Source organism: Papio anubis, chromosome 11 (assembly GCF_008728515.1).
Source record: "Papio anubis isolate 15944 chromosome 11, Panubis1.0, whole genome shotgun sequence".
Classification (NCBI taxonomy): domain Eukaryota; kingdom Metazoa; phylum Chordata; class Mammalia; order Primates; family Cercopithecidae; genus Papio; species Papio anubis.
This window is the reverse complement of record NC_044986.1, coordinates 11,938,490-12,010,578: the sequence shown is the minus strand read 5'-3', so window position 1 is coordinate 12,010,578 and position 72,089 is coordinate 11,938,490.

Genomic DNA, 72,089 nt, shown 5'->3' with positions numbered 1-72,089 from the left:
AATATAAAGAAGGTAACCATCATTCTATGAATTTACAAAACTTGTAATCTGTAATGACAACTGGCATGCATCATAATAATGCTGGACAAGTGAGCTCCAAAACTGGGGCTTAGCCTGGGAGGGTTTTTAGCTTTGCTCAGGAAAGAATTCAAAGGCAAGCTGATGGTGTTAGACAGCATTTTTATTGAAGCAGCAGTGTTATAGCAACAGAGGTATTGCTTCTTGTGGAGCAAGGCTGCCCCGTAGACAGCATGCCCAGAATAGCAGCTCAGGGTCAGTTCTGCAGTCATACTTATATTCATTTTTAATTACATGTAAATTAAGGGACAGAGTATGTAAAAATCTTTAGACAAAGGACAGTAACTTCCAGGTCATCAGGTCATTGTCTTGGAAAGGGTAAGTGACTTCCAAGTGTTGCCATGGCAATGATAAAATGACATGGCACAATAGTAGGCGTGTCTTATGGCAAGGTGCTTTCACCTCTTCCCTGCCTTCTACCTCAATAATTTCTCACACATTTGCAAACCAGGCTCCCCAAAATCTTCAATAATTAACAGTGGATTTCCAGCCAGAAGATAAGAAACCTAATCTTACCCATTTGAGAGGGTGAACGTCTGGCCCATACAAACATATACACACATATATGTATACATCATGTAAAAACAGACAACACATATCATTATCACATTTTGCTAACTCAAGTAATTTTTTATCCAATTCCTTTACATATATACCCACCACAAAAATGGCCACCCACACCAAAAGTCAGTGTAGTACAGTGGTTTAAAGATGGGAATTCTGAAGCCAGATTGCCCAGGTTCAAATCCACAGCACCACCAGTTACAAAGATTGTCATTGTGCAAGTTACTTCTCCACTCTGAGTCTTGTTATTTCGTGTGTATATTGAGACTAATACTAGTTCTTACCTCACTAAACATTAACTGTTCTTTTTTTTTCTTTTTAATACTTTAAGTTCTAGGGTACATGTGCACAACGTGCAGGTTTGTTATATATGTATACATGTGCCATGTTGGTGAGCTGCACCCATTAACTCGTCATTTACACTAGGTATATCTCCTAATGCTATTCCTCCCCCCTCCCCCCTCCCCACAATAGGACCCGGTGTGTGATGTTCCCCTTCCTGTGTCCAAGTGATCTCATTGTTCAATTCCCACCTATGAGTGAGAACATGCGGTGCTTGGTTTTCTGTTCTTGCAATAGTGTGCTGAGAATGATGGTTTCCATCTGCATCCATGTCCCTACAAAGGACACGAACTCATCCTTTTTTATGGCTGCATAGTATTCCATGGTGTATATGTGCCATATTTTCTTAATACAGTTTGTCACTGATGGACATTTGGGTTGATTCCAAGTCTTTGCTCTTGTGAATAGTGCCACAATAAACATACATATGTATGTGTCTTTATAGGAGCATGACTTATAATCCTTTGGGTATATCCCCAGTAATGAGACGGCTGGGTCAAATGGTATTTCTAGTTCTAGATCCTTGAGGAATCACCACACTGTTTTCCACAATGGTTGAACTAGTTTACGGTCCCACCAACAGTGTAAAAGTGTTCCTATTTCTCCACATCCTCTCCAGCACCTGTTGTTTCCTGACTTTTTAATGATTGCCATTCTAACTGGTGTGAGATGGTGTCTCATTGTGGTTTTGATTTGCATTTCTTATTAACTATTCTATCACTGTTTACCCTATATCCAATCTCAGCAACAATAGGTTTGTCAATATATCAAGTCAAAATATCTACTAACCAGTTCCACATCATCAGAATGATTGCTTGTACTCACAATGATGAATGTAAGAAATTACAAGCACCTCAAACAATTCCCGAGTTAAGAATGGAATTCTGTTCAGCAGAACATTAATGTACCATGAATTTTACTGGGTGCAGACCCTGCATATTCAGAATCTCTACAGGGCACATATGGAAACTAGATTAACTGAACTCTTTAATTCAACAGAATACCAACTGCCAACCACGTTGGCTACCTGAGGGTTAATGGCAGAGAGAAAGCTAGAGTCTCCATGATGTGATATTGTATTGATATATGCATCATTAGAGTCACAACACAGATTACTTAAGGTGTTTACATTAAGGAACAAAGGAAGTTCTAGATTACTTGTGAAAGTACTGGAAATATGTCATGTCATTCCCATGACCACAGCCACCATATGATCACATGCTAACCACATCAATTCTCAGTTCTTAACTAAATGAACACTTTTCACCACAAGATTTGCTTTTCAAAACTATTCTACACATATACCTTCTCTTGTAAAACAATTATCTATTGCCTACAACTTTTTACACTTCTCTTGCAATGCTCCCTAATTTGTTTAAATTACTGACTTCTGTTTTAAGCTACTCATCATATTACCCATTACAGTTTGTAATAATGAGAGTAAGATATGGCTCGTTAGTGTAGTTAACACCTGTTATGTTTTAGAAGTGTTAACTACCCTGTCTCTTCTCATTATCTTGAACTACTGAATTATTAAATCCTAGAAAATGGCCGATTTTCCCTGGATTAAGCTGAACCATTTGAATTCAGATGTTTTGTGCATCTGTACCCATGGGCCAAGCATAACCTCAGGCTGTGCTTAGTGAGCTGGGAAAGTAACTGTCTTTTCCCAATTCTTGGACTATTTTTACATATTTTACAGGCAAGCAAAATCTCCTCAAGTGAAGCAATTTACCACAATTTTATAGTGGCAAAATTTACAACAATTTTATAGTTGTAAATTGCTCCACCTGATAAAGATAGTTATTTTAATAATCATAGTTTAAGAATACAAGTTTTTGAGGTTGTCTTGTGAATTACTTTCTGTCTCTTCATAGATAAATGAATGTTATGGTAAGCAGATAATCTAGATTATAGGACAGAAACTAATAGACTTAAGTGACATGAAAAGGAAACTATTGTTATCAATACTATTTTACAAATTAGGAAATGAGGCATTGAGGTTCTTAATGACAGACACAGAGCCAGGAAATTGCAGTCAAGATTTGAGTCAAGGCAATCGGACCCCTCAGCTCACACTCGTAGCCAATATGCTTTACTGGGCAAAGAAACAAAATAATTGAAAATTATGAGAAGGGATATAAAGGAAAAAAATAGTGTTAAGTAGGGTTAGGATGTAATAATTACTATTACTATTACTGTCTCTTGGACCCCTGGGTGGGGAATCTACCCTAGCAGGGGTATTTCAGGGAAGGCACTTGTGTCCTGAAAGATGGGATGCATGCGGCTGTGGGAAGAGCAAGTACATTCCAAGTAGAGAGGCAGCACATGCAAAGGCTCCGAGACCAGTGTGGTTGCAGCACAAACGGCATCAGGTGGCACAAGATCTGGCTGAAGAGCTAGGTCAAGGCCAGGTCATGTGTGTGGCCTTGAAGACCTTGCTATGGAGAGCATCTCATGCATACCCCAAATGTCTCATGCATGGTGTCTGACACATAGTAGGTGCTCAGTAAAAGATTAGTGAATCCTCAAGCTGAATTACAATTAAGCTTGTTTAAAGGCTGAGTCATTACTGGTAAGGGGTGGGGATTAGACAAGAGGACCAGGTCTATATAAAAACAGACAGCCAGTTGGCTCTGATTAGCCCACGCATCTGCAAGGAACCATCTCATGTGAACCAGGATCAACACTGACAGCCAGTCGCATTCTCAACATCTGGTTTACTTCCAGCTCAAAACAGGAACTTTCCATTGGCTCTGGTCACTTGAATCCTCTAGTCCCCAAAGAACTCAACTAACCAGGCATGCTAATCGGATCCAGTCAGAAATCAGGGTTTCAATTAGATCAGGGAGCTCCTCTTCACGACAGCCTGAAACAGGCATTCCCATGGGATGAATTTAGTCTTAGGCCAGGCATCCAGGGGAAGAAAAAAGTCCTTAATTTGCCAAAGCCAGTCCAGGTTCCAGTTGGATATTCATTCAGACATATGCCTGGATTGCTACACCGAACACTCCCTGGACTAATGGATAGAATTCACGGTCTGCACCCCTCCCAGGCAGTGTAGAAACAGGACAATGTTGTCCTCACCTGGCTGTCTGGGCCCTTCATCTATTTCTCTGCTGACAATAATCACAAGTCAGCCTTTGACCAGGCCACACTTCACATCCTTGACCTAGAACTTGCACACTACTCTTGCTCCTGAAACCTTCAATCATGGTTTTGTCACTCTGTTTTGGGTCCTTTTTACCCCCTGTGCTCCCTCAAAATGCCTGAAACATTCCAGATCTGGGCAAACAGGGGTTTAGGTCGCCCGAGGTGGGCATCACGTGACCACAACACAGAAGGCCCCTGATTCTTTCTGACCACACACCCCATCACCTCCTGTGAACATTTCACTGTAATGTGTAGATGGCAACTTTGGGGTTCCCCACACAGCTCCATGAGAGGCACTCGACCCGTTCTTATGGTGTGCTATTCCCTCCTGGTTACCAGAACAGAGGGAGTGGGGAGTTTAAAGGCCATTGTCTTGATTTATGAGACTTGTCTCTGAGTCTGATCGTTAACTGCTGTAGTACTTAAATAGTAAAACCAAGCTTAAATAAACGATCACAGAGCACGTGGAAGGTCTTCACACACACCCTCCCCTGGTGCTCCCAGCGGGGTTGTTGAAAGCTTAAAGAGAGCCCAGGCCCGCTCAAGGTGCTGGGTGGGAAGGTCTGCAGGATGACAGCAGGCCAGCTCCCTAGGGTAGAACACATCCTTGACACGGGTTTGTTTTGAACACAGACCTTGAACATGGCCTAGCCTCAGGAAAGTAGGTTCAGAACATCTTCTGAGCCATTCAATCTACTTAAATGCCTTCTGGTGCCACTGTACTGTCCTACATTTTTGTCTCAGCAAATTGGTTGCTCCTAGATTCTCTTTCAGCCCCAGCCTTCCTCCATTGCCTCATATTTTACTCACAGGACTGAGCTGTTGAAAGATTTGTGGAGCAATATCTATATGTTACTTTAAAAGCCATTTGGGTGGGGAAAAAAAAATCCTTGATTGAGCCTTTGTTGTTCTCAGGAATTAGGTAAACTGAGCTCAGAAACAGATTTCAGCACCAAATTTTTACTTTTATTTTATTTTAAAAGATTGTTTAGAACATCTTTTAAAATCCAATTCTGACAGAGACAATTTATTGCTTTGGTTAAGCAAGCACAGTCTTGTTGACTCTGCCGCAGTCTTCCCTTCTATCAAGAAAGGGCAAAGAAAGCACCGTGGACCTGGCAGTCTTTTTTATGGATTTCCATAACTGATGTCAGAATTGCATTCGACGCCGAGGACGTTAACTCTTTTTAAAAAGCAGCTCCTTGGTTTCTTTGTGTTATGAGAATGGTGCCCTCTTTACTGCGATGAAGGAACATTCCTGGTTCCTGAAAAGTCCTTAATGACTTAATAGTGTTAAAAACACACCCTACTGAGTCTTTAATTATATCAAGCTACTGTAGTAGTGAAATTAGCTAAATTGCAACTTTTGCAGGAGTGACCCAGGCGACAAGAGGGGTGAGCTGCAAACATCTGGCCAGCTTTCCCAGCAACTTATGATGGATAGAGGTTTATTAATAAAACACAGCTGAATGGAAAGGGGGCCCTGCCTTTTATATTTATTTTGTGTCCTGCGTGTACAGCACCATCTGATCTCTTCTCCGCACGATTACAGAAGGATTTATTTTCTTCTTGGTAAACCTCAAATTTGCACATGAAATTCATTTGGCCTTCTTTAAAGATTCACCTACACGGGGCTTTAACCTGCTAATAAGCCCCATGCTGGTACAATGATTCACCAATTCTAAGGCTCTTTTCTAACAAAATGTGAGAAGACAATTTCTAATCCAGGTTTCCCTCCCTGGTGTGTTTCGATAAATGACAGCAGTACAAAAATAGAAATAAATGTATTTAAAAGACAAAATTATGTTGAGCTCATGAGTATGAAAGTACAATAACTAGGCAGAGGAAGGTTTTCACATGAAATAAGATCAAGCATAGGAAGGTGTAGTATATACTGCTTGGAATATAATACATTCAACAAACATGGAATATATAGATCGAAGAAATTATAAAGCACAGACTTTTGAGATTTAAAAGAAAATCAAAGATGGCTGGGCACTGTGGCTCACGCCTGTAATCCCAGCACTTTGGGAGGCCGACGCGGGTGGATCATGAGGTCAGGAGATCGAGACCATCCTGGCTAAATGGTGAAACCAAATCTGTACTAAAAATACAAAAAATTAGCCAGGCATGGTGGTGGAAACCTGTAGTCCCAGCTACTCGGGAGACTGAGGCCAGAGAATAGTGTGAACCCGGGAGATAGAGCTTGCAGTGAGCCGAGATCGCACCACTGCACTCCAGCCTGGGCAACAGAGCAAGAGTCCGTCTCAAAAAAAAAAAAAAAAAAAAAAAGAAAGAAAGAAAGAAAAGAAAAAAGAAAAGAAAAGATTATAAATATAGTAATATTTGGGAGTTCTTTTTCTCTAAATCCTGTCAGAGAGAAAGCAGTTCTCATTTACTTAAATACACTTCAAGCTGAATTACTCATGAAATGTCATTTTATTTAAAACATGTCAACGATACTTAAATAAACACATCTACAACCACTAAATTCATTACATGAAAACAATGGACTGGGAAAGTTGATTTCTATCATAGGAAAACTTCAAGCAGTTATGAAGCCCAGATATTTCAGTGGTCTTGGGATGATTGTAATTAAATTTCTTTGTGTGGTTGCACCTAAACCCAGACAGGAGAAACAAGTGCAAACTGGCCGAGTTCATTGCTGTCCATATAAGGTGTAGTCCAAACACGTCTACCTATGCCAGCACGTCGGCAGAACATTAAATCTTTGTATGCAAAACAAAGAGGGCCATTAAAGTAATTAATTAAATTATGTAGATTATATAATTTTTAAAAATCTCATTTGCCCCAATTATTGGCTCAAATGAGAAAATTTAGGTGGGATTGCTGAGAAAATTATTTCTATATTTTATCCCCTTTGTACCCTGAAGACTGTTTGCAAGGGCTTGAAGAGCTGAGAACACACAGACCCCAGGAATGCCCATGCCTCTCTTATCTTGGATTTATTTTCTTAAGTGCTCTAACAAGAGTAGCAAGTGTGAACATCTGTCTCAACATGTAGTCGCAGACTTTATTTTCACTAGGAAACGTTTGCCTTCCAAATACTAATGGGTTGAATACAATTTTATTTATTTTCTGTCGGCCCATCACATTGCACCACAAAGAGACAGAACATTTTCTGAGCTTGGGGACATGAAGGAACCAGTTCGCTTATTTGGATTATGTGACTGTGAGTGATGCAGTGCAGGACAGCCCCAGGCAGTAGACCCTGAGGTAGGAGCCAGACGTCCATACTAAAGGATGGTTCTACTCAGCCACTCAAGAATGGGAGGCAGCCACTCACCTGCTCCTTCAGGATAATGATATTGCACAAGACAACTAGGGAGAATGGCCTTGTGTGCATTTTCTCTGCAGGAGGCTCAGCAGCATCGTGCCTGGATTGGTGGTAAATTTTGCTAAGTCCACGTACAACATTACAGGCTGAAATCCTAACTATAGAACAATGCCAGTGTTCTGTTGTTTCTATTCAGAATTGAAATACTATCGATGAATAGACACCTTCTGCCCATTCATTCATTCAAACACGTATCAGGGCTGACCACACACCAGACAACATGGTAGGCGCTGAAGTCAGCAATGCTCAGACTTTAGCATGAAGAATCACGTGTAAGATTTGTTAAAAGGACAGATTCTCCAGGCTCAGAAATCAGAGTTGGCTGGGTGAGGCTCCAGGTGGTTCTCATATAGGTGGTCGCTAGACCACACGTTGATATATGTGAGGCTTCGGAGATGAAAGATGAATTTAGTTTTATTTGTTTATGTCTGCCTTCCTTCACTAGACTGTAAGATCCTCTAGACCAGGGGTTGGCAAATATTTTCTATAAGGAGCCAGATAGTAAACATATTAGGCTTTGTGGGCCAAGAGACCACATACTCTGCTACCGTAGCGTGGAAGCAAGCACACACAGTACGCAAAGGAATGAACGTGGCAGTGTCTGTGGCCAGCACAAAACAAGCAGCGGACTGGATCTGGGCAAGGGTCATAAGTTGCCAACCCCTGCTACAGATCAGGGACGTGATCGTATTTGTCTTGGAAGCTCAAACCTAGCACAGCACTTGGCAGATGGCACCTGACTGAAAATGTCAAGTGGGTGAGTGAGTGGGCATAGTTCTCACCTCAGGAATATGAATTCTGGCAGGAAAGACAGTTGACAAAATAATAAATCACCGCAATGGAATAGGAGCTATGGGGAGTTTGTGTACCTAGGAACATTGAGGCAGAAGGAATGTCAGAAGTAAAAGTGTCAGAGCAAATAAAAACACAGGACTTCCAGTTAATTCTGGATTTTGGATAAACAATGAATAACTTATTTGGGACATATACTAAAGAAAATATTTGTTGTTTATCTGAAACTGGAATTTAACTGGGCATCCTTACATATTCTGTCAAGTTCACAAAGGACTGATGTTTGAGCTGAACAAGAAGAGGGTGTGTATTGGTGGAAAAGGAGGGCAAAGCATTTAAAGGAAACCACACAACGCGCCACACCACAAAATCCAAAGAGCAGGTGTTGCTGCAGGGGGTGGAATAGATAGAGGTCAGGCTGGAGAATGGGGCAAGGTCCAGTGTTAGAGGCATTGACCCCAGGACAAAGGATCAGACTCATTCCTATAGACAACAAGGAGAGAACCAAGGTTTTTAAGTAGAGGAGTGACTCTTTCCAGTGGTTCCTATTTAGAATTACTGTATTCTCTTTTAGGTTTTTCCAGTGGATTAAATCTTGGTTTCATTTTGACCTAGTCTCTTCCAGGCCATGGAGGTTGGGTTTTCCTCATTCCGAATTTGCTGATTAAAACACATGCTCTCACACTCACATGCATGCACACTCTCACACACACTCAGATGCACACACACAGGCTCACATACGCACACATTCATACACACTACTTTATACACAAATGCACACAGTGCCAATATAGTTCCTTTAATCAAGAAAAAAAAAAAAACTGTTCCATCTGGAAGACCATTTGCACCAGTCAGTAATGAGTCGGGTCGAGGAAGCAGGTTGCAAGCCCCCCTGAGCATCCTGCTCTGTCTTCACTGCTTGTTGGATGCTGACGTGAGAACCACACCATGGAAGGGAGGTGAGAGATCAGCCCAGGGATGCCAACCTGTTTCTGTGTCTTCCTTTTATGGTGTCTGCCCTACCTGAAGCCTGTCCCAGGCCACTTCCTCATTGGTTACTAACAAGTCTAGAGGAGATACAAAGTCAACCATTGGCTGCCTTCAGTCAGGAGAAGTCTGAGACTGGCAACTGCTATTGGCCCATGCACTGTCACATGATCCTCTTTTCTGGCAGCCAGTGGGGGATGAACTTGATGGAAAAGAGAATTGAAACAGACGGACCAGTTTAAGCAGCCACTCTAGAAGCAGGATGATGAAGGGCTGGCTTTGTTGGACATTTCTGAAATTGAATCAGTAAGAGTTTGTGACTAACAAGATGGTAATGGGAGAGTACAGAAGGAAAGAAAGGCATTCTACCCAATTATGAAGTTTTTAGATTAGGAGATTTACTGATGCCACTGGCCAAGCTAGAAAACACAAAATGTAGCTCCAGTTTGGGGTGAGAGAGAAATGGTAAGTTGGTTTTGCAAACATTTCTTTTTCAGGGCTTTGCAATTAGAAGATAGTTAGTAGCCGAAAATGTTTTTCTGAAACTTGCAAGAGAGATGGAAGGGAACCATCACCCTAGGTGTAGTCCCAAAAGTCATGTAAGTGGATGAGACCCCATCCTGGGGACAGAACATACAAGATAAAGGGGCCAGGAGAAGAGCTAGTAAGAGACCCAATATTTATGGGTTAATCAGAGGAGGAGAAGAGCAAAAGAGATTGAGGGATGAGAAAGGGTGGTTTGAAAAAACAAAAGGTGACGATATTGTCCTGGAACTTAACCAAGGAGGAAGTATGGAGGTAAAGAGAAAGAGAAACAAGAAGATTGAACAAGGATACTGGCTTGGGTCCAGCAGCCACTGGTGACTGTCTTAGGCTAGTGTCTGGGCGGTGGTAGAGACCAAAAACATTGAGCTGCGTATTCTCAGCCCCGTCCTGTTCAACATTTTGATGAATGTTACAAATGAGGACATTGCTTCATTTATTCCACAAATGTTCATTAAGCATATATTCTGTGCCAGACACAACCTGGAAAAAAGCTTAGCAAACCAATGGATGAGATAAAGCTGGAAGGGCTCGAGATTAATCCTGAGGCAGGGGAGCTAAACCCATCAGAATTTTTGTAAGTAGAGCTAGGACCAACTTAGCATATTGTCAAGCCAAAGTGATTGTTCTGTGGCCCAGTGAATTAGCAAATGATAGTAAGTGCTAACTCCAAGTATTTCCAGGAAACTGCCAGTCTGAATTAGAAGAAAGTCTGAATAAGTAATTATTTTTAACGTCAAGTAGTTTAATAACTCTCAAGTACTAAAATAATTCATACTTCGCTAACATCACGGCCACATAGAGCTCCTTCAGTAAATGCTTTATGGAAAAATGTAATCTGATTTGTGACTAATATATCAATTGGCTAGCAATAAATTTTGTTTCTATGCTGCGGGAAGCATTTGCTTTCTTTAGCAGATTAAGCAATCTCTTTGCAATATTATTTACAGTATTAATTTGCTTTTTAGTCAAGTATCCAGAAAAAAGCAAGAGCTGTAAAGTCAGACTGACACAGGTTCAAATCCTAGCCTAGCTGCTCACCAGGGATATGACTCAGGGAGGATGGCTCAATTTTTGAGTCATCAGAAATATCTTACATGATAAAATGGGTATAATCCTATCTGTCCCAAAAGATTATTGAAAATAAATTAAATAATATAGCAATGGGTGCCTAGCCCAGGTTGAATGTTTCCCTTATGATGAATGTGAGCTATTATTAGTCTCAGATGCTAAGATAAGCATCCTCAGTCTAGTCCCTGGGTGCTGGTGAGGTTTACCTGAAGTTCCAAGGACAGTATTCAGTATAGGGCTCTGAGACAATAAAAGAAAAATGAGATGGACCAGGAGGGACCTTCTATTGCCATAAAACCTGACAGGGGATAGCCGCTGAAGAAAACCTGCATGAGTTACCAGAGCCCTGGCTGGATCCCCCCCCGTCTCCCTCTCTCACACCTGGGAAGCCACCTGGAGCACGGATGGGTCGTGGAAAGCACAGGTGGAGGATGTCTTGCCAGGTGTCAGGGTCGAGGTCACAGGCTGGCCTCTCCACAGGGATGTGCCGAGTACTGCTGTAGGAGGTGAGGTCAACCCTGCTTCCTTCTGCCGCCAAAGCTCTTCTCCCAGATGGACCTGAGGAAGCCGTAGTGTCCACATCCCAGGGAGGATGCTGCTCCCTTTGAAGGAGCTGGGGAGGCTTCCAGCAGCCAAGCCCCCCAAGACCAATGAAACAGCCCTGGCTCCAGTTTCAAAATCACAGCAGCAAGAGAGCAGACAGACACCCACGGGCATCACAGGGCCAAGCCTGTCTCATCAAAGACATCGTGCACTCTTTCCTGGTTAAGAAAATGGGAATATCAGGGGGAAAAATAAACAGCATGCTTTCTGTTTTTGTTTCAAAGGGAGGATCTTTGAGGCATTTTAACATCAATTTTTTAAAGTGTTTATTTTCCTAATCATCATGGCATATGGATTGGGCATCTAGTAAGTGCACGGTATGGTGCTAGGCTCCATGAAAAAGAGAGAGAGAAAAAAAGCGCATGCCGTGTACTCAGGAGACTTCTCATCTATTAGGAGATGGAAGAAACACACGAAAAGAGTTTAACAAAGACCCAAAAATAGTGAGTGGATAGACATGGCATAGGCATTCCAAGCATTTGTTATCAATCCAATATCTATCTGGGTAGAAGAAGAAAATGAAGTGGGCTTCCTTTTCTCAGGTAGGCTAGAAAATGAAGTGGTCCTTACTCAGCCACTAACCAGTGCCTGCCCTGTGCTGGGTCACCTTGGCCCTGACATTTCGTAGTTAGTTCTAGATGTTTTGGAGAAGAGGAAACAAATCCAGGTTGTCACACTCTGAAGGCTCTCACATTTGGAAAGGTCTGTGGAGGAGGTCAGAGGGGGAACAGACAGCAACTCATAAGCTGGAAACACAACCTAAAATTATCATTGCTTTGCTTTGAGTCACAATAGTTTTTTTGTTGTTGTTGTTGTTGTTGTTTTTTTGACCAGTGATAAAAGAGGACATGCATTTCTACTGCATGAAGGAGGCATGGATTTTAAAAGGCAGCGGAATTATTGCACTCAGGAACTCTTTGAGGCAGAAAGAAAGTCATTATTGTGCCTGCAGGAATTGCTAGGCATACAGTACACAGTGAGTGAATGAATGAATGAGATAAGTAAATGCTGTGCTCAGAGCGCTGATGTCCTGTGCGCTCAGGTATCCAGGCAGAGAGAAAGGGGCACCTGGGGGATGGGATTCTATGGCCAACTTTGCCTCTGACCATGCAACAGGTAAGAAGACGGGAGAGGAGACTGTGTCTCCAGTCACAGCTTGCTTCATAGACTGCCCGAAAATCAGGTAGAGAGACAGTGCGTTCCCCAGCTGCAGATGGTGTCTTCGAGCTGTGCCATGGAGCCCATGTCTTGACAAATGACAACAGAGGCAGAAGAATGGGCTGTGGGAAGTAGCAAGGAACCAGGGCCTCCCCTGCATCCTCGGGGGGCAGGGAGATCACCAGGGGCAGCAACTGTCGCAGGCAGAGATGAGTCCAGAGTGTGAGGAGTACGAAACAGGACCTAACAGAGGGGAATTCTGCCCCTTGGAGATCCCGAGCCTAGGAACACAACACTCCTCAATTTTGCAGTAACATCATTTCAAACTAACTTTTATTCCCCCTTAGAGTTGGGACCTGAGCAAAAACAACATAGAAAGTCATCAACGCCAATGTCTAAACACCACTTGAGAAAGAGTTCTACTCGGCACAAGCATTCCCAGGTCCTGCAGAGCTCCCAGACATCATTTATTCTCACCAGGGAGGCAGTCCCCACACTCCCTCACATGGTCTCTGCGTGGAAATTCCTGAGCTCAGAGAAGACCCCCAGTCGGTGGTTGAACAATGCAGACTGCGACAGCTCTTACTGTTTTTTGCACAGCTCCCCGCTGCCGCCCCCCGCCCCAAATGTGCCATTTCGAGTGGCTGGAGTAGAAGGGACAAGTAGAAGAGCCACTAGAAACAACATTGGAAAAGTTGGCAGGCCATGAGGCGGAGCGCTTAGGACAGGCAAGCAAAGAAGCATGTTAATCACAGCGAGCTACCGCATGCATCCTGCAGGACAGACGGGGCCTGCGGGAGCTACACTGAGGAAGCGTAAACAAGAAGTGACCCCCAAACCGGGCTGCCCATCAGAACACCTGGGGAATTTGTTAAAAATACAGATTGGCAGCCTCGTCGTGGCAAGGTTTTACTTATGCACGGCTGGTATAGGACCCTCAGTGTGTATTTACCGAAGTGTTATGGGCTGCTTCTCAGGCGGTCAGCCCTCTGACTGGAATGGGAAGGAGTGGGATGGAGAGAGACAGGCAGCCGGGAGGTCGCACAGGAGGCTCTCTCTGGGGTTTGGGGCAACGTCCCTCCAGTGGGTTACCCCTGAATGCCCTCACCATACTCTTATCCAAAGCTGTAACCCGCACCTGAGTTTTGTGGTGGTGGAAAGGAGCAGGAAGAATTGGAAAGCTCTGGTTGGGAAGCATCTGTGAAACTTGGCGACATTTTGACTATCTGTAGGTGACAGGAGGTTTTACCCCACCCTCCACTCTGGACGAAGAGAGTGGCAACTTAGAGAAATGGGGCTATAAGAGGAGGAGCTGGCTGAGGACAAAGCCGGGTGCTCTGTTTTGGACCCAATCCATTTGAAGGCTTCCTGGAGTGGGCAGCACAGCCTAGTGGCTAAAAGAAGACTCCAAAGCTGCCCTCTGCCTGCATTCATGATTCTTGTTTTGATCTTTCCCCAGCTGTGTCACTTTGGGCTGTATGCCTCAGTTTCCCCATCTGTCAAATGGGAATAATGATAGTGACTGTTTCATGGGGCTGATGTAAGAATTAAATGAGTTCATACAAATGAGGTACTTAGAGCAATATCTGGCATGTATTAAGTGCTGGGTCAGGCGCTGCCATTCTTGTTACCACACCGTCAAATGGGAGTCAGTTGGCTGAAGCTGTCCATCTGGGGCTGGGGAGGTCAGGCAGGACTGGAGATACAGATGTTTAATTTTCAGTTTTTCAAATGCAGTCATCTGTCATGTTAGTCAATAACTTGCTGCTAAGAGACATGTGTAGAAGGGTCCAGCATGACTTCCCGGCCACTACTTTGGACATGGGTTCAAAGGTATTAGCATTATCCCTGCAATTCAGCCCCAGACCTAAGCCAGCCAGCCCAGCACCGACCACTCTGGAGATGGGGCGGACATTGGCAATGTAGAGAGTAGGAAACCCTGGATTCCAACTCTATCTGCCACCAGCTACTTCTATGGCCTTCTCTTATCTGTCACACTGAGACTTGAGCTTTTCGTGTTGAAATGGCTTCTCCAGCCTTTTTATTTTGATTGTTCCAAAATCAAAACCATTACTATCCTGAAAGAAGAAGGAAAAGGCCGCTGGCTCTGTTGCCCTGGTGCTTTGCATAACTCAGATAAGATACAGGATTCTCTATTGGAGACAATAAAATAGATTGAGCATTGGCGGTGGACTGGTGGCTGAGTATCCCCTGGGTGGCAGTCAGGATCCCAGTTCAAAATGTTATGGAGCACACGCTGTTTTCCATTCACATGTGGCTCGATATTAAAAACAACAAGCAAACAAATAGTAACAACGGCCACCCACTTGGTCGATAGCAAAGACAGCAAAGAGCTGCCAAATGTCAACTACACTTTGTGCTGTGTGGACATACACCTTAGGCAGGTTGTAGTGGGGGACTGGAAAGAAGTCAGCTAAAAAACCCTCTTAACTTCTATCCTTCCACGGAACAAAACCAAAATGACACACCGTCCCCAAAACATTGTCCCCTCTGATGGTGACTAAAGAATACAATCCATGCACATTCAACAATGTTTTAAAAAGTTCCCTAATCCTTACAAGGAATTTAAAAATCGAGTAATTAAAAATTAAAATACTCCATGAAACATGGATTAAATAACAACCAACTAATCAGAACCCTAACTCCACTGGAATTTTTGCAACCTCTGTTGTTTAAATAAACGTTAATGATAAGAAAACTCTCATCCGGTGGGCTTGTGGCTTCGATGTGTATTTAGCCAAAAGGGCAGCCACGTTTCTTTGGGTTTCCTTCTCATTAACCACAAGGGAACGAGCCCAGACTTGAATTCAGATAAACCTAAATTCAATTCCCAGTCTGATCATCACTGGTTTCAAGAACTCACCTTAATAACTGAATCTCATGGCCAGGCGCGATGGCTCACGCCTGTAATCCCAGCACTTTGGGAGGCTGAGATGGGCAGATCACCTGAGGTTGGGAGTTTGAGACCAGCCTGACCAACATGGAGAAACCCCATCTCTACTAAAAAATTACAAAATTAGCTGAGCATGGTGGCACATGCCTATAATCCCAGCTACTCGGGAGGCTGAGGCAGGAGAATTGTTTGAACTCAGGAGACAGAGGTTACAGTGAGCAGAGATTGTACCATCGCACTCCAGCCTGGGCAACAAAAGTGAAATTCAATCGCAGTAATAATAATAATAATAATAATAATAATAATAATAATTGAATCTCACTAAAACACGATACTTCTCATTTGTGTAAATACAACAGCACTTGCTCCCTAGAATTATTTTGACCTTTAAAATGGAATTGCACTTTCAGTTGGGGTGGGGGAGTTAGGTTGTTAAGTTAATGTACATAGTCATATTTTCCTTGAAAAGGCACTAAATGGCCAACCACTGTCCAATAGAAATGTCATGAGAGTCACATATGTAATTTTAAGTTTTCTGCTTGATGCATTAGAAACATAAGAAACAGGTGAAATTAATTTTTATAATATATTTTATGTAACCCCAGTATATCCAAAATACTATTTCAACATGTAATCAACATAAAAAATTACTAATGAGATATTTTACCTTTTTTTGTATGAAGTCTTCGAAACCCAATGTGTATTTTACACTGCACATCTTAACTAGCCACATGTTGACAGCCCAGTAGCTGCTGGATGCTGTGACTCCAAACGATTCTTGTGTCTAGGGTGGTGACAGGCCAGGTCTCCATGAAGGCGACCTAACTAGATTTCCTCTCCAGTGTTGAAGCAGGTCCGCATTTCTTCAGTTGAGCACCACAGTGAAGCAGATGGTTCACATTTAGGGCCCAAGAAGGAAAATTATCTTTAAGTATCAGAGTTGCTCATTGAGAAAAACGCGGCCACTTCCTGGAGGCACCACTGAACACGCTGGGGAAGGGTAGAGTCTCCTCAGTCACTTCACACATGCCGTACATCCCTGACATTTAGTTGTGAGTTTGCCCAGCGTGTGCCTATGAAATCGTAAGTTAAATGTATATAGAATATACCTTCACTTTGTGCGTGGATGAAATTTCAGCTCAGGGGACATTCACTGAGCTCCTACTGCATGGCAGAATCCAGAAACTATACAAGTGTCTGCCCAAGTTCAAATCTTCACAGAGTTACTTAGTAGTTCTGTAACATCTGATGGATGATTCGACTTCTTAAGTCTCAGTTTCCTCATATGCAAAATCAAGATGATAATAACAGTTCTCCATTGATAGGGTTGTTTGTTAAAATTAAGATAATTGGAACAAAGCACGGGGCAGAAAACATGCTTACTTCACTTTCCTATTCTTCATAGTGATTAGGATGGGGAGGCAATAGATATTGTCAACTATGACAGTACTAACAGGGGTGGTCCAATTCATCAAGGGGATGAAGAAGACCTTCAGGTCCCAAAACTTCTCCTTGCCCCATCAGCCACCATTTCCTGATACAACTCAGTGGACAATCATCCTTTTAGCCTGTACAGTTCTCTCTAGGGCTTTTATTTAAAAAGTGGAAGAGGAACAACAGCTGCAGCCATGAGTGTGTTAGTATGAATGTCATTTATTCACTTTGTTCTTGTCTAGAGTAACCCCAGGAATCAATGATGCTCATTTGGCCAAGTAGGGGCTCAGAAACAGGGGAATCTGGGTTACACACTTGCTCATGGACGACAGTTGACCCCCCAGAAAGCATGGGCATATTGACTCTAAAAAAGCTCATGAGAGTCACTCTATTTCCCCACAGACACGGCTAAGGAAAACCAAAACATTCACACGTCACAAGGTGCCAAACAGACTAGAGGTTATGATGACTTCGGAAAAATTTCCAATCTGTTTGTCAAAGTGTTTTCTTTCCAAGAAAGGTGAAGGCTTAAGGAAGAATTCTTCACCAAAAACATATTTTTTAACAATCAATAAGAAGAAAGAACCTGAAGAAGAGGAAGAAAATCAAATACATTTTATGAAACATTAGACAAAGAAAGGAAGAAAATAAATCCAGGCCTGAAGAATCTTGCCAGAAGTGTGCTTCTCAGGGAGGGAAGAAGCTAAAGTCATGAGCTACCATGCGTGTGTGTGTGCGTTTGCGTGTGCGTGTGCGTTTGTGTGCGTGTGCATGTGTGTGCGCGTGTGCGTGCGTGTCCATGCGTTCATGTGGTTTCCATTGGCTCTGCACCTCTCCTGCGGGTAAGGTGCTTGCTTCGTGTGTCTTATTATTCCAATGGGCTGTTTAAGAGTGCTGCCAAGAAATGAGGTGCCAAATAAAGACAACATTTTGTCAGAAGAAAGGCACTTTCTGCTCTCTGGCCCTCTGTGAACAGCAGAGCAGGAAACATCGCACGTGGTGTTAAGGAGCAACCCCTTCAGGTCGGCGTCTGACCTCAGCACTATCTATTGTGAGAGGCTGTCCTCTGCCCTGTAGGGTGTTCAGCAGCGTCCCTGGCCTCCACCCACCAAATGCTAGTAGCACCCCCACCTTCAGTTGTGACACCAAAAATATCTCCAGATACTGTCCAGTGTCCTGAGGGGGGCAAAGTTGTCCCGGTGAGAAGTCCTGGTCTAGGGCATGCTGGGGCAGCCTGCCATTTTGCCGTCCAGCTAGACCAAAATGCAAGGAGAATTCTCTGCTTTCTGAACCAGATGGGAAAAATCACTTAACCAAACCCTGTCTCTCCCCTACATCTTCTTTTTTCGGCTCCTACACAAGGACCGTTCAATTTAGGAAAGCAATGAAGAGTATAAAACACAGCCTGGTGATGGGGTTTCTAAGCCAGATCTGGCCTTCCTGGCTTCAAAGATCATGAAACCTCTCATTTGTACTCCACAAAGCAGCAATTTCTCACAAGGATACGTTCCTTTGACTCTCTTTTAAAAGTCAAGTACGGCTTGGTAACCACAGAGTACAGAAAATACAGACTTTCTGTAAGAAGCAATTATTCAAAACCCAAAGACTTAAAAAAAAAAAAAAAAAAAAAAGAGTATGTCAAGTCGTGTCAGTTACAACATGTAACACAACTGGATTTCTCCACTTACGAGCAATGAAATGGTCTGGATTTGTTTTTTTCTGGCTGACTTTGATTATTTCTTAGAGATATAACCCAAACTGTCTAAAAATGTTGACATCAGGTTACTGACCTCTTAATTTAAAAACAAGAAGTTCCAGGTTTAGTATTTAGACTTTCGCTTTAAATGTTCACCAATCATTACATCCATAATTAGACCTTGTGCTGGAATGTACCAAAATCTGCCTCCTGGATCACTTACAAGGTCTGTTGAAGCCACGAAAAAACTGAATACTTCAGCAATGGTTAGATTTTTCTGGGCTGGCACAGGAAAACTCAGTTCATGGAATATAAATCAGCAATCCTACACTCTAATTTCCACCCTTCACATATAGCATGATTATACAACAGGGCTGTACGCGCATCAAGTCAAAAGCCAAGTCTTGTTTGCCAGAAGGAAACCAAACCTTCAATTCTGTGGTTAATGCCACCTAGGGATATAATTACACAAGCTAATATCATCTTTCTACTGGAGAAGAGGAAAAGAGATTCTCATGGGCAATATTCATTTGAATTAACCATCGTAGGTTTAATACCAAGACTACAGTCAAATTCCTAAGGCATTCTCATTGAAAAGTTCAAAATTTAAAAATTATTCATCTGATAGTAACATTAACATGCTTATAGTATATCTGTTCCAGTTTATTAAATGCCCATTTCAGAAGTGTTCTCAAAACACTCCCTCCCACATAATTAAAAGGATTTTGCTTAAAATAAACCAATTGTATTATGACCCTCGCATACACAGCAGAATTTAGGGAGAGTTCAAACATTTGGTGAACCATTGGTACTCCTTATTGGGTCTCAAGACATCAACATTGGTATAACATATTTAACTAAAGGCAAGTACAGAAATTGTTTTTATTAGAAGGCTCAAGAGGGTATTTATTAAGAAAGTTTGGGAAGTTGTGGTATTTGCTGTCCATTGCAAAAACTAATTACTAACAAGCAAGTTAGGCATTTAGAATTACTGTAAGATTCATATATGGATCATGCCAAATCTTTCAGAACATTAGCCCCCTTCTAACATTTCACAAATATTCTTAAAAACTGAAGAGTACCGCAGTGAACAGTTTATTACAAAGAACCATCCACAGTCACATGTACACCATGGAATACTATGCAGCCATGAAAAAGAATTAGTTCATGTCCTTTGCAGGGACATAGATGAAGCTGGAAACCATCATCCTCAGCAAAGTAACACAGGAACAGAAAACCATACAGCACATGTTCTCACTCATAAGTGGGAGTGGAACATTGAGAATACATGGACACAGAGAGGGGAACAACACACACCAAGGCCTGTCAGGCGGTTGGGGGAAGGAGAGAAAGAGCATTAGGACAAATACCTAATGCATGCGGGGCTTGAAACCTAGATGATGGGTTAATGGGTGCAGCAAACCACCATGGCACATGTATACCTATATAACAAACCTGCACATTCAGCCCATATGTCCCAGAACTTAAAGTAAAATTTTTAAAAATTAAACAAAACAAAACAAAACAAAAACAAAAAAAAACCATCCATGTTAAAACTTCCCTGGACTGAAGAACTCCTCTGCCACCTGACTTTCTTATCCCCACCTTGGATTATTTTGCCCACTGACCCTAAGCATCGTCTGTCATCCATCTCCATGTGTGAACCACAAAAGCATATGGGCAGTTTTTTAGAAAGCTAAACATAGGGTTGTCATATGACCCAGTAATTTTACCCCTAGGTATGTATCCCACAGAAATAAAAACATATATCCACCCAAGACTTAATACATGAATGTTCACAGAGGCATTATTCCTAACAGCCAATACATGAAAGCCAGTCCAAATGTCCATCAACTGATGAATAAATGCAATGTGGCATATTAGTCAGTGCTATAGCTAATATTCCATCTGTGCAATGGAATATTAGTTAGCTACAAAAAGGACCAAAGACCTAATACATGCTATGACCATGAATGAACCCCTAAGACATAATGTTAAGTGAAAGAAGTCAGTTAGGAAAGGCCATCTACTATATGGTCCCATTTATAGGAGATGTCCAAAAAGACATGGGTTCAAGTATAAACAATTTTCCTAAAATATGATTCACTCCTCTACCTTAGACTTAAGTTTATTAACACCATGCCTAACACCAGTTTTTAAATTTACTTCTTAAAATATATTACTTGCTTGTACCAAAATGACAATTGAAAACATATTTAACAGAATCCACCAAACGAAATACCACTATGCCACATTGATATCCAATAAGAATTTCCAAATATTACAACAAAAAATACAAATCAACTCTTTTTAAAGAGATAATAGTACCATTAGCCTCTGTCTTCTAAATGTTTGTTCTAACTACCATTTCTTAAACTTCTCAACTTGGGACTCTTCTTCGATTATGCTGAGAAGCAATGAGATATTAAACATTTCAAAGTCTCTCTGAGTTATCAAAGAACCAAAAATAAATCCCAAATTGCCTTTTAAGTGTGAAATGTGTTTTTTTACCCCACTCTCGGTTGAAAAATGGCTGCAGAAATTATACTCAGATTTTCCAAGCTATAAATCTCTCTCAAGCTAGGACTGGGCATGAACATTTTTAGCCTTGAAGAATATTTTTGTCAGAAAAATATGACGGAAGCAATCAGGGAGCTGTGATCATCATCTATGTCTTGGCTGCAGAGGTCAGTTTTGGAAATGAGAGGTGAGAATGCAAGGCCCTTACCAAAGAAACAAAAAAGAAAGCTACAACAATGACAACCCTTATTGAAATGCACACAATCCAATCAAATTCAATAAACATAGTATGCACCAAAAGAGCCATAAAAAAGGTTCATGTTCTTTGGCTCAGTCATCCTTGTTTTTAGGAATTTATCCTAAAGAAAAGCAAACCACTGTGACAGGATTTATAATAGAAAAACAAAACAAAACAAAACAAAACTGGAGACAGCATCAACATGCAACAACAGGAATTGGTTAATTAAATTATGACCCATCCTTTTGATGAAATGTTATGTCTCCAAAAAGACGAAGTATGAAAGACATGGAAATGTACTTATGATATAAGGTTAATAGGGAAAGAAAAATATATTCTTGTAATAAATGTATAAAAGTGTACACTATAATAACTATGCAAGCAAATGTATTTATATGGAAAAAGGATTAGAAAAGACTATATAAAAATATAAATCATTGTGCTAGCATGGTGGGCTTACTCACTTTTTTCTCCATGTTCTCAAATTGCTAAAATATTATAGTCTTTTTAAAAAATTAAGTCAACCATACACATTTTAAGAGAAACCATTTCATTAATCAAGTGGCATGATTACTACCAACCACACTTTTACTTGTGCTATTTGTGTCAAAATAATGGCCATCAGAGACCCCCAGTCAAGAAGCAGGGACAGGAAATCTGACCAGCCCTGAAGGAACTTCAGCAAACGTTCCCTGGAAACAGCGTGCAAGTGGAATAAGCATGGACTGGCAAGATGGGCCAGGGGGCTCAGCACTCTGCCCGGGAGGCAGCAAGCAGTCTGTGAGGGTTAATTTCATGTATTAACTTGGCTGGGTTATGGTACCCAGATAGCTGGTCAAACATTGTTCTAGATGTTTCTGTGAAGATATTTTTTACATGAGATTAACACTTAAATCAGTAGCCTTCAGGTAAAGGAGATCATCCTTTAATCTGCTTTGCAGTGGGTAGGCCTCATCCAAAGAGTTGAAGACCTTAATGGAAAAAGACCGACCTTCCTGAGCAAGAGAGGATTCTCCCAGCCTACAGCCTTCTCTGACTTGAACTGAAACTCGGCGTTCCCCTAGGCCCCCAGCCTGCTGGTCCACCCTTCAGATTCTGGACTTGCCAGCCTGCGCAATTGTGTGAGCCAACTCCTTACAATAAATCTCTCCCTAGGAAGAGCGAGAGAGACTGGATACATAGAGAGAGAGAGAAAGTCATGTGCTACGTGATAGTTCAGTCAATGACATGCTGCATATACAATGGTGGCCTCATAAGATCATAATCGAGCTGAAAAACTCCTGTCCCTAGTGACGTCATAGCTATTGCAAAGTCATAACGCAAGACATTACCTGCGTATTTGTGGTGATGATGGTGTAAATAAACCTCCTGCACTGTCAGTCATATAAAAGTATAGCACACATGATTATATACAGTCCGTAATACTTGATAGTGGTAATGAACAACTATGTTACTGGTTTATATACTTACTATACTTTTTTAGAATAGGTTTTTTTTTTTTTTTTTTTTTTTGAGACGGAGTCTCACTCTGTCGCCCAGGCTGGAGTGCAGTGGCCCGATCTCCGCTCACTGCAAGCTCTGCCTCCCGGGTTTACGCCATTCTCCCGCCTCAGCCTCCCGAGTAGCTGGAACTACAGGCGCCTGCCACCTCGCCCACCTCGCCCGGCTAGTTTTTATTTTTTAGTAGAGACGGGGTTTCACCGTGTTAGCCAGGATGGTCTAGATCTCCTGACCTCGTGATCCGCCCGTCTAGGCCTCCCAAAGTGCTGGGATTACAGGCTTGAGCTACCGCGCCCGGCCTAGAATAGGTTTTCTACTCATCTAAAAAAATTACCTATAAAGCAGCCTCAGGCAGGTCTTTCAGGAGGTATTTGAGAAAAGGCACTGTTATCATAGGAGATGAGTCCCATGCATGTTACTGCACCTGAAAGACTTCCAGTGGGACGAGATATGGAGGTGGAAGAGAGTGATATTGATGATCCTGACCCTATGTAGGCCTAAGCTAAGGTGTGCATTTGTATCTTTGTTTTTAAGAAAAAAGTTTAAGAGGTGAAAAAAAAATAATAGGAAAAAACCTTATAGAATAAGAATATAAAGAATACTGTATATTTTGGCACAGCGGCACAATGCATATATTTTAAGCTAAGTGTCATTACAAAAAAGTCAAAAATTTAAACAAAATTAAGTTTAAAAAGTAAATAACTTTAGCTTATTGTAACTAAGAAAGAAATAGAAATGTTTTAACAAATTTAGTGTAGCCTAAGTGTACAGTGTTTATAAAGTCTACAGTAGTGCATAATAATGCTGTAGGTGTTCACATTTACTCAGCAGTCACTCATCAACTCACCCCAAACAATTTCTAGTCCTGCAAGCTCCATTCATGGTAAGCACCCTCTGCAGGTACACCATTTTTCTTTTATTTTATTTTCTGAGACGGAATCTCACTCTGTCACCCAGGCTGGAGTGCAGTTGTGCCATCTTGGCTTGCTGCAACCTCCACCTCCCGGATTCAAGCAATTCTCCTGCCTCAGCCTCTGGAATAGCTGGGATTACAGGCATGCCCAGCCAATTTTTGTATTTTTAGTAGAGACAGTTTCGCCATGTTGGGCGGGCTGGTCTCAAACTCCTGACCTCATGATCTGCCCACCTCGGCCTCCCAAAGTGCTGGGATTACAGGCGTGAGCCACCGCACCTGGCCAGGTATACCTTTTTTTAATTACTTACATTGTATTTCTACTGTACCTTCTCTATGTTTAGATACATAAATACTTCCCATTGTGTTATAATTTTTATGGTATTTAGTACAGTAACATGCTGTATAGGTTTACAGCCTGGGAGCAATAAGTCATATGATATAGGCTAGGTGTGTAGCAGGTTTGTGTAAGTACACTCTATGTTTGCACAACAATAAAATCAACTAACGATGCATTTCTCAGTGTATATCCCTTTTGTTAACTGATGCATGACTACAATGATTATGTGTATATATATACACACACACATACTTGAAACTGTACATACATACAGTACATACATAGAGTACATACACACCTACAGTACATATATATATGATACTACACACACACGCAACACAGCCTATCAGTTCAGTTTCTCTGAAGAACCCTGACCAGTATAGATCTCTGCTTCCATAACTGTTGCCTGTGCTGTCACCTGGCGCAGAGGTGTTCTGAGGACATTTGTTGAATGAGGAAGGGAGGAGTGAGCTGCTCTTGCATCCTGGAATGGGGGTGCTCTCAGGCCAGTTTTTCACATCCCTCTGAGAAACTCATGTAAATTAAAACACTGGCAAAAACTTATTAAAGTTATAACTCACAGAGCTCCTGTCTCTGCATGTCCTTGCTAATATTTTCAACGTTTGTTAAGAAATCATGTTTACCATTGTATTTCCCACACCTGGCTCACCGGAATCTGTGATCCCTAACCACACACCTGAGAACCCTACTGAAGCCGTTGTTATGGTCTCCAGTGGAATCACAGTTTTCACATTTACAAATGACTTGCTAATTCAATATGAAGTCATAGTAATTATGACTTAGTCGTGTTTGCCAATTTCCACCTTACAATATCGACAGTATAAAGACAATATACTCACTGTTTCTCTAACATGGGATTAATATTTTGTCTGCAATAGACAAGACCTCCCTCTTTTCAGAGTCCTTTGTGATGAATCCTAATAATCAGTAATACGTTAAAGACTTCTCACATTTCAGAATATATAACAGCTTATGATTGAGTTACTATTTAATTTTCTGCCCCTGATTTTTGAGGATCCTAATCCCATAGTTTAGTCCAAGCTACACATTTTTGGTAGTTATTTAATGCCCTTATAAAGTTTTTCTTTTAATGGTAATGACAAAAGGTCTGATTTTATCACTAACTTTTATGTAACTGGTTTAAATTAGCAGGTGTATTCAAAGCACACAGACTTTCTGATTTAACACATTACTGAAATAGATAATTTCTTACTTACGTGATGAAACTGCCTGATTGTTTTACTATCCTAAAACCAGTTTACTAACAGGAACACACACCTTGCCACCCAGGAGGACAGCCACGTCAGGAACACGACAATAGGGCCCCACCTGGGGCTCGGTGTCTAAATGTTTTTATAGGACAATAGGGCCCCACTTGGGGCTCAGTGTATAAGTGTTTTCATAGACAGAAAATAAGAAATAAAAAATATTTGCATTCTTTGCATTTTTCATTCTTTGTTCTCCCTTCAATGAAGATTATTCTGAGATCCAATCTTTAAAAAAGACTCAAGGGTCAGTCTCCTTTGAGGGACTTGCTCCAGCATGGAATAAATGAGAGCCAGTCTTGTCGAAGGTCACATTACATGTATGCTTTGAGGAAGTCAGTCTATGGACGAATGGCATTGGAAAAACCACCAGTACACTAATTCCCCAGGAACGCAAATCCTATGTGGCCCACAAGGGTGGCATCATTTCAAAGTCCCAAATATCCACTTACATCCCCGCAGTTGGCCTTGCACCATTTCCCTCTCAGGTAACTTTAATCAAGTCTGTTAATATCAACCATCGGCTCACTTCCTTAAGCCATATCTGCTACTAGATTGCGGGTTCTTAATCCTAACGACCATCATCAAACTGCAATCATCTGGGGAGACTTTCCCGAAGCACTATTCCTGAGCCCCACCCCAGACCAGTTAAATCAGAATTGACAGGAATGGAGCCTGGGCTGATTCTAATGAATCAGGCAAAATAAATGCTAAGACCCACATGACAGACGGGCTTTCTAAAGCAGACCTTTAGAATCAGATGAAATAAACCTTCTCCTGTGAAAGCTCCCCCACCAATTATTCCAGGCCACATGCTTCACTGTTCAGGTAATGAGAGGGTCTCGGCTCCAGAGGTTCAGCCACTGCACTCTCAAGGTACTTTTCTAAAATGACAAACCTTCCAAAGAATTTTCCAGAGTTTCACATGTGCAACAGTTGAAACTATGTTGTGTTGGGTTGTTTTTGTTCCCCTGAAAACACATGTGTCCTTTTGTTTCATGGTCTCACTTGGCACCAAGCACCTAGTTCATTTGCCCATCAGATTAGCTCGAATTACATGCTTTTACTGCTCCTACAAGCTAATGCAAGAGACCTACAATTAACTGTGGGCTGGTTTAAGCCCTAAATGAAACTAATGTCTGCCCCGACCAAATGCCTCAGGACCCACTTTTTTTCCTGTAAATTGCTATTTTTGTAGGCTGTCTTCCAGAAGCTGAGCCCCCAAACAAGTTGGAACTGTAAACCTACTAGATTCTACTCACAAGTGTTATTGAATCCTCGTCTCTTGCACTGTCTCTGAAAGCTTAGCAAAATGCACAATGGTGTCCTTACGGAGGACAGAATTGCCACTCTTAATGTAGTCTCATTCAAGTTCATATAACAGCAGAAGTGAGAGGAAGCCACCCACATCCCTGCCTTCCATGGGTAGGCTCCATATGTCAAGACATAGGAAGACGTACTATTGCCTGCCTTTTGATCTGCAAATTGAAGAACCAATTCATGTCTAAGGAAAAAAATATATTTGGCACTGAAATTGAAAATACCAGGAATGTTGGAAAATTCCAGTGCCAGCTCTAAAATGATGACAGGGTACACAAATGTGTTCTGGCTGGTTAAATTTTGCAAACTTCAGAAAAAGATGAATGGATAATAAGCATGATTCTTGCTCATGGGCCCCCATGGAAAAGTAGCATAATATTGGTATTACATTACCTTTCATTTCCATCAGCAATGAGTTACACTATGTCAGTCCCGAAGAGGGACAATCAGATAAAACCCTACCAAGAGCCTGTGGAATTTGCTGCTCCTGGCATCAGGACTGAAAGAGCAGGGTGAATTAAGCAGAGCTAATCATGCTTTTGGAGGTAGAAGGGTGGAGAAGAATGCATTTATGTAACTCTCTTCAGTAGAGCTGCAGACTTCATTTTGCCAAAGATCACTTTTCTCCCAACTACCATCATGAAAGAACCAATGAAGGCTCTCAGTAATAGGAACTGCGAGTGGAAAATGAGGTATCAAACTGATGTCTTCACTTGCCTGACTCGGAAACCATGTCTTCTGCAATGACTTTAATGGAACAAGTGGTATCTGTTACCTCCCCTGAGAGCCAGACTCTTGGCCTGACATCCATCCTTAATAGTTAAATTAGACCACCATTTCCTCTGGCTCAACTTTTATTCCTGAACAAGTCATACTGGTTGCATGGTCAAAGGTCAGATTATACAGAAAGTCAATAGGTGCTTTTGAGGCTAAAGAGACAAGCACCTACCCTACTTTAAAAGCATCCATTCCACTCTTGTTTTAAGATTGAAATATACCTGGAAGGATGGTTATTAACCTCTAGAGTTCACTTGCCCAGGAAGCAGGAGACCATGTTCTGAAAAATCATGTCATCACTTCTATGTGTACATGACTGTTTTCAAATATGTATAGATGACGTCCTAACAGTAACATACAAATTTAAAAGCATTTCTTCATTTAGAGTAGCTTTTTGACATCATAGGTTTCATCAACATTGGATACTGAACATACAACCACAGGCCATGAGCATCTGGACAACTTTGTGACATGATGAGTAGTTCCTCCATGCTTGGAATCACTGAGCTAGGAGGCCATAAAATTTCATTATTGTCTGAAGTTACTTTCAGGGCTCCAGAAATATCCTCTAGAGAGTTGGAGAAACAAAATGCCACAATTTTCTTATTCCACATATTGGTATTGATACCTCCTAATGATGTAACTGCAACAGACCCCCCACGTTACAAGTCACAGTAACCTGAGCATGGGCACACGAACCCAGTATGCCTGATTAGTGACCCTGGAGCAGGCTGGAAAGAAAAATTCAAGCACCTGTGGAATGTAAGTACCGAACCCAGGGGTGGGGACCAATTTAAGAAGTGAGGGGTGCCCCCTTTTGTTGCAGTATGAACTTAAAAGTCAAGGACCCAGCACCGCCTCTCTGCATAGCCCAATCGGGTCATGCCTCCTCGCATTTCCTTAGCTCCCTTATAATTACTCTCTGCCTATAAAACCGGTCCCCAGACCCCAGCTCTGGGAGACAGATTTGAGGTTTCCTCCTGTCTCCTTGCTAGTCAACCTGGCAATAAAACTTTCTCTTTTGTCAAAAGCCAGTGCCATAGTGCTGGTTTCTACGTGCGTTGAGCAGGGAACCCATTGCTTGGTGACAATTACCATAATGATGATAATGTCAGGAACAGCATACAGAAATAACGACTTTCCCAACTCTATGGAGAGCCTTAGGTCCAAGAGCTGAGGTCTTCTCCTCCTCCAGCTCCCCTTCTACTTTATCACACATTTCTTTGTTATTTCCATGAGATCAAGAAGACCTTTGCTTAAATAACAGCTAAGAAGGCAGACTTTGGAGCCAGGCTATGTAGGTTTAAATCCCAAGTCTATCTCTCACTAGCTGTTCAGCCTTAGGCAATTTACCTGCTCTCAGCCTCAGGATGCTCATCTGAAAAATGGGTCCCCAGTGAAAGTGCTATGGAGGGCCTAAGCCTCAGAGCCTGGTCAAGTATTTGCCATTTATACTGCCTGTTTTCCTTCTTATATAATTCCCTTTCATCAGTTGTTCTGCTCATCATGCACTCTTGGACAGACCATTTCAGAAACATCTCCAAACCAGGCACTGACATAAAGCACTTCTCTGGTTCTATCTCTTCCAAAAAGTTCCCATATTTCACTATTTTTTTATCTTCCACATTTTCAAGTTTCGAAGATTTATTCACAATACAATGATTTAGGGTTCTGGATCTTTATTTATGAGCCCTCCTGCCTCTTGTCCAGATACAGAGTATGGAAAATGCTCTTAAGTTGCCTGCAGAGACACAGTTAACCAGAGCTTGCACATGTGTGCATACACACACACACACACACACACACACACACACACATACCCCCATCCAGGTACACATCAGAGACCTGTCAGCAGGTAATTACCTTCCCGTGCTGATGGCTCTGAATTGCTGACTGCCTTCCAGCTACATTCACTCTTCAAACTTCCAACTTCACTTCCTGTCCTCTTTGCAGCTGTTTCTGACTTCAGGAGCCCTGAGGCAGGAGACCTGCTCAGCCCTTTCCGTCTTGCCTCTTCTTGCCCCTATAAAGATTTGCTGCCCTAAGCTATACAATTTCCAGAGCAATCATGTAAGACACTTTACAACCCAGCCCAGTCCAGGAGCAGAAAGCTATCTTTCTGTAAAGTCAGTCCAACTGTTGTCTTATTAATTAGTATTTTATTGGCCAAACAGTGCTTTAGACATAGTGGGGCTATTTTTACCCAGGCAGGTGTGGCAGGCAATGGGACTTGAACCTGTGTGGTTTCATCTAATGCAGGGGTAGAGGGAAAATAGTGGGCTTGGTGAGTTCATTCACCTATGGGATCTTCCTTGTCCCTCTTTTATCTTCTCTGTGCTATCTTCCTTTCCTTGCTCTAATGAATACTCATGGTGGCTTGGTACCAGCGTAAAGCCAGGAGGTTATGTAGCCGAAATTCCTAGGAAGCAGAACTATTTCACTGTGCACTTACAGATATGCTATTTCACTGATCCACAGTAAGTGCACAGTGCATTAGCATATCTGTGCCCATTAGTAGCATATCTGACTCTATTACCAGTAGAAACCACAGATGTTTTCACGTAACATTCAGTTGTTGCAGATTTCTCAAAATAACACTTATGCTCACTGCTAATTCTAAATGATAATAGTTATCAGACCTACAGCTAGACCTTGTATTTTAATGCATTAAAAGAGCACATATATCACTATATCACAAATTTGGGATTTTTAGTTTTTGGCATTTGGTGTTAGTGGATAAAAGGACAAGCTGCAGGAGGGGTTAAGTGATTCTGCAGAGCTGGTCTGACACCCAGGGAGCTCTCTGAGGTCAAAGGATCACTGTTCCCACTGCTGGTCAAACGGCGTCAAGGTTTTGGTCCCCTCAGCATTATTCGTGGCCCCTCTATATTTGCGTGATAGCTGAATACCTCCACCTTTGACATTGCTTTAGGAAAATGTTTCTCATTTAGCACTCTGGGAATAATATAAAATTTCAAAAGCAGGCTGTGAAATATTGTAACTATTTTGAAATCTTATATGGTAAAATTCTTTCAAAAACTTTGTGTGTGTGTGTGTGTGTGTTTGTATATGTGTGACTCTCTTACTCTCTCCCTTCTCTTCCTTCCCATTTCCCAAATAACCAACCAAATGAGCATTTTTTTTCATGCTTTCAGTGATCTTCACTAAAAAGCTCAATGTGTGCTCATGATAAATACACCCCTGTGGCTACTTGCAAGAGAAACAAACCCCAGCATGAAAATACCAAGTCCTTCCTCTTTTCTTATGTAAATAAATCTCCAGATGGCTCATTTGTAAGACTGTGTTTACTAATTTGTGTTTTCTTTCTAGACAATCTGTTCCCAGTAACCATTCTATCATTGAAACTGGAGGTAATGCTTACAATTTTACTTAATAAAAAGTCTATCAGAACACTTGGTCTACAGGGGTAGAGTTGGCAGTGCCAATGCCACACACACACAAAGCCCCCAGGAAGAGCTAACCAACACTTGCGCTGTTGCTATTGTTGTTGGACAGGAGATATGTTAAATTAGAATCAGAAGAGAATAATTACTTTCAGACGTAGTGGAATATCAGAGCTGGAAGGGGCCACAGGCTCATCTAGTCAAGGAATGGACACGTATGCCATGCACACTCTGTGCCCTCTCCCCCACCTAGTACCATGGCAGACGTCACCAATCATTCATCCTTTCCAGTTGAACTCAGAGATGATCTCAACATGCCTCACCACGTCACTACCAATCAATCAGTTGACATGTAAGATGATACACATTTGCCATCACTTAGCCCCTCATTTTACTGTTGAAACAGTTGAGACTGTGAGGGTGGGAACAATATTATTCAACACTTCCCAGCCAGTTAAGGACATTAGTTGTTAGGCTGGGAAATTTAAACAGGGATCTGTGATATTGGATGGGAAATTACATCTTGATTTTCACTACCTCTAACTATAATCTAGCATTTTCTTCATTTATGAAGAAGGTGACAAACCACAGTAGTACTAGCACATCTGACTTTGTCACCAGAAGTCACAGACATTTTCATGTAATATTCAGCTGTTGCAAATTTCTCAAAATATCACTTATGCTCATGGCTAGTTTTAAATTAAATAGTTATTAGACCTGCAGCCAGATCTTATATTTTAATACACATATATTAATATACCACAGAATTTTTAGAAAGTATTTTGATAACTATATTTCAATATATTTGGCTTCTTTTGTAATACTATATATTTCATGTTATGCACCTAAGGCATTGTTCTGAGAAGGAAGCCAAAAACTTCATCACACTGTCCTGAGGGATCATGGCACAAAAAAATAGGAAAAAACCTTGGCTAAGCGAAAAATCGGGTTTCTTAAACTCCTATCCTCATGTTCTTCCCATAAAACAAGGGCCTCACCATGAGACTGCTGCCATCTTGGACTGCCCCAATATTTACCTCCATGTTAATAAGGTTTTCTAATTTAAAAAATTATTCATGCTGATTCAAGAGAGAGACAAAGCAGAGATGCATCAAGCAAAGAGTACAAGTTCCCAAGCTCCACTCCCCCAAGATAACCATTGTGAACAATTTGGTATATGGCTTTCCCGACACTACACTCATTATGTAATAAACATGGAATAAAACAATTCATGCTCCTCTACAGCTGGCTTTTGTCACTTAACAACATAAAAGAATAAAGATGATATCACAGACATCTTTATACAGCTTTGCCGCATTCTTTTCAGTGGCTCCAGAGTGTTCCACTCGATGAATTCACCCCAATTCATTTTATGAGCCCCCATAAAGGAGATTCATAATCCAAAGTTTTCTTGACAAAAGGTGACAGAGAGAAGTTGTCATTTGAACTGGAGAAGCTTAGAAGTTTGGTTTTCACGGGTGACACAGCACTCTATGGAATAGTCTTGGTGATGAAGAGGTCGCCAGCGAAATAAACCACAGCCTGCAGCTCTCTGGACCAAAGAAGGTGCCTCTGTCCTTCTCAAACACATGTGGCCTTTCCAAGAGGTAAGTGTCTCAGGAGGAGTTGGAGCGGTGGCAGGAGAGGTTCAGTCCCCAGCCGGGTGATTCCTGGGTGAGAGTGATCCAGTGCAAGGGCATAAACCAGACACTAGACCCTACATAGTCTCAGGGACACAGCAGGAAGCATTACCGTCTGTATTTCATGAGTTGGCGAAAAGCCTCAAGTTCTACGGGACTCAGGCTCCACATGAGAGGACACCCACTCATGGCCGTGGAGCAATTCTCCCTCCCCAGCTCTGATTCTGTTCCTTCTACAGCTGTGTGTGATCCTCCTGCAAACCCCTCCTACTTCCGAGCCACAGCTGACCTTGGGATCAGCAGGTTTGGAGAACTATTGTCATCAACTGCCTCTGGGTGGACAAATGAGGAGAAAAAAAATAAAAGAAACTCCAGTCAAAATCAGTGAATACGTAACCCGGTTGACATCACCGTGCCCAACACTACTATTAAAATGAAACCAGAAAACTCCGGGAAGGCCGATACAAGAGCAGAGGTTCCAAAGAAAAGAGGAAAACTTGTTTGCAAAAGGTGAAGTAATGAGACAGCAAGGCACCAGGACACACGTGGAAACCCAGGAGAAGCCGGTCATCTCCTCCCGCAAGTGGCTTCAACATGCAGGGGAGAACTGGCCTGAGAGTGTGAGACCCAACACGGGGCCGCTGGGCCCAGATCCCCCGGTGATTTAGGCAAGTGGCTTCCCGGCTTGGTTTTCATTTCCCCAGCCACGAAATTAAGGGTTGGATATGAGAACACTTTTCATCCGACCCCATTCCTCTACCTCTGTTCATTTGTGCTCACCACCCACTGAGCTGGTTCTGCATTCAGGTCAGTGCCCACCTCTGCCTGGCTCCTTTGCCCCAATCCCCTTTTTTTTTCATTGTCTTTGTAGATCTATATTTCTCAGAAATTGGGCTGCTACCTCCTCCTCCTTCCTAACTCGGGCATCTCTTCTCCCCCTCACAGATGCTTTCTTCTCTGTCCATCGCATCTTGCTGTCTCCATTCTGCTTTGGGTTTCAGCATTTTAAATTCCCTGGCTTGGAGTCAGCTCCTCTATCAGAACCAACGTGGCTCCAGACTGTGCTACCCCCGTTCCATGCAGGAAATAAAACAAAGCCGGGCTTGTTCCCAGTTTGATAGGCTGCAAGTTTAGGGAATGGGGGCTTCAAATCTTTCACAATTTTGTTTTGGCACCGGAACGTCTGTGTTTAATTCTGCGTCTCCTGCCAGACTTGGGAAGCTGAGGTGATAATATCAACATGTGGAGAGATGGGGAGCACAGACTGGCCTCTCTCCCCTCCCTGGCGGTGGGGGCAGGGGATAGGGTCACACGATCACACACAAACACACATGCTCACATACACAGGCACACACGTGCACATGCTCCTTCAAACACACACTCACCCACGCACGCCCAGACACATATACTCACACAGACACACAAAGACACACGTGCACACACTGATACATACACTTCCACAAACACACATGCACAGTGATGTGTACACACACAAAGAAACATTCACTCATGCAGAGACACACACTCACCCACCCATAAAGACACATATAGCCACACCAAACACACACACACACACACACATACACTTGTGTGCACACTGATACATACATCTCCCCAGACATGCTCACACACATAGGCACAGGTTCATATTCAATCACACATAGACACACAGATGCACACACACGCCCACTGATGTACACACTTGCACACACACAGGCAGAGGGAGGCGTGTGCTCTGCACAGCAAGGAGCTGGGAGTATCACAGAGCAAGCCATCACGGATGACCCCCAGCTCCCAGGACCTGACAGAATACAGTTTGTGATCACAAGGCCTCTCCAGGAGCACCCATCATAAAGTTCAACCAATTAAGCAAACAGTTTCTATGGAGACGTTTACTTTACTCAGCTCTGAAGTTCTGCAGTTCCTATGTCTTGGGAGATACGCTGTGGTCAGTCTGCCGCAAACCCAAAGCCCTGTAATCTCTTTGCATTACTCTCTGCAGATAACGGAGTTGTCTTAAAAAAGACAGGCATGGGAATGAGATGGCATTAGCTGACCTCATGTAGCACCCGCAAGGTGCCCAGAAAGAATGTGCCAAGAGACCAAGCACAGCTACCACCAGGGACCACCCCATCGTTCACTCCTTCACTCACACACGCGTGCACTCCGCAAACTACTCCTGAGGGACAGCCAAGAGCCACAGATGTCCCTAGGCCCTGGGGGCACCTCCATGAACCAAGAGGAAGGTCGCCATCCTTCTGGATCCTACAGTCACAGTCGCAGGAGGAGGCAGACGTTCATCCAATAATCACACAAAAGGATGTGAAATGACAGCTGTGATGAGCCCCAGTTCCCTTATGGAGTGAGATGAGGCAACACCATCAATTGCTCTGACAATGTCAATTTCTCTGGCATACCACCCTGTCTTGTGCAGCAGTGGGGATGCTGGGGACCAGGTAGGAAGGACAGGACACATCTACCTGGCCCACAGAGAAACCCAGTTACATTAGCCTCATTGTTCTTGTCATCCACCTCTCTAGGCTCCAGAATCCTGGAGAGAAGGAACGAAGATCATTAAAACTCAGGATTACCTGAGTGGGGTAGGGGGACTGTAGCCATAGATGCCTTTGCATGCCTTTAGCAGGAGAAACAGACATAGGAGAAACAGGCTACCATGAAGAATAAATAAGGTAGTGAAACTGCAGCACTAAGCAGTGTACCTGGCACCTGGAAGCTGCCTAATAAAAGTGGCTGGTGTTGCTTTCATGTTCTTTAGTGTCCTAGTTATGCTTGAGCTTAAGTCCTCAGTGAAGAGATCTACATCCCTCAGAGAGAAAATAATTGCAGTGAAGGCTACAGGGGACCAAACACCCCAGGGAGAGGGTGCAGGGCAAGGAGCCAAGCAGGCTGGGCAAAAATTTGGCACTGCAGATCCAGGAAAGGATAAGCCAGAACTGATTCGCATCTCCTCTTCTATCCGATACTTTAGAGCAATTTAAAATGTGTTATCTGACAATATAGAAAGGAGAACATTAGAGTGGCCATGTTGAAGAATGTTAAGAAATTATTGTTTTACAACAGATTATCCAGTCCTGACTTGGTGGAATCAGGACTTCTGTCTTTATTTGTAAAAGTCCACCACCAACAGTGAGCATTGCCTTCTAGACCCAATAGCCTGTGGATACTGGAGAGGGAGGGGTGCCTGTCTGCTGGGATGCCACAGTGACCACGGTGATGTAGATTCTCTCTCCACTGGGCTTGCCCAATACGTTTCACGGGACGCCTCCCCTAATCTCTTGACCTGCCTCTAGTTCCTCATGGAGGTGGAGACCTGCCTTGAATCTCAGGCCACTGTGAGCCTTGTCATCAGGAAAGCAGGGTTTTGAAATTTCATCTGCTAATCCATGAAAAACAATACAAGACATTGGGTCTGGATACTAGCAAGCCCCTGTTTAAATTCCTCTCTGACACTTACCAGCTGAGGACCTTGGGCAAGTCACTAAGCACCGGAAGCCTTACTTTCCTTATCTATAAAAGGAAAATAATAAGATCTACGTCATGGAGTTATTGTGAGAACGAGATGAGATGATGCCTCTAAATAGCTTTTGTTTGTTTGTTTCTACTCCACCTTTTTCCAGAGTGTGTGTGTGTGTGTTGAACAGGGTGGATAGAAGGAAAAAAGGGATGGATAAATAAAGCCTAATGAGGCATCCCATAATGACACAGAGGAGGCCACCAACACAGCTCTCGCTCTAGCAGCCACCCCTCACAATGTCTCTAAGTCAAGGGTGTTCAGCGCAGTGCTACATTTCTCATTTCTTAAAAAAATTGTAAACATATTGTAGTCAGTGCCTCATGATCAAAATGGAATTCAAACCATCTCTAGTAATGGTGATTTAAGGCTTATTAATCTCTGTAAATTATTTTGACACCCCAGTGAAAAGTCCTCTGTGATGCTTTTAGAATCCCATTTTCATTTAACATTAATTAAAGGTTGCCAACCGTAAAGTATTAATAAAATCAAATTCCCTAAAGGAGCTCCCAGCTGACGAGCTTCAGCTCTGGGCGAGTTGCGGGACCTTGAGCAAAACACAGGCCATAATGAAATTTTAACCATGGAAATGTAATCAGCATGACCATGATAAAGAGAGGGCATTTCTTGGGAAGATAATAGATACTTTCAATAATAAATTTTATGATCCTCATTAGCCTACCTCCAGCAGTTTATGGATACTATGGCTATTTAGCAAAAGACTTTCAAGTCAAACAACCTTACTAACACGCTTTATTATTGTTTCATGGCTCTACCGATTATCCTACAAACATCAGGCCCAAAACATATATTGGTGGCAGGGAAATTGGCCCTGGTGGTGTCAGAGCAGAAGAATGTGAGGCTAAGACCAAGGACAGAACCTGGATGATATTCAGAAAACAGACAGAAGGGTTTACGTCACTCTCACAGAGTTTACATCCCTAAAAAGTAAAGGCAGCCCACCAACTTCCATCTTTAAGAAAGAGTGAATGTCAATTGTTATGGCATTTCTTTAATCTTGTCTTGTTGTGATTGACTGGTTCCTCACAACACCCAGCCCAGCAGCTTGGCTCCTTGTGAATGGATAGAAAATGGAGTTTGTCTCCTTTGGCAGCTCCATTTCCAAGGCTGAACCATAAAACCACTGTGGCAACATTCATGGAGCTGAGCAAAAAGCGCTGGGAGGATATGTACGAACGCAGTCTGGTGCACGTGCTCAAATCTGGCATTCTATCCTCCTACAAAGACCTGAAAGCGTTTGCCATATTGCCTTTCCCCTCCTCTCCTTGAACAACTGAATGGAACCAAGAAATTTTTAATCTATTTTTCAGAAACTAAAAGCCATGACTGTACATCTTAAACACTTTTTGCTTTAGCCCATTTTCATCTGAAATCCTAATGACTTTACTGAGAAGTTGTAATTAATAAAGCTATTAGCCCAGATTCTGATCTCGACTCTAAATCCTAGGGCTTTTGTTATCATGGAGACAGGGCTTTCAGATGCGAGGAAATATCTCCCCTTATCTTGGTGGCACAAAGTTGTGGTTAAGAGCTGTTCTAAAATTATTTTTGAGTACTCACCCCAAATAAGGACACTGTTTGCACTAGAGGTGCCCATTATCTAAAGACTAGGTGTCCGTTCCAACAGCTGATGCCCTCTAACTCCAATCCACTTGCAGCCTCACAAAATTCCCTGGGCCATTTCTAGAGCTGTGCAGGGCAGAAGGAAGGATTCTGACATTCTCCCAACCACATACATTCCTGTAGGACAAATCTGAGTAAAATGAACACGGAGGCCACATTGTTGCTGGAGAAGCTTCAGATCCAGTCAGACCTACCTCTAGGAGAAGGAAAGGTATTTAGAGGTGTTAATTTCATCTATGAAAGCATCCAGCCCATTAATACCACCCTTCCCAGCCAGTGCAGGGTCCCCCAAAGCATAGCTCCCTAAAATATGAAACTCCCAAGAGAATCCCGACATCCTCTATTTTTGACAGGCAGTTCTGTCCACTTAGTTGGGCAGGGCCATCCCACAGTGTTCCGCCTGCAAACTTGCCAGCTGAGCAGGCAACAGTGAAAATGTAGAGCAGATGGACAGTCCCATCTGCCCACAGAAGTGATGACAGGTCAGCCCCCAGCCCCCACCAACTCACTTGCGATGGGATGCAATGATCATGTACCAATGGTTTTACAAACCTGCCAGAACTTATTCATCCAAAGAATGGCTGTTCTCAAAGAGATGGCTTTTAAAGGAATTATAATTGCTCTTTTCCTCAAAAGCACTTAGAAATCACCCTGCATAGTCCATTTCCAAGCTACTTGGTAAGAGTGAAGCCTGAAGACTAAATGAGAGGGTTAAATAAGGTAGGTCTAAAGCAGGCCTACCATGGTGCCAAGTATATAGTAGGCACTTAATAGATGTTGACCATTATCACAATTATTATCGTTCTGACCTCTTACAATGTGGTTGGCTGCTCTTTTACAGGGAAGTGTAACCCTCAGTGAGCAGAGCCTGTCAGTCAACAACTTATTTCCCATGAGGCACTGGGAGCACCTGATGCAAATTAAGGACTAAAACCACAGTCTTGGGTTAAATAATGTCACTGTGGTATAGAATGATGACAGGGCAAGCTTGGATCAATGTCTTCAGGAACACTATGGAAATTACAAATTTTATTCTGAAATCTATCCAGCTATACCACGAGGACTAAAGATAATCATTTGGCCTCTACCTCTTCCTGCCTTCAAAGTAGGAGGCAGAGTTTCTGTGGCAGAGATAATACGGCATGCTCACCCAATCTGCTTCTTCTTCCTGGCCACCCAGGAAGCCTGCATTCCCAACATGCTTTGCAGTTTGGTTGAGACTGCATGAATTTTAGTGCCATTTTCTTCACTCCCCGCCCCACTTTTCTCTTTCAGGCCATAAGCATGGGCTGTGAGATGAAATCAAAGGATGAAGGAAGCCTGGGCACAGCTCAGAGAAGAAGCACTCTCCCCAGTAGAGTCAACCAACCAGGAATATCTACATTAGACTTTGAGCAAGCTGTACAATTTTATTGTTACACCACTGAGATGTGGGAGACTATTATCAAAGCAGCTAACATGAAGTATACTGATTAATACAGTCTTCTCACTAAAGTTTTAGACAACTTCCTGTTTGTGAAAAACCCTCTCATATGTGACAAACCCAGATGAAGAAGTAGATTAGCTGAGACCTGAGTCAGGACACCCAAGATTTTTCCCACCTGAAGCCACGTGAAGCTCTAAACTGCTCTCTAAAACAAGTTCCACTTTCTGGAGAAGGGCTGAATACATGGGCAATGGTGGGGAATTTTGCAGATTATCACTTTCCTACCTCCAAGCTAGTTTTAGAAGCAGTTGACATGAAGATATCAATCATAGAAACAGCTTTAGAACTAGAAATGCACCTTAGAGTCACAAGAAGCATTTGATTGTTCCGACTTACAGGAGTGTTGGCAGTTTTAGACCAATGCGAGATGGGGACACTGAAGCCCAGAGCAGTTGAAATGACATATTTAAGGTCACTAACCAGTGAGGAAAGAGGCTGGGACCCTCATCCTACAATTCTAATCGGTTCTACCTCTCCCTTTACAGTCTAAAGAACAAACGCCCAGATTTTTAAGTGAGAATGAGATGACAGACTCAAATGTATGTATTTCTAGGGCAGGTTGCAGGTGGCTCCAGGGACTTCTTCATGAACCGAGTCCTGAAAACCTATTTAATGGTTGATTCAGTATTGTTGGGACTTGACTTAAGCCAAACCAAAAAAATTACTGAAGTGATGGGGGAAACAAGCAAAAGGTAATAGCTTCTCCAAAGAAGCTGCCCACCTTGTATCTGTGGTATACTTAGAATTTCACTGCTGAAGGAGCCTTGATTGGCCATAAAACATATAAAAACTATCTTTGAAAAAGAGCAGGATATCACTCTATCATTAATGTTTAGGCCAGTTCAAATACTGGCTAATGTAAAAGAGATTTTACAAAACTGTCTATACATAAATAGCACGTTATTAAGTAATGAGTTATTAAGAAGGCATTTTTTTCAGTTGCATATTGACATGTAATTAGCAACTCCTGTAAATGTTTGACTTTGTTGACCCTGTTTCTTGGGGAAGAGGCTCCACATGAGAACTAGTGGTATTGACTGGAAACAAAGGCAGATGAAAAGTCAGAGTCTTACAGCTCCTCTTCACAAATAGGAAAGAGTAGTGGGAGTTGGAGGAGGCACGATGAGACAGTCCTAGTCCTTGATTGTTTACTTGGTGGAACCCAAATCCAATCCAACCAAGGGTGTGGTGTTTCAGATGAGACTGTGAACCTCTGAAACTCAGGCCCCTCGCCACAACTCGCATGGGGGATGCATAGGACTGAATAGTGGCCTCCAAAAAGATATATCCACATCTCAATCCCCAGAATCTGCAAATGTGACCCTATTGGGAAAAGTGTCTTTGCAGATATAATTAAGTTAATAATTTCAAGGTGAGATCATTCTGGATTATACCAATGGGCCCTAAATCCAATGACAGGTGCCCTTATAAGACAGAAAAGAGGAGACAATGGAGAAAAGAGGAGAAGTTCATGTGAAGATACAGGCAGAGATTGGCGTGAAGCAGGTATAAGTCAAGGAACAGTTGATCCTCCACAGGCCAAAAGAGGCAAGGGAGGATCCTTCCCTAGAGCCTTCGCAAGGTGAGTGACCCTGAGAACACCTTCATGTTGGACTTCTGGCCTCCAGGACTGTGAGAGGATCAATTTCCATTGTCTTAGCCACCCAGTTTGTGTGACGTGTTGCAGCCACCCTAGGAAAATGACACTGGAGGCTGCTGGGAAAGAAGGCCCATGGAATGTCTGGGAAGCTCCTCAAAGGAAACCAGGAAGCCCCCGTTTCCTCTTTAGTGTAGGGTGACTGGGAGGTACTTGGCAATGACTCAACAAATATTTATTCCCACCGCAAACATTTGCTGGTAGAGATGTCTCGCCATCCTCTGCTGGTTCACGGGTTATCAGAAAAGGGCAGGCTTAGGAAACATTCACCAGAGCACTGTGAGAAGCACTACAGGTGATACAAAATTGGTGCTCAGTCTTCAAAGTGTCTGCCAAAGGAGGAGCATGCCCCGTTGTCACCTAAGGGCCCGCTGGGCATGGATAGTTTTCCAACCCATGAATACCACAGTGGTAAGCAATACACCGATAGGTTTCTCCTCCTTCTCTTTCTCCATCCCTAACTCTGGGCAGGGAAAGAGAGGTAGAAGATAGCAAGGAGGATTGTGAAGTGGAAGGGGCAAGACTCAAATTCTGTCAAAATTCTCTCCTAAGTCTTGGGTTTGGACTACAACTGCTATTGACATGAGGTCAGATGGTAACACCTGTAAATTTCACACAGTGAAAGCAGGATTCTGTCCAACAACATTGAGAGCACAAGTGCCTACCAGAAGCAAGAGCTTGCGTGAGAAAATCTCACTCAGCTCTGTCTATTACAGTCGTCAATTAAATATGAAGGCAAAAGGCAGGGGGGAAATCTCCAGAAAACCCACACTTTCCACTTCGTTTTCCTCAGATTGAGAAATAAAAGGTCAGTCAGTGATAATCTGCTGAAAATAAACTGTTGGGAGAATTTGCAGATTCTGAACATGGAAGATCAAATGTTGCAATCAAAGGGAATGAGGATGTTTAAACTAACCGGAAAAGGAAGATCCACACTGCAGAACAATCAGAATTCACTGAGTCTGTGCTTTTGTGACAGGAAACCACCAAGTTTAACATTAGAAATGTTCATTCAGAAATCCAAAGACTTGGTTTTTTTATGGCTCGGGTCCTTAAAAAATAACAGCAGGGGCCAGACCAGCAGGAGTGGAGGGTGCAGAGCTATGAGTGGAGGGTGCAGAGCTGAGAGGGGAGAGGATGCAGACATGAGGAGGGCAGACGCCCACATGACATCCAGAGTCAAGTTCAAGTAGGGCCCAGGGTCAGCGACCCCAAATGAAATCGCACAACTGGTCAGCAGCCTTTGACTAAAACCAATTCTGGGAAAGAGACAATCTCCCTGGAAATGTTTATAACACATACTGGCTCCATCCTTTTTGCTCTCCAAGGACGACTGAATCCATTTTGCTCAACACAGCATTTTTAGACAATGTGGGTTTTATGGTTTTTGTAAAACGGAGGGAGGAATGAATTGCAAAACCAAATATAACTAGAAATGTCTTTGTAATTTTTAAATAAAATAAATGAAAACAGTTCAGACCAAGGATAGCCCTCCAAGAATGGAAACCCAAACACAATCACTTTCTGCTGAAATATAGGGGAAGGAGCAGAAGTAAATCCAAAGGGATTGGGATCCAAAACTTAAACCCAATAAACTCAATGGTAGAAATTAAAGACAAGATATAAAAATCTTACCAATCCTAGAGGCTGAGAAACACACACAAAGAAATCTATTATCCTTTCAAATGTTCATGGGTGAGCATCAAATTTGTATTTTTAAAGCTTCCCACTATTTAGGGAGTATAGATATTTATGTTGTAATTACCATTTGCATCTGAGCAATCCTGTCTCTAGTAGCCAAAAAATCAAAACAAACTGCAAATGCTTTGTAAATCCCTCACTATGGCAAGTCTTAGTTCTGTCTAAATTTTTCTTCTACCAGGGCAAGTATAAAATCCAAGTATTCTATATTTACTAAACCTGTCTAAATGTCCAGAAGAAAAACGGTTGAGTAAACATAGAATGGCCACTTAAGAGAATAATATGCAGCTCTTTAGAAGATGGTTATGAAGACTGTATTGCCAAACAGAGACCGATTAGTTTACAATGTTAAGTGAAAAGCAAAATGAAAAGTTGGGATGGAAACGAATCACCCCAAAATGTTAACAGGAACTATCTCTGGGTGCTAGGATTAAGAATGATTTTTTTCTTCTTTTCCAAATATAATAACGCAATTACAATGAAGAAAATTATTGACAGATAAAAACTTTTAGAAGCTTTTGGAAAAAAATATGGCCCTAAATTATTCTATTGGATGTCACCTTTCTTGTAAGGATGCCAGGTGAGAAGTCGCAACAGATTGAAAACAAGGACTTATTTCTTACCCTGAACTTGCCTCTGTTTGAGTCCCTAGGGAGCAAATTTGGGGAAAATTAAGAGTCATGTTTTGGGCATTTTGGGTCTGAGGCCCCTGAGATAGGATCATGGCAATGTCCATTAAGTAGCTGAGTCCATAAATCTTCAATGAAGAGGATCCTTTGTACTTTAAATATGACAATTGGGGGATAATGTTTTCAACCTTCAGTTAATGGTTCTTTTGACCACTTTTAATATACAAAATTATAATACAGTAAAAGAACGTGACCAACCAATCAGATCTCATTTTAAATGCATTTTGGATTTATCTTTAAGTTTCTAGCCAATTGAAATTCTGTAATTCTTAGGCAAATGCAAATAAATATACTAAAACAGGATTCTTGCTTGCAGTTAATAGAAACCAACTAAAGGTAATCTAAGCAAAAAGGTAAGTTATTGGTAAGAGATGGGGGAACACATGGAATTGAAGAAAGGGGTTAAATGCCAGGTATCTGAGAAGGAAGAATCAAAAGACTGTCAGGAGTCCAGGTAGAAGAAAATAACAGCCTCTTTAGGGAGCAACTGTCAAAAAGAATCAACTCAAACAGCTTCCATCCTTGTAGTCAATATGCACATTCTCAGGAGAGATCATCCTGACTGGGTTAGAATTATTACGTACTCATATCTTGGCCAAGAGAGGGCAGGGTCCCCCAACTGACAGTCCCACAAAGCCCACACATAAGGTAGGAAGGATGCCATGTAACCTCCAAGAAGAAACAGATAGTGGGCCAGGAAGATCACCCATATTCCCCTCACTGTCCACACCCGGGAACACATATTCCATGTGCCATGTTTTGTACAGATATGGTGTAAAAAAAAAAAAAAACAAGAGCAATAGTTATAACTGGTCTACGGAGGCTTCTCTGGGTTACAGACATGTTCACGCCCACTAATACATGAATCACCCTGCCTCATAAAGACTTCCAGTATACACACTGCACACAAACTCCACGGTTCAGAGCTTTAGAAAATCAAACAAGAAATTAATAACAAAGACAGTGACTTTGCGGGTATGTTTATAAGCAACGAGTTCAAAATTAAATGAGCCAAATAGTGAGGGAGAAAAAAAGCCAACTCTTTGGAGTGAAATGCCTTGAACAGTGAAATTACCAACAGAACAGGTCTCATTGTATCACGAGGCTGTCTTATTGACTTGTTTTGGAACTCCACGTTTGAACACAATGAAAGTTGTGTGTTTTTTAAATAAAACAAATATTTTTTTTCCCTCACAATGCTACATAGAAACCTCCAGGGCAAAGTAAAATAAAACCTCATTATTTCAAATTCCACTCATTCCAGAATTATAATAATTTGGCTCGGGCTGCATTGAAGCCTGCCTTTGTACTCCCTTTGAGTGGTGGTTTCACTGAACAAATCAATAATACAAACAAGATTGCTGGGAGTCACGTTTAAGCCACTCAAGAGAGACTTCAGCACACAGCTTACATGCAAACGACAGTGCTCCTTATGGAGGCATCTTAACCGTCCTTAAGGCAGAACTGGCAAGGCTTGTTAGTAGTTCAAATGTCTATAGACCCTTTTATTTCTTTTAAAACTCTTCTAATCAAATGTTGTCTGACATGCTGTTTAGGTGCAAAAGGGTGAAGAGTAAAGAACCTATCTGCCGAGCCTTAAAAAAAAGGTTACTCCCCAGCACTTTGGGAGGCCAAGGCCGGCGGATCACGAGGTCAGGAGATCAAGACCATCCTGGCTAACACGGTGAAACCCCATCTCTACTAAAAATACAAAAACAAAATTAGCCAGGTGTGGTGGCAGGCACCTGTAGTCCCAGTTACTCGGGAGGCTGAGGCGGGAGAATAGCGTTAACCCAGGAGGCAGAGGTTGCAGTGAGCTGAGATCACACCACTGCACTCCAGCCTGGGCGACAGAGCGAGACTGTGTCCAAAAAAAAAAAAAAAAAAAAAAAAAAAAAAGGCTGCTCCTTCTACTTCAAAGGCAGGAAACAATAAAAAATGAAAAATGGTGGTGAGTGTGTACAAATGCCAGCAAACATATCTAAACGAGCTCAGGTCTTGAATAGGATATAAAGTAATATAATCCTGTTACAATTATCATAAATTATTTACAATGTGCTCTAATCTGTCACCTCATTTGGGCATCACGAAACATACATGAGACACACGTGGCAGAGACAGGAAGCGCTCACCAGAGAGCCCACGGGCTCCCTTGCATTTCCCAGACTCCCTTGCAAGACATGGAACGACAGCAGGAATAATGAGTGGCACTTCCAAATCCAGGCAGATAACTGGAAGCGTACTTCCTCTATCTTCGTCTCTCCATCAGGGTGACTTTGGAAGCCCCTTGGTGAGATGGCAAGAAGATAAAGAGAGCTTTGATCTCTGACTTAGATTCTGATCATCCTCACCAGATGGAAGACGGATCTTGCAGAGCACAAGCATGAGCGGCTCAAGAATTAAATAAATTTTTCTCAAGGAAAAATGATGAGGCTCTGTGACTGAGTCACCAGGATCTGGAATTGTGCTGGTTACTGCGGTACAGCTTAGCCTGTTCTATCACACTGCCTATGATTGTTTCCATCTCACGGATAAGAAAACTGAGACTCAAAGAAGACATATGACTTGCCAAAAATCATTGTGCTATTAAAAGGCAGGACTGAGAATAGAACTCAAACCTCTTGATTCCAGTGCTCTTTCCCTTACGACCAAAATGTTAAGCTGTTGCCTGCATGCATAAATTAATGACCAGCTGGTATTCAATGACAATCTGTACAATTAAAACTCAATGCCAGAAAACATACTTTCGTTAATTTCTTCGTTCAATCCAAGGCCTCTTTACCTTCTTCACTTGCAGGTGCTGGAGAATGGAGAGACAAACACATCAACAAAGCCTAGAACATACCACAAACCTCTGCTGCGTTTCATTTTTTTGTATAAAGGCTTCTTCATGAAATCAAAAGAGTATTGTTAAGGGTGAGTGGTGAGAACAGATTTAGGAACCAAAAAAAAGTAAATATAAGCCCAATTTTTCATTCTGCCAAATTCAAACAAACATCATTTTAAGGGCCTGGCAGCCCCCACAAAGTCAGCAGCCACCAGTTAAATAAAAAGCCCATTCATTTAGAAAAAGAAGTGTCAACACAGGCATTTAACATAAGTCAGGTTTCCACAGCACAGTGACCTGGCATATGGTGACATGCACATATGGACTGGGATTAAACAGCATCGCCAAATGTAAATGCAAAGAACATATCAAAATCCCTTCCCTCCCATCCTAAACCCAACCCATACACCATCCAGGGACAGATCTTAATGTAAATATAAGAACTTAATTGGGATTTTCAGAAGTCTCCTTAATGCATCAATCTGGGAGGTAATGTCTCCATCAGTGTTCATGAGTAATACAAGTAGTGACTACCAACTTTTCTTGGCAAAAAAAATAATCAATTGGCATAGACTATCTAAAACAATCCAGCATATGCCTCATAAAAATACAAAGCTCCTACAAGAAAACTTAGGAATACATCTTTATGACACTGGAGTAGGGAAATATCATTTAGAGAGAGCACAGAAAAGTAATACACATCAGAGAAAAACACAATTAATGAACACAGTCAAAATTTCACATTTTTGCTTATCAATCAACACTGCTTAAAAAATGAACAGGCATGCCACAGACTGGAGGAGAACATTTGTGACATCTATATCTGATAAAGAACTTGATTCTGGAATATGTAAAGAATTCATACAATTCGATAATAAAAAGACAAACAGCCCATTAAAAAATAAGCAAAAGATTTGAATAGGCTTTTCACCAAAGAAAATATTCAAATGGCCAATAAGTACATGAAGAAATACTCACTGTCGTTAGTCATTGGGAAATATAAAATAAAATGACAATGAAATACTGTTACACAATCAGCAGTAATGGCTAAAATGGAAAAGACTGGTAATACCAGATATTGGCTAAGATATGGAGAAACCAGAACTCTCATTCATTGCTGGTGGGAGTGTCAAATGTTACAAACACTTTTGTTATATAAATAGACATCTATCCTATGGCCCAGAAGTCTTCTAAGTATTTATCCAAGAGAAATGAAAACACATGTCCACAAAAAGACTTGTTCATAGCAACTTTATTCATACAGCTACAAACTGGAAGCCACCCAAGTGTCAATTAGCAATAGAAAGGATAAACAAATTGTGATAGATTCATACAATGGAATATTAGACGGCAATAAAAAGGTTCAAATTGCAGGAACATGCAGCAATATGGAAGAATTCCCAAGACATTATATTGAGTGCTGAGTGAAAACATTATGTTGAGTGAAGCCAGACACAAAATAGTCCATACCAGATGGCTGCATCTATATGGAGTTTTTCACATGAGAAAATTAATAGATGGTGATAGAAATCAAAGCAGTGACTGCTTCCAGAGTGGGTGGTGGGGTTGACTGGGAAAAGGTACCGGGATACTTCCTGGACTGATGGAAATATTCTGTATCTTGCTAGGGGTGTGGGTTACATGAGTGTCTGCATTTGTCAAAATGGACAGAACTAAATACTTGCAATCTGTGCATTTCACTAAATGTAAATTATACTACAATTTTTAAAATGCATTGGGGAAAAATGTATCTTTTCTATTTTAGGCCAAGACTAAGGATAGATCTCTAAGAGAGCTCTTATAACCTTAAATAACAGAATCTCACCAGAAAACAAAGGCCTCATCCAGACCAGGGGAGGTGGCAGAGCATTTCTCTGCAATTAATTTGCAGTCTTAGACCAAGGCAGGATATAATGATGGCATTAACCAACCACAAATCCCAGTGATTGCACATCTTGGAAGGCACTGGATAGACTACGGCAAGTGTCAGACACCTTCTGAGTGCAAACCTCTTGAAATCTTCTCGTTCAACCTCTTACTCCAGCTACCTCCCCAGTGACCAGTTCAGTGCAGGCTCAGTCCACTTGCACTTAGGGGCAGCCTAATGGTGCCTAACCCTTCCCTCACCTCATACCTCTTTCAGCCTTGGTCCTTTTCTGATGCCATGGGGCGGGACCCAGCACATGCATGTACATCCAGGAACTGCAGGTGAGTTAGAGCCCATGTGACCACCTTAGCTAGTACAGATGGGAAGCTGGTAGGCTGATGCGTCCCTCCACATTGCTTCTGCAGACAGTTTTGAGCATACTTCCTATGGATCCTGAGGAAACTCCTTAAGATGGTGCCTCAGTTACCACTGACTACACAGTGATCAACTCAGTAACATATATCTCTTTACTGACTTGCCCTCCTTCCCTTTTTCACTCCATCCTTCCCTTCTGCTCCTTGGGACCACTTTTTCAATAAGCCATCTGCATACAAATCTTTGTCTCAGGGTCTAACTTTCAGGGGCACTAAGGCCAAGGCACAGTTTGTGTATATGTACAGAAATTTACATCTACATACACAAATGCTTCCCTGGGTGCTGAGACCTTGTATAACACAGACCCCTGTTCAACTGGCTGCGTGCCTGGAATGTTGTTCCTTGTATAAACTAGAAAGAGACTGATGGCCTCCTGCTAGGAGAGTCAGCTCTTGCTAAGATACACACCTTGATAGGAAACATAACAAGAATCATGACCAATGCCCACTCCAGAACCATTGCCTTTTTATGTAAATAATGAACCCATCCCTGGGCTGAATTCAACCCCAGGAGTGTTGGCTCACTAGGTTTATACCATTGATTCTGCTGCTAATGACTAATAACTGAGTGGCAGACAGAATAATACTGCTTCCAGGAGGGAGACACCTATCTTGTCAAAGAAAACCTCAAAATGTGATTTTTAACTTTTGAATGACTATTTTTCTCATATACAGTGAATTACGATAAAATATCAAACCAATATTGAAAGACCACTAATATAAGGCAAGCATCAGTGCTGTTTCTGGTTGCATCTCTTGTTAGGTTCCATGGCCCAGCCAGTCCTCAACCACATGACAGTACTCTTGACAGACAGAGTTTGGACTTGAGAGCTCACATATCCTCTCTTCATTCATCTACTGTGTATACAGTGCATAGCTTCAAGCAAGGAATGTTGCCCTTTGTGTTTCTGTCTTTCTCTTGGGCAGTGACTTGCCTTTTTTTTTTTTTTTTTTTCTTTTTTGGACTTACAAAGAGACTAGTTAGTGAAAGACCTAGTGTAAATATGACAAAACCGCTTCAGTGGGGATAGTTCATTAAAATCAAAGAGCTTGTTACAACAGGTTTTCAGCTGAATTGCTTAATGTATGTTTTATAAAACTTCACAAGGCATCTGCTAATGTTTAGCCGGAATGGTGGGTTGGTGCGTTGGTTTTTCTCTTCAGGGAAGATTCAAGAAAATGGTAATGGGATGTGAAGACAATTACATAGAAGCATGTTGATGAAGACTGGAAAAATGAAGAGCTATTAAATCTGCTAGAATTGGAGCCAGGCTCTAACTACGTGTAGAAACAGACTGGCTTGGGCCCCGTCAAGGTACGTTGAGATCAAGCCCATGAAGGATGCATCAGCTTCCATCATAACTGCAGCCACTGCTCTCAGTTTTACACAGTTCTCACTCCTGACACAGGCAGCGTTGGAAGCACAGAGAATCCGACAGAAATGCAATTTCTATTTTGGAATTCCAGTGTGTGTGGAGGACGGGGATGTGATGCATTCTGACTTTGATTGTGTTTTCTCTAGTTTATAGACGAACCTAAAATAGACGGTGTGTTTCATTAGAGCGAAAGAGGATATGAGATCTCTACTGAAAGGAAAATCTTCTTTCTTATTCTTCTTCCACTAAGTGTACAAATAATTGTTTGCCACTTCAGCAGCTCAAACTTAACAGAGTAAGAAATGCTCATGAGTATGGCATCCAAGGCTGTCCACTCTCTGACCTCCCACCACTTCTCCAGCCACCTTCACCAAATAGACACATGATCTAATGTTTTATGTTCCCTGCTTTCCCTGCACACACCAAGTGACTTCAGGCTCCAAGCTTTTGCTCATCCTGCCCCTTCACCTGGCAGTGCCACTCCTTGTCTCCTCATCTTTCATGACATAATCAGCTTCTCTAGGAAATTTCCCAAGTCAACTTTTCCATTTCAAATTAGGTTTGTCCATTTCCTCTTTGGAAAGGGACAACCGTTCCCTGTACATCCTTCCATCTTGCATCCCAGAACACTAGAAAGCAAATTTTTTACAGGTAGAAGCTGTCTGACTCATTCCTGTACCTTCACTGCTTAGCACAATGTTGAACACATGGTGTGTCTTATGACTAATGGAATGAATATCACACAAGGCAATTGGACTTTTTTTCTTGAGAAAGTGAGAAAATATTGGAGGATTGCTGCCTTGGAAAACATTTGGAAGGATTTGGGGCTATGTTCATTCAGAGATTCCAGGATATTACACACAAAGCCCTAATAAAGCTATAGCGAAAATACATTCTGCAAAATCACAAAGGCTTCTCCTACCCAGGGAGTCAATGTGGCTTAATCCACAAACTGCACCCTCTGCCGCTCCTCATTTCCTGATTAAAATTCACACTGGATTTCCAGAAGAAAAATGCAGTTGAAGAGATGAATGAGGAAGATAAGGGAAACCATTTGGATGGCACACACTGAAGCTGCTTGAAGTCTGCATTTCTCTAACTTACGAAAATATTCCTCCTCGAAGAATCTTTGAGAGAGTAGTGTACTTTGAGCCTAAGCATGATCACTCTTGGAATCTGAAGGGCAGTATTGGAAACCATAAAGTTCCTAATACCTTCATGAATCCATAGACCGCTTAATAATATTTCCATTTCTTCCTGTGTTCTTAACCAGATAATAATTACACAACAAGGTTTATTCAAAGATTGAAATTTTACCTCGAGCAAAATTCAGAGGTCAAATAGGGAAGGAACTCACTCAGAGAAAAGAATATAATTTAAGAATACTTTTCCTCCTACCAGGGGAACAACTAGTTATTTTGTCACATTAAAAACAATGGTTTCTTGCAGTGCATCAAAGACATAAATCTGAACACGCCAGACCTCTTCATTATCCCTGTGGCCCAACAAACTCCTAAAGGCAAAGGGAGCCAGTTTCTGAGCAGGCCAAGGGATTCAGGCTGTACACTCCACAGGGGACAGAAGGCTAAATCAGCCGGAAAAAGGTAGAGCTGTACAGTTGGGTAAGCAGGAGTGCAGACAAGCGTGGATAATTTTAACTCCCAATACAGCTGGACTGACCACTAAACTGTCACCTCATATCGAGCTTGTAACTGAGAAACCACAATTATCCTTTTGAGCACATTTACGAGGAAGCACGGGGAGCCCAAGGCGTTATGGGTGAGACTATTCAGAACAGGTGGATAGGGCAGTGAGGGAGGATTGTCACATGTGGTTCCCTGCAGGGACAGGGGAGGAAAGCCAGGAGGCCAGCTTCATGGCAGCCTTTCTATAAAAGGGACAGGGCAGAGAAGAGGCAGGGATGCAAAGGAGATAAAAAGGCAAATAACAATGGAGGGAGGAAAATGACAATTGCTGTAGTCTTTAGAAGTGCCAGCAGCTGATAAGTCTTTCAGGCCAAAGAGGGAACCCTGAAGTGACAGAAAAGCCTTACTTCCTTTTGTTTTTCCCCCTTGCACAGGAAAAGTTACCTTCAACTATATCTGATTCTTCCTTTCCAATTGCTAAACCTCAGTCAGAGACGCGTGATTTTATCTATAGCTCAATCCAATGTTTAACGACAACCTCAGGATATGATGTGTATTCCTGACACTTGCTGACATGTTTTGGATCACTAAGATAATGAATCATTTACATTTTGTGAATTCCTTTCAAACGTTTTCAAGGAAATAATTCAAAAGTGCCCTCCCTCCCTGCCTCCTCCCCTCCCGTCCCCCCACTTCATTTGGTAAGCATAGACAACTCCCGTTTCAAACTGTTCCCAGTAGAACTCCTGAGTATTAATTTAAAAAGATAATTAAGGCCAGGCGTGGTGGCTCATGCCTGTAATCCCAGCACTTTGGGAGGCTGAGGCGGGCAGATCACGAGGTCAGGAGATTGAAACCATCTTGGCTAACGTGGCAAAACCCCATCTCTACTGAAAATACACACACACACACAAATTAGCCGGGCGTGGTGGCATGCGCCTGTAGTCCCAGCTACTTGGGAGGCTGAGACAGGAGAATCACTTGAACCCTTGAACCCTTGAACCCTTGAGGCAGAGGAGAATCACTTGAACCCAGGAGCTGAGATCACGCCACTGCGCTCCAGCCTGGGCGACAGAGCGAAACTCCATCTCAAAAAAAAAAAAAAAAAAAAAAACAGATAAGTAAGCAGTACAATTATCTGTTGGTTTCACCATTGCATGATTTTCTTACTTGTTCTTACTTGAAAATCCTGGCAAGTGAAAATTCCCACAAGTTTCACCTTGATCATAAATGCATTTTCTGGGCAATTTTGTGTTTCGGGATTGATAGCCCAGGGCACTGGTTTACTTTACATAATACGAGGACTTAAATTTAAAGCATTCTTAAGGAGTGGCAAAAGACTTAGGTGCCAATTTCTACAAATGAAGTCATCCATTAAATGTCTACTAGTGTCGGGCATTAACAAACTCATAGACAAGTGAAGAGTTAAATTCTAAGATGTGTCATAAACAGTCAATCTACAGAAACAGGAGACATTTCTATTGAAAAGGGAAGCGTCAAGTGTTGAGGCAGAATAAACAGGCATCAAAAGGCTGGAAGCACAGGTCCCGGTATCAAGAAAATAATGCACCAACCCTGGGATCTTGCACCAGACTGCCATGAGCATAACATCGTTACGTCTCTTTCTTACCTAAGTTTTCCTGTTTTGCTCTCCCAGGGAATTTCACTTTAAGGGAATACATCCCTGACTTTATAGCAAAGATCAGGAAGCAAACAAGATCCATTTATATAGAGATCGCTTTGTTCTCTTCCACGAAGCCAGGAATGTCTGCATTCACATTTAAAACAACAAAATTATCTTTCATAAGATGTTTTCTCCTTCAAACAGGACGAGAGAATCGAAGCATGATGCCCAGCATGGAATTTCGGTCCCCTTCCCTTTTGACCTCAATTGGCAAGGCCCTTTGTGCCTTTTATGTAATATTAGTGGTTTTCAGAATGTGCTCCCTGGACCAGCAGTGACCGCAGCATCACCTGGGAAGCTGTTAGACATGCAGATTCTCTGAGCCCATCCTACCCATGCCCAAGTGAACCAGAAACTCTGGGGAGACTGGGTGCTCAATGTAAGATTTAATACATTCTCCCAGTGATTCTGATGTTTGCCAAAATATGAGAACCATTGCTTTATGTTAATTGACTTCCTTTGTTATTTCACATCCACTATCTATAAGCCAATTCCCACTGCAGTGGGACAGAGAGAGATGGCTCCACACTGCACTCTTAGGTACAACCGAGCATCCCCCTTTGGTGTTGAGAGGTCTGCTTTATTCTTCCCATTTCTTTGATGGACATATTTTTAACTCAGAACAATATTTCTCTCCAAACAGTGTGAGCATCTCATGGTAAGTTTTTACAAACATTTTTTAGCCATTTCAGGTAACAACCCCCAGCGTAACAATCCCCCACGTGGCCTGTAACACCCAGAACTCTGGTGAATGTAATGATTGTTTTGCAGACAGGAAGTGACTGCAGCATTAACACTATCCAGAAATGCGTGGTGATAAACTCTGGCACTGCTACAGAAAGGAAAAACCAGGCTCAGAGATGCAGAAACTCAGAGAATACATTCTGTAGCTGAGAGGAAAAACCCACACAAACTCAAAACAAAACCAGTTCAAATAAACCTCGCTCCTTTGCCATCTATAAACAGAGTGAAGTTCAAGGGAGAGTCTTCTGGCCCCAACAAGAACCATGGAATGAGATAAGATGTTTTCTCCTTTATTTTAATGTGTGGACTGCATTGGCGCCCCATTATAAAGGCATTTCAAATATCCATTAATGATTTAATTGACTAAGTGCCATTCTTCCCTGACTCCCATGTTGGGTTTATCTGTGCAGAGCTTCCTGCGATTATCTTAAGTCTCTGGCAGCTTAATGAAGGCTGTATGTCGGCAAACACTATTTTTTAAAAATTGGAGGATAAACTTACAAGGAGTAAATGCTCCATTAGATGTTGAGAGGTCACTCATGCCCCAACTTGACTCGGATGTCTGACACAGCTGCTTCAAGAGGTCCACGTGGCCCCAGGCGATGGAGCTGTTAAATCATGTTCACGTAGGACATTCCTCTTCTGGCTTGAAATACAATCTGGTTAATGAATTTCCCTTCTTAACATCCCAGGTACCGGTCAGAATCCCCAACCTGAAAATCTTTTGTGCTGAGTATTTAAAAATCTGTCTCTCATAGGATTCCTACAGGAGTCAACGTTTTGTTTCTCTTAAAAAGGAACACTCGCTTCCAGTCTGTTGTGACATATCTGAACTGTTAGACCTGGCTGTGTTTTCCAGGAACAATAAGTGGAATTTTCTCTAACCCAACCAAACTCTTTTTAATGAGTTCAGGGGAATCAGCATGTTTGTGTTGGCTTGCTGGACCTTCGAGGCTTACAGACCTAGCCAGCTCAGGCACCGATCAGCAGCCGGGGAAGGCATTAGTCTTCCCCACATATCTACCCTGCGAGCTTCATGGCCAAGAGCAATGCCAAGGAGTTCAAGTGATTAGTTATGTTAGGGAAACGAAAGCCAACAACCCAGGAATCAGCGAACCCAGGAAAAGGTCAATAGGCCTTGGTGCTGTAATGAATGTAACAAATATTTAAATAAGGATAATATTGAAATGTGTTCAGTCATCTTGATTTATTTCCAATTACTTGGCTTTTGCTCCACTATGTAGTTCTGAAATTCAAAGTTGATTTCTGCTGACTTGTGGAGCCACACCACCTCTATTTTTCTTCCTTCTACGTGCCTTTCAATCTTATTTCACAGTCCCTTCCAAAAGGACCACAAAGCATGGCAAACTCAGTCTATCAAGTGGCTACAAAGGATGTTGTTTTATAAAGCAGAGAACCTGAGCCAGGCTTCTGTACAATGCAGAGGAAGCGTCAAGGCTCTAGACAGACTGGTCCAGGCCATGGTGAATGGCCAGGCCCATTCAATCCCAACCATCAGAGGAGCTTTTTTCCTTTCCAAAGCATGAGTCCTCCAGGGATGAAGATGAGAATCTCCTTGAGTTTAGAATTGTAATATGTCTCAACTGGAGGAGTTCCAAGAGCTTCCCTACTATTAGCTCCAGGAAGCAGAGGGGGGGCCAGATAAAATGGATTGCCCACAATTCTCAGTGAGTTGAGAGGAAGGGCACTGGCCGAGGGGATGCTTCTCTGTTCTCCCTCCTGCCCACCCTGCTGCATGCGTGCATCGATTTAATCACAAGTAAGCCTCAAACCATGGCCACAGCACTGTTCTGACACTTGCTGGGAGATAATCCTGGTGCCTTCTCTGGCTAGAGTGCAGTAGGTAGGGTGAGAGGGTAGGTGTCAAGTGGGATCTACTACAAAGACTGGTAGTTTTACCTACCTCCATATCTGTTCCCACTCACTCTTACTCTGTCTTAGGAAGCCAACAGGCAATAGAGCTTCTCTCCTAACACTTTACCATGAAAAAGTTTCGATGGGCACACCAGCACCATTTTAAGACTGTTGCCTGCATCCTTGCCGTGATGCCCACTGGTCTCTCAACAAGGATGGAAAAAGTAACAGCCTTTAACTATGGTTTTTCTTTCAAACCAATTAGTTACCATTTATTGAGCACATACTATGTACCAAGAACTACAGAGGTGCATGTCTCTGTTTGATCCTTGCAACATCTCCATTGGATAAGTTTTATAACTGCTCTATAAATATTATCATATTTGCACTGCATCACTATTTCTGTCTTTTTTTTTTTTCTTTTTTCTTTTAAGACGGAGTCTCACTCTGTTGCCCAGGTGGAGTGCTGTGGCGCATTCTCAGCTCACTGCAAGCTCCGTCTCCCAGGTTCACGCCATTCTCCTGCCTCGGCCTCCCGAGTAGCTAGGACTACAGGCACCCGCCACCACGCCCAGCTAATTTTTTGTATTTGTTAGTAGAGATGGGGTTTCACCATGTTAGCCAGGATGGTCTCGATCTCCTGACCTCATGATCTGCCCACCTTGGCCTCCCAAAGTGCTGGGATTACAGGTGTGAGCCACCGTGCCCAGCCTTCTGTTTTGTTTTTACTTTAAATTTTAACAAGAATATAAGTTCCACAACAGAAGTGACCTTGCTTCTTTTGTTAACAATTCCATTCCAAGCACCTACCATGTGCCTCACACATAGTAGCTATTAATAAGTACTTGCTAAATGAATGAGGGAATCCTCATCTCATAGGGTAGAAAACTAAGTCTTAGGTGAATTAACTTATTCAAGGCCTTCCAACTGAATAGAGGAGAGGGTGACTTTCAAACACCCTCTCCTCTATATATTTTTATTAATGTGATTAGATACAAAGATGTGCTCACGATAAATGGAACTGGAAACTATCAAGATTCTCAATGACTCTACCCAAGGCCCATATGACACAAGAGTGTTTACTTAAGGTTCTGACCTCTACAACCCCTGAATTTGTCATAATGAGAAATAACGAAGTTTAATACTTTAATAGATGGAGTATTCTGCCTTAATGACACATTTCTACTACTCAGGAGATTGGCAATTTGTTGTGAAATAGCATCTCCTACTACTGACCTTACTGAATGACGGAGGCTAAGTCAACACCAGACCTATAAGAAAAACATTGAGTTCTTGAGATGCAGTATATATGATGACAAACTCCATGTGTGCCCACAGTAACAAATGGGGTTGTTATTAGGAAATCTGCTCAATACCTAGAATTACAACCTTCCACAGTACTATCATCATTTGCAAAGTTGATATAACAGAAATTGATTAGGGAAAGAAATAAAGACTGCTTGGGGAACTATTAGTAGGCTTCAGGACCATGAACATTTATTTGAACAAAGGTGCTTTTCCAGATGCTCTATGTCCTCACAGAACAAAATAATAACCGAAGCTGAAACCTGCAGGGTAGAGGATGTGGGGTCGCTATAAAATGGAAGCACCCTCATGAGGGGGCCAAATGGAGGTGGGAAAATATTAGGTCCAAGGGTTTTCTGAAAATAGGACACCAGGATAATTGCAACCTAAGCTTAAGGCAGGAGTTAGAAGAGCTAGCATATCAGAGGCCCCATAAGTACTTATTTTTTTACTTTAGGAGGGGATAAAGGCCATCTCAGAAGAGAAAGTCACTGGCTTTCAATTAATCTGCTTTCGACCATGTTACAAATAAAATTTAGGGAAACTAACAGACTCTTAATGAAAAAAAATAAATCTTCAGAAGTTATTATCTGGGAAACCTGGACATTGTCTGAGGACCTGGTTGCCTGTGACAACCTACATTTGCTAGGAGGGATTGCCAGGGGGTCAGATAACAGCCCATAAAGTTGCTAATATAACTGATGCAGCTTGATGAGAGGAAAAGCATCAATCAAAGTCGGAAAGTCTGTGTAGGTGAGGTGGGGGTGGGAGTGCCGGCTCTAAAGCCTTGATTCTGAAAACAGAAGGTCTCCACGGAATTTTTCTGTAGGAAAAATGGGAGGCCAAGTAAAACCAGGTGCTGGGAACAGGTGATGAGCACTGCACTTGACCTCTCTAAATGAAGGATGTAGACCACTCGTTTCCTCCAAATTACAACCACCAGAAATTTAGTTCTTTCAATAATGACTTCAAAATTTAACCACCTCTCATTTTAAGTTGTCCACGTTTGGTGGCAAAAAAAAAAAAATAAAGAACATATACATGGACAGAAATGTACAAATGCAGAGTCATTGCTTTCTAGATGTCAAATGCAGATGACTGAGTTTATCTCATACCTGGGTTTATGGCCTAGTATCATCATTGGTCCAGGGAAGTTTGTTTTCTTATTTTACTTCACTTGTGTATTAACTATTTTTTTTTCTAATCCACTACTCCCAATCTCCTCCCCACACAGACAACACTTCTAATGCATTTAGTATGTATCCTCAAATTTGTAGGTATCCTTATAAAATGTACAGTTGTTTTGTGTGCATATATAGTTCTTAATTTATATAAATGGCATTGGACTAAGGATCACATTTTTCCCCTTTTAAATTCAATGGTATGTTGGAGAGATCTGTCCCTGTTGCTATTATCCACTGGGTTTTACTTCATGATGCCCATCCACTACATTTTACTGAATGATTTCCCTTCAAATGGACCACAGATTAGCTCCATTTCCTTTATGACCCAAACAGTAAGCAGCAAACATGTGCATCCATGTCTTTCTCTAGATTTATGCAAAGATTTTTTTTTTCTGAGATTACCCACAAGTGGAATTCTGAGTCCTTAGCACAAACACTTAATCATTTAAGTAAGCCCTGCCTCAGTTGCTCTCCAGGATACCGGATCAGTTCCCATTCCCACCAGTAGGACACAAAGGTTTCTATTATCCCATATAGTGCTAGCCCATGGATATAAATTGGGTATAATTTTTACCAATTAAAATAGGTAGAATATGTTATCCCATTCTTAATTTAATTTGCATTTATCTGAGTATTACTGAGTTTAAGCATCTCTTTATATATTTTTTAGTCATTCACATTTCCTTTCTAGGAACTGTTGTTCATATCCTTTGGTCATCATTTTTAAAGTTTTCTCTCTCTCTTGTGTATCAGTAGAGTTCCTTACATTCTAGATATTGATAGCTCACTGATCCTGAGCTGTGCAAATATATTTTCCTAATCTCTCATCTGTCTGTTAGCTTTTTCTATGTTGTCTTTTTAAAACAAAAGTCTTTACATTTTGTGTAATCAGAATAATCAATTATTCACCTAATGGTTTGTTCTATTCAGGTCATGTTAAAGTTCTTCCTTTCCTGCAGGTCCTATATTTTCTTCTATTAGCATTCTGGTTTTACTTTTCACATTTAGATCTTTCATCCATCAAGAATCTACTTTGTATATGGTGTGAGGTAGGGCTCTAGCTTTGTTTTTCTTTGTATCATGAGGCAATTTTCTTAACACCTTCTATTAAATCATGTGTCCTGTTGCCTATTGACCTTTATCATCTCAAGTTGCCATGTATCTAGGTATCAGTTATAGGTTATTTCTTTTCAATTGGTCTACTTCTCTGTTCTTGTACCACTAGCACACAGTTTTTATTTCTATAGTTGCATACTATATCTTAATATCTGATCATAGAAATTTGCCTTCTTTTGCTTCTTTTCCAAAGTAACTTAGCTATTCATGGACCTATATTCTTCTGTATACAGAATAAGCTTTCTCACATTCATTCCTAAATCCACTGGAATTTTGTTCTGGATCACACTGAAATTGTACATTAGTTTAGAGAGAATTGGCAAATTTATCATCTTAAAGCATCCCATTTATATACATGGTACAGTTGTCCATTTACTCATATTTTCTTAAAATGTTACCCATAGATACTATATATATTCCTTGTTAATTTCTACATATTTTATAAATTTTCTTGCCATTATGAAGGCATCTTGTTTTGTCTTTTATTTACTGGTTGGTTATTGGTGGTACGGAGAGATGTAACTAATGTTTCCAAGTTGATCTGTGTCTTGAAAATTTCCTGAGCTCTCTTATTCTAGTCTTTTTCTGTTGATTTTGACAGATTTCCATTGAGATCATATCATCAGCAAATTACAATTTAATACTCTTCCTCCCAACCATTAGACTGACATTGTTTTATTTGTTTTCATCTTAGAATTGGCCAGGGCTTTTGATACTATATTAAGTAGCAGCAGCATATGTTTCTAATCTTAAAGGAGATGATTTCAAAGTCTAAAGTAGGTTAGCGGCATAAATCTTTACCAAATTAAAAAGGTCCTTTTCAAGCCATGGTGTACTAACAGACTTTTAACATAAATGGATGTTCAACTTTATAAACATGCTTTTTCTGTATCTATTAAGATGATCAAGATATTTTTCTTTTGTGGATTAATTTAGCAATACATTTTCTGAGGTTGAACCATCTTTGCTTTTCTCAGGTAAACCCTCCATGATCATCTGTTTGTTACTTTCACTTTCTAGAATGTCATTAGCTAATATTTCACTTTACATTTTTTTACCTATATATTCAAAAGTCACATTGGCCTTTTTTACTGACCTTTTTACTGTCCTTGGCAGAATTTGCAATAAAAAATACAATAATCTCATAGAATAATTTCTAATGTTTCATCATTTTTCTATTTCCAAGAGTTGTTTATTTTTTAAAACTGGTGGAATTTACTTATAAAACCACTGGATGTGGAGCTTTTGTGGAAGAAAACAGCTTTATCACCATTTTTAATTTCATTATTGCTTATTGGTTTATTAAATTTTTCCAGTTTCTTTTTTACTATTTTTGCCATTTTATATTTTTCCAGAAATATAGTTCTCATGGAAAACTTTCCATGAAAGTTTCCATTTCATGTAGATTTCAAATATAGTAGACAGTTTTTCATAATATTCTTCCATAATATTTTTCTCAGCTGTGTCTATTTTATTTCCCTCTTTTTCATTCTGTAATTTTATTTGCTTATTTCCCCTTTCTCTTGATCAGTCCTGCCAGAAAGAAAGTGCTTCTTTTATTGATGTTTTCAAAGTACTAGATTTTGGTTTTGTTAATCTTCTTTTAGTGTACCTTAAATTTTATCATAAATTTATTATTTCTCTATAGTAAATTTTGTTCCCTTTGGGGAACAAAATTTTGGAGTTTGTTCCTTTTCCAACTTCTTCATTTGAACACAAATAATTTGTTGTTGGTCTTTGTTGTTTTCAAATAAATATGTCTAAAGCTATATCTTTCCACTGGTTGCTATTTTAGCTGTCTTACAAATTTTGATAGCTTTTAAAACATTTCTGGGCCGGGCACGGTGGCTCACACCTCTAATCCCAGGCGAGGCCAAGGTGGGCTGATCCTGAGGTCAAGTGTTCAAGATAAGCCTGATCAACATGGTGAAACCCCATCTCTACTAAAAATATAAAAATTAGCCAGGCGTAGTGGCATGTGCCTGTAATCCCAGCTACTCAGGAGGCTGAGGCAGGAGAATCACTTGAAAAACTGGGAGGTAGAGGTTGCAGTGAGCCAATATCATGCCACTGCACTCCAGCCTGGGTGACAGAGCGAGACTCCATCTCAAAAAAAAAAAAAAAAAATTGTGTTTAGTTCTAAATATTTCATAATTTCTGGTAATCATTGCTTGACCCAGTTATTTGGGTTTCAGATATATGCGTTACTTTTTAGCTTTCTGTTGCAACTGATTCCTTATTTTACTGCATCTTTATCATTGAACATATGATGCATTAATCAGGATTCTTTTCAGAATACAGAACTTTTATTGGTAGCCTAGTAAATTGTAAATGTTTTATGAATAATCCATTCTCAAAATAAAATGTATGTTTACTGTTTGTTGGACATAGAATTCCATACATATCTACTGGTTTCTCCACTTATTGTTTTATTTGACTCTTTCATATCTTTGTTCATCTTTGGTCTGCTTAACCTATCAGTTTGAGAAAGCTGTTTTAAAATTTCTGTCCACAATTGTTAACTTACCTGTTTCTTCCCATAGTTGACTGTCATTTTACATATTTTTAAGACAATATTATCAGGTACATTTATATTCATCATGATTATATATTATTCTTTGCTACACTTATAAATATATCACATTCTTCTTTGCCCTTAAATGATTTTTGTTTTTAATCATATTTCATCAGATATAAATATTGCTATCATGGCTTTCTTTTGGTTCACATTTCCCTACTACAGTTGGTCCTTTAACAATACAGGGATTAGGGGCACTGATCCCCTATGCTGTCAAAAACCCACATATAACTTTTGACTCCCCTAAAACTTAACTACTAATAGCCTAGTGTTGACTGGAATCCTTACCTATAACAGAAACAGATTATTAACACATATTTTGTATATGTAAATTTTGTATACATATTTTTATATATGTATATTTTGTATATGTTTTATACACTGTATTCTTAAACTAAGCTAGAGCAAAGAAAATGTTATCAAGAAAACGAAGAGAACATATATTTACTATTCATTAAATGGAAGTAGATCATCATAGAAGTCTTCATCCTCATCATCTTCATGTTAGGTAGGCTGAGGGAGAAGAAGGAAGTGGAGTGGTTGGTCCTGCCCCTCAGAGGCAGAAGGGGCAGAAGGGGCACAAGGGGCAGAGAAGGTGGAAGAGGAGGCAGGAGAGGTGGGCATACTCAGTGTAACTTTTATTTTAAAAATTCAGTATAAGTGGACCCATGTAGTTTGAACCCATGTTGTTCAAGGATCAACTGTATTTTTTTGTTATTACCCTAACCAGATTGCCCTCCATCACTACTCTCTTACTGACAAAACATCGCTGGATCTTAATATTGTATCCAACCTGAGTACTTCTGTCTTTTGACAGGTTAATGTATATGTATTGCAATTATGGTTGCATTAGAATTTACTTCTGCCATCTTATTTTACTTTTTTCTCCATTTGTTATATTTTCTTTTGTGTATTTTTTAATTTTTGTTTCTTGCCTTCCACTGAGTAACCTTTTTACCTGTTAGAAATTTATACATTCTAGTTTTGTTTTCTGGTAGCTGCTCCAAACTTGTTAGGATCCATAGTTGCATTCTCTCCATCTAGTTCTTCATCTTAACAACACTTACATCTTTCACTGAACAAAGCAAGCGCCTGTCCCCACCTGCCTCTGTCCTCACCTTCTTCTCCTAGCCCATCATCCTAGGCTCATTATGTTGCAAATTTTATTTTGGGTTGTTATGCACACCAACAATGGTAGTTCTGAGGACAAACATCAATCAATCTTTCTTCTGGAGGTGGATGACTTCAAAGACATTTCTTTGGGGTCTTCCTTCTCCACCTAAGTAAACTTGAAAGATGTAAGCTAGAGAGTGGGCTGCTTTCTCCTGGTAGAGTACAGTATAACTGTTGACTCACAGGCAATTAACAAAAATAAACCTTACCACATGAATAAACATCAAATCATCACAAACAACACTTTAGCCCTGGAAACCTGGTGGGTGAGAAGGGAATGTTTCACCATTCCCAGGAGACAAGCAATCTCACTTCATTGCTGGATGACAGCCCAGGGTGCTGCCCCACGTCCCAAACTACACTCTTCTAAACAGCCAGGTACCTATGTTTATGAAGGGTTTTAAGTGAAAGGTATATATTAAGTAAATATGCATAAGCCAAGACATGCCCATAGTGATAATTTCACACACATATACTGCAGTACAAACATACCTCAGTGGTAGTTATGTGTGTTTCTACACACACACACAGCCACACACACACTCATATACATACATACTGTCTCTAAACAATACTTTAGTTTGACAATACAGTACTTAAATTCCCCTAGACTCATTTTTTTAACATAAGTTCCATATCATCATAAGCGCTGGGATTCAACAGCAGGCAAAAGCTATTATGCCCCAAGGAGAACCAAAACCTCAAACACCTAAATAACCCTTTTTCTGAGCTCCCATTAACAGAGCTTCCTATCAGTCAACATTTTAGCCCGGTCCCTTCCTTCCATGTGCTCTTTAAAATCTGTCTTTAATTGTCTCATAACTGGAGTTTCCCCAGGCTTCATAAGCCTTTGGATATAAATGAGATTATATTAAATTAATGCCCAGATTCTGCTGACTCTTAAACTTCATCTGCTTCTCTGCAAGAAATCAGCCCTCTGCCTTGGTTTTCTGCAATTATTTCCAAGAGACCACAGGAGCATGTCACCTACCTCCTCACTCCAGCCTTCCTACTTCTCCCTAAGGAAGGCACATCTGTCATGCCTTCTCCTTCACTGCCAGGATGATGTCACATCCACCCTGAGGGATCTAATTGCATATCTACGGAGGAATGAGGAGGCAACTCTTCTCCAATCTACAGTGGTCCATCACCATCAAGGCACCCAAGCCACACTACTGACATTCAGAATCTTACAAGTGCTTTGTTGAAACAGCTCCTTCAGTTCTTCATTTGCAGCTTTCTCTCTCACCAGGGCTCAGACCTCATGGTCCATGGAGGCAGGCTGGGAAGGAGGGGGCAGGTCACTACCATCTCCAGCTTTTCTCCCAAAGACACACGTACAGAAACCTTCACACAAAACTCCGATTCCACCACCTTCTCCAATAGGGATAAATATTAAGACATTATAGATATTTAGCTGTGAGGTATTAAGTCATGGCACAGTTGAAACTCAACCAAACCCCGAATCTTGGTGTAGACCTGGCTGAAACATCTGCTATGCTGATGACTCCTTTTGTAACTTTTCTCTCCCTGAAAAAATTCTGGATGTTTTGAGATGCCCATTTTATTCAACAAATATTTTTGAGGTCTTGTCATGAAGGCAGGATGGCATCCGATGAATTATTTATATACTGATTCTTCCATAACAGCTTAGCCATGATAGTACCATGTTTTGTATTTCAAAGCTGTGATGATTAGGGCTGTTCACAAGAACCCTGAGTCACCTCCTCCCAGGTACACGGTGAGATTGGTTTTTCATGGTCTCTTGAAGTTAGGCATAGCCTTGTGGCTTGGTTTGGCCAATGAAAAGCGTGCGGTCTGATGACTGTCCCTTCCAGAAAGATATAATTGTCAGTGTAAGACACTGCAGCACTCACTTTTCTCTGCTATAAAGATTGTTGGATAACATGAAAGACAGAGCCTCCAACAGCCTGAGTTTCTGATGTATAAGGAGCAGAATCCTCTGTGATCTCATAGGACATGTAGTCTGAATGAGAAATCTTAGATGTTTTAAGCCACTAAAATGTGGGGGATGTTTGTTAACATGCACAACCTTATCCCTCCTGACAAATACAAAAGGAGAAGTATGCTAGAAATGTCTTTAGGATTGAAAATTCAGGGCCATTGCCTTGCACAACTTCAGGTGGCACCATTCACGCTGCATCCTATGAATTCCATGCATGAAAGCACAACCATTCATTCAGTGTTCTGTGTCCCTGGAATTGGGCAGTACTTTGAAACTAAATAAATATATATATTTCCTGAGTTTTCTGTCAAGTTTAACTCATGAATGGGGGCATTCCCCAATTTTGTGCCTGGGGAAGAAATATGCTATTTTACCATATATGTAAGTTTTAGATATTTCTTTGCCGTGTTATCTCAGTACCATGATTTACTGTAAGGCACTAGTTCTCAACCAGAGGCTAGAGATGGGAGAATCTTACCCCCCAGGAGATATTTGGAAAAGTCCTGAGGCACTTTTGTGCCATCTGAAGGCAGGGGGCACTAATGGTATGTAGTACACAGAGGTCAGTGATGCAGTAAACAGCGGCCCCCACTTCCCAGGTAGACATTTCTCCTTTGTACTGGCCAAATGCCCTCCTTCATTGAGAATAGAAAGGAGATGGTCTAAAGCGGAAGTCCCCAACCTTTTTGGCCCCAGGGACCAGTTTCATGGAAGACAATTTTTCCACAGATCAGGAGGGGTGGGGAGATGGTTTCAGGATGAAACCGTTCCACCTTAGATCAACAGGTATTAAATTCTCATAAGGAGTGTGCAATCTAGATCCCTCCCATGCACAGTTCACAGTAGGGCTCACACTCCTATGAGAATCTGATGCTGCCACTGATCTGATAGGAGGCGGAACTCAACTGGTAACGCTCGCCCACCTGCCATTCACTTCCTGCTGTGCCACCCAGTTCCTCCCAGACCACAGACCAGTACTGGTCTGTGACTCAGGGGTGGGGGACTCCTGGTCTAAAGCTCAAGGAGGTGGAGCATAATGTTCCATTCCAGTGTGTAACTTATCTGGTGGCTTCCTTCTCAGGAGCACAGTATGTAAGCAGGGAAAGAAGTAACCTGCTTTACAGCAGAGAGGCCTGGCAAACACTCCTCAGCAGGCAGTTAATGTCAACATCAACAGCCATGAGTCATGTTGATAGAATGTACCCTAGACACTGTGTGATGAGAATAGCACCTTACCTCCCCCAAACCCATAACCCTACCCTGATCATGAAAAAAAAGAAAATTAGAAAAAAAAAAAAAAAAAATCCCAGTTGAGGGACATTTTATGACACACTTGACCAGTATTTCAGATCAAGATGAGGAAAGTCATCGAAAACAAGGGAAGTCTGAGAAATTGTCACCACCAAGGGGAATCTTAAGAGACATGACAGTTAAACGTGATATGGGATCCTGGATGGGATCCTGGAACCAAAAAAGGACATTAGGTAAAAACTATGGAAATCAGACTAGCACACTAATAATAATGTATTAATATTAATTCATCTGTTACAACAAATGTATCACACTAATAAAACATGTCGGCTCGGCATAGTGGCTCATGCCTGTAATCCAAGCACTTTGGGAGCCTGAGGCAGGCGGATCACTTGAGGTCAGGAGTTCGAGAGCAGCCTGGCCAACATGGTGAAACCCCATCTCTACTAAAAATACAAAAACTGGTTGGGTGTGGTGACACATGCCTGTAATCCCAGCTATTCTGGAGGCTGAGGCAGGAGAATTGCTTGATACCGGGAGGCGGATGTTGCAGTGAGCCGAGGTCACGCCACTGCACTCCAGCCTGGGTGACAGAGCAAGACTCCATCTCAAAAAAAAGGAAAGTCAATAATAGGGGAAACTAGGTGTGAGGTATACAGGAACTCTATTATCTTTGCAATTTTTTTGTAAATCTAAAATCATCTAAAATGAAACATATTTTAAAGATGATATGAGGGATATAGGAGAACTATAAAGAGTCTTCCAGCAGTTACAAAGGTCAAAAGTGAAATTGTTCATAAAGAGACATTACAGAAGTATACAATGAGTTGGACAAATGATCACTCATCGGGTTTGATTCCCAGGAGCCCTGAGGACAAAAGTTTACTGTGTTTGAATAATAAATTTTTGAACACATATTACAGGTAACATGCTGAGAAATGACTCATATGTGGGCCACAATAAGATTGTAATCTACTCACAAACTTATATGATTGAACAAGACTGAATAGTGTCTGATAAAACAATGTGAGCAGTGGTTTCCAAACTGTGTTCTGTTGAACCTGTGACCCACCGAAGTCTGGTCTAGGTCTGCTTAAACATATTTTAACTGTTTTTACAACTGTAATAAAAAGCAACACCATCTCACAACTGTCTCCTATAACCTAACACACAGGAGATCAATAACACCACATTTATGTTTGGTTCTAAGAACTAAGCTTCTCCTGCCATCCCTGAATACAGGTTGGAATTTATAAAGGGGCATTAAGCAGGAGGGATGACGCATCATGCTCATCTTTTTACAAACACCCACCTCTGTGTGTGCTCTTTAGATATAGTTGTACAAGTAAAGATTCCACACAACGTTGGACAAATTGCCTTCCCTCACACCAGCTTCATTAGTGATGAAAACTGGAAAAAGAAATTAAAGTTGGCCGGGCGCAGTGACTCACACCTATAATCCCAGCATTTTGAGAGTCCAAAGCAGGCAGATCATGAGGTCAGGATTTCGAGACCAGCCTGACCAACAATGAAACCCTGTCTCTACTAAAAATAATACAAAAATTAGCCGGGCCTGGTGGCGCATCCTGTAATCCCAGCTAATCAGGAGGCTGAGGCAGGAGAATCACTTGAACCTGGGAAGTGGAGGTTGCAGTGAGCTGAGATCACACCACTGTATTCCAGCCTGGGTGACTGAGCAAGACTCCGTCAAAAAAAAAAAAAAAAAAAAAAAAAAAGGTACAATTTAATGGCATTAAGTACATTCACAATGTTGTGCATATATTACCATTAATTCTAAGAATTTTCATCACTTCAAAAGGAAATTCTGTAGCCATTAAGCAGCCACTCCCCATTCCCACCTGCCCCCAGTTCTGGCAACCACAAATCTTTCTGTCTCTATGGATGTACCAATTTTTGATACTTCATGTAAATTGAATCATTCAATATGTAACCCTTAGTGTCTGGATTCTTTCACCTAACATAGCATTTTCAAGGTTCATCCATGTCGTGGCATGTATCGGCACTTTATTTCTTTTTATGGCTGAATACTATTTTATTGTATGGCTATGTCACATTTTTATTCATTTGTTGATAGACATTTGAGATGTTCACATCTTTTGGCTATTGTAAATAGGGCTGCTATAAATATTCATGAATTTTTTTAATGTCTGTTTTCAATTCTTTAGGGATATACTTAGGAGTAGAATTGCTGGATCATAGGCTAATTCTATGATTAAATGTTTGAGGAAACTCCAAACTGTCTCCATAGTGGCTGCACTGTTTTACATTCCCAGCAGTAGTGTGTGGGGGTTCGAATCCTCCATATCCTCACCAACACCGTTTTCCTTTTATTATTATTATTATTATTACTATTATTATTGCCATCCTAGTGGGTATGTAGTTTCTCATTGTGGTTTTATTCTTGAGACGAAGTCTAATTTTGTTGCCCAGGCTGGAGTGCAGTAGCATGATCTCGTCTCACTGCAACTTCCACCTCCCAGGTTCAAGCAATTCTCCTGCCTCAGCTTCCCAAGTAGTAGGGACTACAGGTGCATGCCGCCACAGCTGCCTAATGTTTGTAATTTTTTTTTTTTTTTTTTAGTAGAGATAGGATTTCATTATGTTGGCCAGGCTGGTTTCGAACTCCTGACCTCAGGTGATTCAAGTGCTGGGATTACAGGTGTGAGCCGCCGTGAACCGGTCTCATTGTGATTTTGATTTACTTTTTGTCAATGGCTAAAATTGTTGAACATCTTTTCATGTGCTTGTTGGCCATTTGTATAACATTGGAAAATGTTGGTTATTGAGCTTTACACCCACTGTGCCCTCCAGGCTGTGAGCTCAATGACAGTGGAAGAAGCCGCTCCTTCTCCTTTGTGTCTTCAGTGCAAAGGGCAACTGACATCCTAGGGGAAAAAATACCCAAAACCTCTTCTCTTAAAAATGAGCCGAATGAAGTAAAGAATAGCCCAAGAGATTCTGCCAGTGGTAGAAGCTGTGAGAATCAGGGTGGAGAGGACACCAACCAGGTGGAATGGGCACACCAATGAGGTGGGATGTCAGTTGGGACTTGAGAGATTATCTGATTTTGATCTAGATCCCCAGTTTCTTCTTTCATCTCCATTAATTCATTTGTTCGTCAATGCAATAAACAGATCCTGAGTGATTACGCCGTGCTGGGAGGTAGGAGCTTTGGTGGGCTCCTGCGTGTTTGAGACACAAGGAATATCTGACATTGAGGCCTCACACCTGCCTCAGGTCCGCCCCCCTCTGTGGCAGGCACCTTCCCAGTGCCCCACACCTGTAGCTGCTCCTAACCTGGTGTTTCGCTCTCTATCCCAAGCTAATGGACCTATAATGTGTGGAAATGAGAATAAGATGAGGGTTCAAAGTGCTTTATTGGTTTGTGTGATTCAAAACAACATCAGATTTAAACTTGATGCAGATTTATTCTTTTTTTTTTTTTTTTTTGGTTATAATCTGTTTCCCACCATCCTCCCATCGCTTCCCAAGGGCTGGAGTAACATTTGCCCTGGCTATTTTCTTTGATTATTCAATTAAATAATCCCAGGGATTTTCAAAAATGTTGAAATTCTTATCTCCTAATTCTATAATTACGGTGCTCAGAGATGACCTTCTGCTCATTGATATCATGAATAAAAGTTATCACACATATCTGCACACACCTGAAAGTTTAAAGAGGCCTTTCACAAAGAAGATCTCATTTATTTTCCTCAAAAACCTGGGAAGTACACACTACCACTGTCAGTTGACAGAAGAACAAACTAAGGCACAAAGAGATGAGATGCCTTGTCCAAGTCCACACCATTCACAAGTGACAAAGCCAAGACTCCATCTTAGCCCTTTTACTTTTAAATCTTCTGATATTTCTTATCTATAGGAGCATTACAGAAATTGTAGCATAGGAACAAATAATGTTGTACCTGTGATAGTACTTTTTTTCTTTTTTGAGATGGAGTCTTGCTCTGTCCCCCAGGCTGGAGTACAGTGGTGCAAGCTCCGCTTACTGCAACCTCTACCTCCCGGGTTCAAGCGATTCTCCTGCCTCAGCCTCCCGAGTAGCTGGGGTTACAGGCATTCACCACTGTGCCTGGGCTGTGATCGTATTTTCTAACAGGTTAGTAATAGTTAAAATTTGGCAAGAGCTCCCTGCCTTAGTTTCCAATTCTCTTAACATTTTTCATATTTGATTTTTGGAAGCCAATTTCTTGGCAAGTGATCCAAACAAAATTTCAAACCCAAGCTGTACCCTTGATGAAATGACTGTTTTTCCCAAAATAGTCCATGGGCAAACTGTTACACGTTGTGCTCAATGACCAGGGACACAGCTGGCGAAAAGCACCATATAAAGTTTTTCTATTTGCTGAGATGTTTTCGTGCTTGATCCTCACGGATCGCTCTTAATAATTTAGTCACGCACTCCTCTGCAGTATATTGCTTCCACAATGCTAATTTAAACCATGTCAGTGTGCTTGCAATATGACTGACAATAGCCAAAAGAAAAGAAATCGTTTCTTCAAATTAAATGTGTACTATTCATCTGTGAACATCATGCTTGAGATCCTAGTTAGAACTCTCCCTTCTTCCTCCTTGTCCCCCTTTCTCTCTCTCCTTCTCTCTCCTTCTTTTCCCTCTCCCCACTCCCCTCACTTCCTCTCCCTGTTTCTTCTCCCCCTCTTTCTTTTCCTCCATCCATTTTCCCTCTCTCCTTCCCTCCCTCCTCCTCCTTCTTCTTTCTCTTTCTCTCTCTCTCTCTCTCTCACACACACACACACACACACACACATGCACAATGCTCCCTGGAGAATTTCCAAGCATCTAACATACACTTTACTGAAACAGGCTGGATTGGACCACACACACAATAGCAAATTGCCTAAATAAGTCAGATGCATAAGCAACAGCCACTCAAGTGCAGAGAATGTTTAAACTTTAGGGAAAAAACAATAAATTAAAGCACAGCCTTTCTTCTAAAGTGATTCCTTATTGAGACTTCTGCTCTGAATTAGAAGGAGGTTGTGTCAGAGTGGTGTGCATATCTGGAGCCCACCCTGAACTCTTTCTCCAGGACAAGTCAAGTGGCTCATGGAGAGGGACAGCCCTGAGAAACAGAGTCCACACTCAGCAACAGGAAGAAGGACAAACGCCCAGGCTAGACTGTCTTGCAATTTACTAAGATCATCTTTAAATCTTTCAGAAAGATGAGCCGTTGAGGTTTAAGGTCATTCTTCATGTAGGTTTTCAAAGCTAGCCTGCCCTGTTTGCCTTACCTGCCAGCGACAGACATCAAATACAGCCAGAGTTTTGAAAATACAAATAGATGTGTCACCCCTTGACTGCCATTCTTCCCACTGCAAAATCCAAACCCCAGACTGTGACCTACAAGACCTCCGCACTGTGACCATATGACCAGGCACCTGCCTAGCTCTCCAAGCCTCCTCTTGCTCAGTCCCATCCAGTTATACTTGATTCTTTTTGTTTCATTCACTCCTTCAAGTCTGTTCCTGCCATGGGACCTTCTCCCAACTGAGTCCTCTGCTTGGAACTAGTCCTCAAGATCATCACAGGGCTGATTCCTTCTCTTTGTTCAGGTGTCAGCTTGAATGCCACCTACTCTGAGGGCTTTCCAAGCCTTCTGAAATACACTAGATTACGGGTCATAATTCTTTATTCCCCAGTAAGACATCCACATCCTTGCCAGA